The 55160-nt window shown below is 55.7% G+C and overlaps 3 protein-coding genes across 3 annotated transcripts; 2 read left to right on the top strand and 1 right to left on the bottom strand.

Annotated features, from left to right (window-relative positions):
- Positions 1 to 15696: 15696 nt before the first annotated feature.
- On the top strand, positions 15697 to 16044 carry B0H18DRAFT_1056508 (uncharacterized protein; the record flags this gene model as incomplete). The annotated part of the gene is made up of 2 exons (XM_048031051.1): positions 15697 to 15897; positions 15997 to 16044. A coding segment is annotated over one exon (201 nt), but the record flags the coding sequence as incomplete, so codon positions are not given.
- B0H18DRAFT_1056514 (uncharacterized protein) lies at positions 15873 to 17073 on the top strand (the record flags this gene model as incomplete). The annotated part of the gene is made up of 3 exons (XM_048031052.1): positions 15873 to 15916; positions 15997 to 16380; positions 16444 to 17073. Coding segments are annotated over exons 2-3 (668 nt in total), but the record flags the coding sequence as incomplete, so codon positions are not given.
- Positions 17074 to 20324: 3251 nt separating this feature from the next.
- Positions 20325 to 20623, bottom strand: B0H18DRAFT_1056526 (uncharacterized protein; the record flags this gene model as incomplete). The annotated part of the gene is made up of 1 exon (XM_048031053.1): positions 20325 to 20623. A coding segment is annotated over exon 1 (181 nt), but the record flags the coding sequence as incomplete, so codon positions are not given.
- Between the last annotated feature and the right edge of the window lie 34537 nt (positions 20624 to 55160).

Here is a 55160-nt window from a genome sequence, read left to right on the forward strand (position 1 = left end):
TCTGTTCCGTCAGCTTTATGGTTGTGGGCGACGCTACGGCTGAGGGCGACTGGAAACTGCAGAAGATTGAGCAAGGAAGGTGGAGAAATGACGGTAGCGCCGACGCTGTGGCTGAGGCAAGATCGAGAGTGAAAGGGTCACGTTCTCTCGACGCGCTCAGACGCGCTTGCGTCCAGCTTTGCAAGTCGCAGTGCCACCACCTTCGCCCACTACCTCAAAATGTTGCAGCCAGACGAGCAGCTCAACGCACTTTTACTACACGTTTCTACTCGACAGAGACACTCAAAAGCCGCTCAAGGAGCTCGTAGCGGAACTCCGGAAGCATGTCGACGTATCACCCATCCAGGCCGGACAAGCACTCAGGGCCTCGGACATGGACGTGTCAAAAGCTCTCGTCTGGCTTGAACAAGCTCGCTCCGAGTCTGCGGTGAAGAAGGCAGCGAAGGTCGAGGGGCGGGAGGCAAACGAGGGCATGATCGGGACAGCCGTGCTATCCCCCGGGGCGACCAGCGCAAAGCCCAGCGGAGTGCGCGCCGCCATGGTCGAGCTAAACTGCGAGACGGACTTCGTCGCACGAAACGACCTCTTCTCCCAACTGCTCGATGACATCGCGCACACCGCCGCGTTCATGTCCGAGCCAGTCGATTCGGACAAGTTCTTCCACCCCTTCTCCGTCGACGTCCTCCAGGGCGCGCCCCTCCTCTCAAAAACGAACCCCGAGAAGAACGGAAAGAACACCGTGGCGGACGCGATGCGCGACCTCACCGGTCGGGTAGGTGAGAAGATCTCATTGCGCCGAGCCCTCACTGTCGTCCGCGACCCGTTCCCGCCGTCCCAGCGGGACATTGCGCTGCGCATCGCGTCCCGCGTACACCAGTCGGTCAGCAACCCCCGGCAAGGGCGCATTGGCAATCTCGCTCTGCTTGCGTTGAAGTCGCCCCGGCTGGCGACCGTCCTCGAGTCGGAAGAGTTCCAGAATGACCTCAGTAGACTCTGCCTATCCCTCGGGAACCAAATCATCGGCTTCCCGACGACCAGTATACGCTCGTCTTCTGGTGTGCAGGAAGAAGGGGCGCTGTACAATCAGCCATTCGCTATGTTCATGGGCGAAGGGAACAACCAACCGGTGCAGACGTTCCTCCGGAGTTGGGCAGCCCAGCGTGGCTTGGTAGAGTCGGGCGAGCAAGACGGTGGGGTGGAGGTCTTGGACTTCGCTAAGTGGACGGTCGCCGAAAGTATCTAGATTTAACATACATCTAATGACATCGTAACATCCCCACTCACATAACCTATTGGTGAGTCCTACAAGTATCATTACCTGCATCTCCTGACAAGCTAGTCCTAGTAATATCAGCTCTTCCTGACTGGGCGTAATCTGACAAGCATCATGCGCATACACATTCTGCTTTTACTCGCTTTGCGTGCTATGGGACCGTTTCACTGTTTCATGGGTATTGCGTAGATTCCGCTCTGGATGCTTGACTCGGCGGCGACTGACATTGCGGGACCAACGCTAGATAGTCACTGAACCAATCAATAGCAAGCTTCTGATGGTGTCTCGGTGCGTCGTTATTTTACGGCTAAGCCGTTGCTAACCTCGAGCTCACCACAGTAAATACAGCGATGCATGTGCAATGGTGATAGCCTCCAACGAACGCCGACCGTTGAAGAAAGAGGCGACCTGCATTGCTGCGTGATGAATACATGGCCCGTTCCGGAATTTTCCCTTGAGGTGAGATGCATGGCCCATCCGTCCTCATTATCCCTCATAATAGTAATACACCCGCACCGACGTATTGTATCGGTCGTAACTCATGCAATATGATTACGAAAGGAAACCATGGTCCGTGCTGTGATTGGTGAGTCAGACCGAAAGGCTGGCGGACTATTCACCAGATTTTTAGATGTTGGGCAGTGTAGGATATCTGGATCCAGCAACGGTACTGGCCCTTGCTCTATTCTACCTGCTGTCTTAACACGGTCTTACGCGCACCCCGCGCGCACTCTGCCCTATCCCTCTCGTTGCGCACCGTATGGCAAGGCCAGGATCTCCGGGTCGTCGCATTTTACGTCAGTCCGTACGAAACGTGGCTGCCAATGTGCGCGGCCAGTTACAGCGTATCCCACTACACAATCCTCCAGCCCCAAAGGCGTGCGATCGGACCGAGGAATAGAGAGTAAAAAATCTCCCCTCAAGGAAACTAGAGAGAAAACCGCTAAGGTAAAGGTATTCGCCGCACAAATGCACATCGTACGCCAGCCTGGGTACCACGAAGGTATCATGAGTGAGATAAGCACCGCACAAGGTCGGGTGCGATACGCCTTACGATATCGTGGGTCTTGCATCGCGGGAAGAGGGGGAATCTCATCATAGCAACGTATGTGTGCCGCTTACTCCGGGTGACATTATTGACTACAACCTGAACTCTTCGTTCACGCCCGTACTATATATACTCTCATGGCGAAGCTAGTGCCGTACACCATACACCAACCGGCGATGAGTATCCACCGGCTTGAATTCGTGCGATGGCACTTTTGACCGTTCCGCCGCAGGTGCGGCATCATCAGCGGCAGCGGCCTCATTGAATGGGCTGAAGGAAGGTGCGAACACCTTGGCGAACATGTCAAGAACACGTTCAGCAGCGCTGGCCGTTTATCTGGCTCCGGTGAGCGGATACATACGACAATGCGCCCTTATCGTCGACTGCGCTAATTCGCCTGTGGTCTATGTCAATCTCGCGCTCGCAATATACGTCATTTCATTTACCGATACTAAGCCACGCCGAGTGCGTTGTCGCGTATTGACCGTGCGATACGCGCGGGAGGCGCATTGGGTGGAGGAGGTGCGGCTGGACAGTATAGGCGACCGACGAACACGGACCGATGAACACGGGTGCGCTGCCGCGAAGGGCTGCTAGCTGTAACAGTTGCCATGTCATTTTCCTGGCAGGGCCTGCAGTGCCTGTCCATGGAAGGCCGTCGGTGAACATCAGTGCGGTGCGGAAGACCAGGCACCCTCGAGCCCCACCTTCATCACTGTAACCGCAGTACTTGGGTGTGGTAAGTACTACACTTCTTGGACTTCGACACACAGCGATGCTAATGCTTCGACCTGGTAGTAGTCGGTGGTACATTTGAACTTACTGGTAGGCGAGCCGCAGTCACAGGCTTCGATGCTCGAGCCTCTCGAGGGCTTCTCCGAATTTAGATGGCACACTTTTCGTCGGTAACCGTCGCGTCGGGCGGGAATACACCTTTCCGACAAGATGCACCGAGAATGCGGAATGGCCCAGGGAATCGTCGGCCGAGTTCTGGCCGCGCCCGCCCCCGGTGTGTGCCACCCAGATCTCGATCATCGACAGATCCTCTCTATAGCGTTCAGTAAGTACTTCAGAAGTACTTAGCTGAAACCTGACAGTATTGCACGAGAACCGGGGCCGACTGTTGATCCACTCGTCTCCCATTCGGGACCTTTCCTGGTTCCTTCTGTTGTACAAATGATTGCTGCGGCTGCTTACACACACCGCACCATGCCCATGAGTCTTCCTAGCCTCTAGCCCCGCTTTTTGTCGACTGCCGCTCTCCTCAGGCTCCCGGGACCTGCGCGTTGCCAATGCCATGTCCAGCACCGGCCTGAATTTCAATGCCACTCTTGGCTGCACGTTCATTGGGATCCTCTTCGAGATTCTGTAAGGACAAGCAAGGAGCTGTCATTTTGCTTCTGACCCAACTCTACTCAGGCTGCAAGGCTTCTCGTGTGCGCAGACGCTGTACTACTTCCACGAGTACTGGTCAGACAACTTATGGCTCCGAGCTCTGGTACGTTCCCCAGGCATTTGCGTGCCCACGCGCTGCTCAGATTCATGTTCAGGTAGCCTTTCTGTGGTAGGTCGCGCCCGGACAGCAGTGTCCGGCGCGCCATTGGCTGACTGTCCTTGCCAAATAGGTTGCTCGACACTGCACGCACAGCACTAGATATAGAGGTAATCGAACACGTCTGCAGGCGTATAATTGACACTGACGGCTCCGTCCATAAGTACATGTGGCTTTATATTGTTACGAATCACGCAAATCCCGCAGCTATGGAATTCATACCAATGTGAGTAACAATAATCAATAGTCCCCCTCGATGTACGTCACTGATTCATGACTGTGAAGCACGTTTGCAGTATGTTGCTCAGTATGCTGGTATAGTGTGCCCGGTCGCTAAGGTTGTGCCTGGTCAGATCCAATTTTTGCTTTCCGTGAGTGCGCATGAGCATCCACAGGGCACAGTCAACTGACTCTGACATACAGTCCGTAACAGTTCTGGTTGTGCAGCTGTATGACTGGATTCCCCCCTTGTTGACCTATCCTCCGTCCTAATCTCATTTCGCAGCTACTTCATGCGAGCTATCTGGCGCTGTAAGTTACATATTTCAGCCCAAACGCATTCCTCATTCACTAAACCGCCCACAATCGTAGTCCTCCCCGGAAACTGGTACCGCATCCCGCTCATAGGATCCCTCGTACGTCTTGAGGCGAAATATCTGTGTGGATTCTTTGACTGATTACCGCCGCAGGCTGTTATTGTCCTGCTCTCTTTCGGTGTGTTCCACAAGCTGTATCCATGCTACTTGAAACTGATAGCTCGTGTCTGTGCAGCCGGTGGTTGTGGTACGCCCGCTTCTTCCCCGTACCGCTCTTAATCCACTGACTCCATCGCACACGCACACTAGCCTCTGTCGGCGAATTGTAAGTATTCCCCTCCCTCCGATTCCTCCCAAACATCGGTGATATTTTCACTCAATTTCCACAGCATGGGCAACTTGCATTACGAGGCCGTCCTGGCCGGCTCTCGGGTGACTGCATCGATCCAGACCGTGACCGCGTTCGTCGCAGATGTGTACATCGCGGTTGCGCTGTCGGTCATCCTATACGGGAAGAAGACTGGGTTCTCCAAGTGAGCCTGCAACCCGTTGATTCCCTATCTCTGTAAAGGGCGAGGAGCTGACGTTTACTGGTGCTGCGTAGCACGGACACGTTGGTCAGCAGGCTGGTCACGTACGCGATCCACAGAGGGCTCTTCACCGCGTGTGTATTTTTCTTCCTCGCGCTACCGGACGATGCCTTGCTCAATCGGGCCTCCGTTCCTACTACAGGCTCCTGCAATTGCTTCACTTCGCTACGGTATGTCAAAAGAAAGCCATCCAAGTGCCCAGACTAGACAAGGGACTGATATATGACTATGCTGAAGTACATTGGCACGCTCAACCTTGGCTCTAGAGAGCTCATCTGGTCGCTCTTCCACTTCCCGGCGAGCAAGGGTGAGATCTTACCTTCCATCTGCCGCTTATCTCACGCACGACCAACCGCTCACTCGCCTTCAACGTAGTCTACGTCAACTCCCTCTTAGCTCTGTATGTGTCTTTCCTACTAATCCCTGATCCCTGCATGCTCAGTGTTGCATAAACGGGACACAGGCTGAACGTGCGCCACTGGCTTCGCGAGGCGCACTACGCAGAATCGGTACACCTGCACACCCTGCGAGGCGGCATCAGGTGCGTTCTCGCCGTCTCCGCGTTCCACCTCCCTGCCGCGATGTCTGACGCTTCGTGATGGCAGGGTGCAACGCACGGGCGAGCTCTGGGCTTCGATGCTCCACACGGACCCGGGTGTGCTCGTCACGACAGAGATGGAGGTCAAGCAAGACGAGGAGGAGCGCCACGCCCCGCCGCCGCGCAGGTACGGCCGCAGCGCGACTCGGGACACGAACCGCGTTACATAGCGGGTGGAGGATCCTTGATGCAGTCCGCGAAACTGGTACATGTGCTGTGTAGCATACGTCGACTCCAGAGCCTGGGAGATATTCCTGAGGGCTGTTATATAGGAGACATTCGTTCGCTATCGAGATTACAAGTAAGAATTGCGTGGCAACCGCTGAGATCCTTACTTGAATGCGTTGCTGGTACATTGTTAATGTCTGGGTGGCGTGGATGTACTTGTATGTGCGCAAAATTCTCACCCCGTCAGGTATCTCCTGAGGTATTGAAATTTAGGAGACCCGTTGGTTACCGAGATGGGCGTGAGTGCAAGGCATGCGCAGTGAAAGGCGTGGTAGCCGCTGTGTCTGTGGTCGACATAGATGATGCGGTCCGCGAGGCTCGGTCTGCGGTTCATAGAAGACAATCGGCATTTGTGTCCAGCAGGAAGCACGCTTCGGCATTATTGTCTCATACCTCAACTCTGATCTTTCTCGGCACTCCCCCCGAATGCAAGTCCCCGCCCGAGAGCGCCTTCTTTACGCCGGAGATTTGCGCTGTCCGTGGCATGCACGGCGGATCCGAGCTATTCGTGGGTAGGCGTACTAGTTAGCACGCTTCTATGTCAACTTCGCAAAGGTGGGAGACAGCCGAGAGAACGCACCAAGTTGACGAGTCGCTACTCCCTGACACACCAAGCTCGATCTCGTCTCCCATCGTCTCTCGAAGCCAATGACGCATGTTCAGCCTAGTACGGATGTATGATCGACGATCAGCGTGTCATGCGGGCGATGAGATGCTCACATCGAAACCAAGGAATTGGTGTAAACTGACGTCCACATGTCCCTTGATGAGTGATAAAGATGTCCGATGTGATCGTAGCAGACACTCACTCTTGCCAACTGGAAAGTATACAATGGTCCAGGTGAGCTGGGTGCCGCTGAAGTGGAGCTGTAAATGAACATTGATCGCATACACGTGAACGCGTGTCACGCAGAGATATCTTCCATGAGACATACAGTGATGAACTGCAAGAACTGAAGCAATCTACAAGTGGTTCAGTCCGTCAAACGCTAGATTCAGGCTAAAGAAGCTGTGCAAACGTACGCTGTCATGATCCCGCGTTGCAGCGCACATGCCACGAGCTTTGTCACGAGTGAGTCCGTTCTTTGAGCGGGTATGATGCGTTGAACCGTTACCACAATGATATAAAGAGCTGGTCAACCCAGGCAAAGTCTCGGTCATCCGAACCAAGCAGACGCACCCAGTGTAACCTGTCCGCTTGCTATCAAAGATGATCGACAGAGCCACAGCGATGTATACGTCTGTGACCGTCGCGGCGACGGTCTGAATCGACGAGGTCACCTGCACTTGTGATACACTTTCGGCGATGTTGAAGGTCCTGCCGTTCGGATACATCGATGGGAAATGTGCGCCAAAATGACGTATGAAGAGACTCACAGAGTATGAATTGATGCTAGAGGAATCGTGCCAATGAGGCTGAAGCGGACTGAAGGGTATCGTCACGACTAACCTATGCCGCTGCCTAGTAGTGGATGACATCGATGAAGCCACGAATGGTACGTCTCATTAACCATTTGCAATCCTGCAAGTGGTACGCAATACGTACAAAAGGACAATAACGAAAGTACCACCTTGCATTTCAGGAGGTTAGTGTCGCCCGTAAGACCGCCCATAATGTACGCACCATCGTTATGGTCAAGGGGAGCCTGTGCCGCATGTGACCCATGACTGCGCTACTAGTTTGGTGCCCATGATACGATGTAGGGCAAGAACAGACATACGGCACCAAACAATGTATATGTAATACCTTGAGCCTGAGGGTCATCATCTTTTGCTGTCCGGGGTCTGACATGTACTCACAATTGAGCGACTAGGATCGTCAGAGTCTACATCAGAAGAGAACGAGTGAGAGGCGTGACAGCCGAGACTCCGGAGGTACCAACTCCAAAGAATGCGCCAGCCTGGAATGTGTACGCCGGTTATGGCTTAAGTGCAGTGTAGTAATTGGAGCTTGCGATCACTTACGATAAACGTGCTGCCGAAAAGACATGAGTAAATGTTCAAGTGTAGAGTGATTTGCCACACTTGGTGAATTGTATCGTGTCAAGGAGATTCGCGTGATGGTCGATTAGGCAGACCCAAAGAAACTTCGGAGTGTCGAATAAGAGCGGAATCAACCACACAGGACGCCACGAAAAGGCTTACCTGTAAGCTACAGCATGCCCTCGCGGTATCAAGGATCCTGGCAATGTCAGCTGAGCAGAGTACCATTTTGAGATTGTGAGACAGTCATACCATAGAAACGTCACCTATCGCGATATTCAAATGAAGCCAAATAGTGCGTCAGAAGTAGAAGCTACTGAGCCTTACCAGAGTTCGTGTGTACAGATGGTCATGCGTATATTCATGAAAGTAATACTGTGTCTGCGCCAAGGAAATGCCATACAAACTGGGTACATGCAAAGACCACTGCAGCGTCAATGATTCTACTCAGATCTGAATGAAATATCGACGCACAGCACTTCAATTGATATCCCGATGAATATATACCCCGCAGTATGGTCCAGAGAATGTTCGAGACCTGAATCAGTGACCATGTGAATACCGAGAGAAGGTGAGGAATATGCGAGTGCACGCCACAGAAGGAGCCTACTAGTGTAGACTTATATGAGTAGCTCAGCAGTGTTCTCGGATCATGATGAGCTCACAGACTGGGAGAAACGCCCCCGCATTGCCAGAGTGCAAGAGAAAAGCTTTCACAGCCTATCATGACAGTGCGTAACAAGAGGCGGCCGTGCATGTCGGACAATGATGTCGTAGAGCAACGTCGCTATAGAGCTCCGGCATTGGCTGTGAACAGCGCCCGGCCTTCAAAGAATGCACAGTCGCGTCCCAAATGCCGAATATGAGGCCGCACCAGCCACAACTTTAGAGCACCGTACGGAGACTCCATTCGCACTGCACGGCATTGATAGTAGCAGGACCACTTGCCAATGGATCATAGAGCCCCATGTTCGACGTATACTCGACGAACAAGCATATTACAAAACCAGGGTGAGTCAGGGCAAAGGTTGATCCCATCATAATCGCTATGCATGCGCACCGTTATACAACCTGATGCGCGCGCATGTCCATCAGTCACCGACGCTGGGTGCCGCTGCGACTGAGTTTTCGTCAATCCATACGTTGACCAAGGTCGATGTCTACTTTCGCATGGCTCGCCCAGTTCTGCGATAGAAGATAATTGCAATGCAAATGCAAGTTCTGCACGAGAAATCATAGAGTGTAATCTGGCACATTTTGATACCATACCTGGTTTCGGACTTCATCACGTCATCCGACTGATTCCACCGCCATGGCATGAACCATCTCTTCCAGCACGACGACGAAGACAGGGCACGTCTATGTAGTGCCAACAAGTGTAAGGCACTGTGTCATGTCGAGAGGGTCTCAGTGCTACACCCTTGCACTACTCTTACTCCGTCCTCGCCCGTGACGCAAGTCCGTGTCTGAGAACACCTCCGTCGACACGAAGATTTGCGCTGCCCGAACCTGAGGTGGACCCGCGCTGCTCCACATATGAAGGGGGTACAAGTGAAGCAATCATTGTGTATGACGGCCCAAGGAGGGCAGGGGAAGAAGGTGAACCTGCGTCAGGTACGGGCAAGCGAGAACTTCTTTGCGCGGCGCACCTTCGCGAGCCGCTACTCCCAGAAATTCGGAGCTCTATCTCTTCAACTACCACCTCTGTAGGGCCGTCCCGAAGCCAATGGCGGATGTTCAACCTGCAGCGGTCCACGTGACCATTGTCAAATCATTGTCCACCATTCAGACGTGCAAGGATGATGCACTCACACAGCGAGAAGCGAGTTGGTGTAGACTGGGAGCAACAGAATCTGTCAGTAGGACGCATGTTAATCGATGCACGGCGGACACGTACTCTTGCTTCCGGGAAAGTGGAAGAGCGCCCAAATGAGTTTGTTAGGGCCGTCGTTGAGAGTTCCGATGTACTGCCGATGGGAAGTAAGCGCATACAGGGTAACCTAAGATAGCGCAGGAAAAAGGGAGGCATACCGTCGTGAAGTGCAGAAGCTGCATGAGGCTGCGTCCAGTTGTTGGCATCTTCAGCACGGCCTCTAGTCATCGTGTTCCAGACAAGAATAACACGTACGCAGTAACGATACCCCTGTGTATTGCAGCCGCAACGAGTTTCGTGATGAGTGAGTCCGTCCTGTAGGGAACCACGGTACCACATTGGGTCAGCATGGAAGGACTCGGAGTAGATACAGGAGGTCAAACTCTGACGCACCCAGAAAACCCTGTCCGCTTGCCGTGCAAGATGATGGACAGAGCCGCAGCAATGTATACATCTGTGACAAAGGCAGTGACGGTCTGAATCGATGCCGCGACTTCGGCGCGATCAAGGCTCGCGGCCAGATCGGGATTGACCGTGCTGAGGTCAAGGGACCGAACCTTTGGTAAAAGTACGGTGTGGAGGCGAAGAAGGGACCTACAAATCATATACGGAAGCTGGGGAATTTTGGTCAGTGAGATGATCATCGGAGCTGAAGATGGCTACTGACCCACACCACCGCCTGTAGAGGGTCGGCACAACAGGCGCTCAGCAAACGAACGAGGTGCGCGAATAGAATCAATGGAGCTTACTGAAGGAGAGTAGGGCGAGTGCCCCCTAAGCAAGCAGCGTGAGCACGGTACGGCGTCCCCTTGAGTGTGCCTACCATCGTCACAGCCAGTGGGAAACGGTGCCATTTGTGGGCCATAACTGTGCTAATGATTGAGCACTCCATACTTTGCGCAACGAAGAGACAGACGTACAACGCCAGACCGAGTAAACATAGTACCTTTGCAAGTCAAACTGTGAATTCGACATGATTGGGATCCACAGGTTCGAGGACTCACAATTGAACGATCAACACAATGAGAGACTGGAGGTGAATCCGAGATCAGATACAGCGCAGAGATATGCGATGGACTTGATGCCTACCGCGAGGAAGAACTCCGCCTTGAATAGTACACATCAGCCACGACTCAAACGTGACGAAGCAGTCGTCATAGCTCACGATGAACGGGCTATCATAGAGTAAGTGAACGTCCCCATCTCAACGAGTGTGCTACCTTACTTCGTGAATTGCGTGAACGCATTGAGATTTGCATGATTCGTAACAAGAAGATCCCAAATAAACTAAAAGATGCGCGTCAGCAGACTGAGGCCAGGACCCGGAGTACGGACAGACGATCGAGCAACATACTTGCAGATCACAGCACGTTCTCGCTGTATCGAGAAACCTGACCGATGTTCGGCGATCAATACCACAGAAAGACCTCTTAGAGTTGCGGTCATACCACACGAAGGCCACCTGCATCGATGCTATCAATGAGACGCACTGGTATACGAGAGCGAGAACCACTTCAACACACCAGGATTTGTATATGGAGACGGTCAGAAGGATATTCGTGGAAGTAGTACTGAGTCTGTGCCAAGGAGAGCCCATACAAGCTACGTGATTCCGACTAACACATCAGTATTCGTGACAGCACCGGCCGCATATAGCTAGTCATTGACGTACATAGTCTCAAACAGTATCCCGATGAATATGCACCCCACGGTGTCGTTCAGATGGAGATCGAGGCCGGAGTCTGCCATGGGGATGTCGGCGCGGGGGAAACGGTACGGCAGATATGAAACCGCACATCGCGGGTACGAAGCTTTAGATGTATGAGTAACGCGAGGAAGCACACGAAGCCCCACTTGTCGAAGGCGTCTTTGAGCGTCGGACGGAAGCCCTACTCGGGGTAGAGACGGACGAGTCCGCGGACCAATCTCGGTCTCTTGTGTCACTGTGCTGCCACAAATGAGTTGATCACAGATGAGTGAATGCTCAAGAATTGCGAGCCGTTCTGTGGCCATACCGCGCGTAGAAGTCCGATGATACGGATAGAGAACAGGGACGTCGGTGGCCAGTGGCGGAGGGGTGGCGTTAGCGGCAGGATGCGCCACTGGCAGCGATCGGACCGCCGAGCACCGACTCCTTCGTTGTATACAGGAGAAAACGGTCTGTAGACACGGCGCGTGCGTAGCCTTGATGGAGAACCAATAGCAGCTATTTGCACGATATAAGAGCCAGACACCCCGGCGCGATCGTCGGTTCACTTGGGGACAAGTGCCACAAAAGCAACTGTGGCGGTCGCAGGCCAGCGAACATGCAGAGGTTGGAGGGTTGGCACTCCAACTATGTAACCATCGCCCGCGGATGAAGATAGCTAGAAACCGATCCAATGTCAGTTCCATCGTAGAGTTTCTCGCCCCGCTCTACAACATACGCAGCACAGCCAGGCGCTGGAGCAGTGGTATATGAACAAAGTGGATATTCCGCGACACCGAAGCGTGAGGCTGGCTCAAGTCCGAAGGCAGCATGTCTCTTGAATTAGGCAGGGTTCTCCCCACGGCCTCAACCACTACGGGTCGGTACATTAGCAATCAGCCGCGTCTACGAAGCATCAAGTCGAGATCGTACCGTGTCATTCGATACAACTAGGGTTATTTTCCGTCTCCCAGTTCACCGGCAAGTCAGTCGAGGTAGATATGCTTCTGTAATAGTAGTCCAAGATCCTATGACTGGCGCAGACTCGACTCGCACGAGGCGCCATCGGATCCGCGGGGAACACCCGAAGACTAGAATCGTCGTGAAGTGAATCAAAGGTACAAATACAGGCTTGCAAGCCCGGCAGATCGTGGGATCGCATTATAACTAGTCTCCCACAGGCAGACCTAACCAGGGCCTCGGTTGAGCGGAGGAGGGTGATCGTGTATGGACGTGGTGATACCTGTGAGCGGACTATCATGATGTTGTCTTCAGCATTGCTTGTTATGATAATGCGAAGTGACGACATACCTTCTGATATATCTCAAGCAATTATATGAAGGCCATGATTTTCACAATACTAGATAAGTCCCGACGTGCTGGTCAGGACTGCGAAAGAGGTGAGGCGACAGTGCCGCGTGCAGCGGCGTTTTTGGCCAGACGGTCGGCGATAGCATTGAATTCGCGCGGTACGTGCCAGAAACCGATACGGACGTTGCGCCTAAGTTCTAGAGCAGTGATCCATTCGTCGAGCTTGAGGAAAAGGTCAAGATTGGCGGGTGTGCGGCCGTCGCTTGTGCGCATCCCGTTACGCTGGAAGTGAGATGCATTGACCATGTGGAGGTGCTCGATGTACTGAGAACTGCACCTTCCATATATTCGGCAGCCATTCCGCCATACCATTCACCACGTAAATCGAGTCCGTGGTAACGATCCATTCGCTGGGAGGCTCCTCGGGATTGTCTCCAGACCTGTTGTGTCGGTTGTACAAGCGTTCGTGAGGGTCATCGGGTGGTTCCACGTCGTCGATCTTGATGAGTCCCACCAAGGCAGCCAGCAGCTCCGCGCGTTGGCTAGACCGCTTCGCAAATGCATCGAGACTGTCGTCCACGGAAATGGACCACTGCTGGTCGTCCTCGAGTCCGACAGCGATGCCCAAACCCGCAGTCGCGACTGGTCTGCCGTTGGAGAGGCATGAGCCATCTGTGAATACCAGTCGGTAGTGATGGCAGTCGAGGGCTCTGTCGGAGGAGCGGTCCCTGCAGCAGAGGGCGATGAATCGGGAACAGTCACGGCAAGACTTGATCAGGTCCTCGGTGCTGTAGCTGCTGAGGAGCTCGCAAAGGTGGTACTTTCGATTGAAGATATGCTGAGAGCCAGCGTCGGGGTCGTGTGTTGAGGCCATGGCAGGTACTTGGTGAAAGAACTTGTGTGAGAGAGAAAATGGAGTCGACGAATATGATCGCGAGATGACTAGGACTCAGATGAGATCGGGAAACGTTCATGCTGGCAGCACACCTCCTACTAGCCTTTTACGGAAGGTAAGTAGCAAGGTATTCCATTATGTGTGTAACAATTACGACGCGTTATGACCTGCCGCCGACGACTGTCGGCATACACATATACATCCGTAACGCGATTATGACACACCATGCTAAGCTGACGGATATTGCCCCGACGATACAAGCTTTAATCGCAGCGGTACGTGACTGGCACCGGCAACGCGCCTGTGTCGTTGAAAATGCTCCCCGGTCCGAACGCGGGCGATCCTCCAAGTGACCCAAATATATCCCCAACGAAGTTCTGCGGGGGAATCCCCGCCGCAAACGTATCGTTCCACCCATCGAGAATGCCCTGCACGACCTTGATGCCCGCCACATACAGGTTGCGAATGGCGGCATCGTACCCGCCGTCGGCGAAGAACAGGTTCTGCGCGACGGACACGCCGGGCGGAGGTCTGTCGAAGTCGGAGCCGGTGCGCATGTGGATGACGCGCGAGAAGTCGGTCCGTCGCGCGAGCTGCCCGCGGAGAAGCGCCTCGAGCACGGCGTTGTCTTCTTGCTGCGTCGTGCAGTACGTCGCCGAGCCGTTTGTAACCAGCGTTGTGAAGTTCTCGAATGCGCCCGCGAGCAGCGCGCCGCTCCACCAGTTGTCCGACGTCGCGGTGTCGCAGCCGATGACGGTTGGTCGGGCGAGCGCGGGCGCGAAGGCAGAGACGTTCGCGTACTGCGCTCTATACGCCTGGGCCGAAGCGGTATCGTTCAGCACCGCGGTTCTGGCGAAAGCAATGGCGAGCTGGCGCAGCTCGTCATTGAGTTGGAAGACCTCGGTGCCGTAGATGTACTCGGGGTACTGGGTGACGCTGGTGGAACCTTGTGGGATGTAGCCAGTGGTGAAGTTCTCAGGCTTCTCGCGAGCGTCGATCTCGTACTGCAACGCCACCTGCACGGCGAACTGAGCAAAGGTGACAGATCCTACTGTAGCAACCATGGGGTTGATTCCGGCATCCCCAGCCATGAGGAAGTAGGTCTGAGTGAGGTTGAACTCTGGCGAGAGCGTAAGGGCGAGCGTGCTCAGACCAGCGTTGATTTCTCCCTCGCCCGTGACCAGCTGACATACGGAACCATCCTTCGTGCAGTGAATGTCCGGATAGACCATGGACAACCCTGGCAGGGTGATGTTTTGCTCGAGAAGGTTGAACTCCGGAATGTCCAGCCAGGCGTCCTGTTCATCGTTGTACTGTGGTAGATCCGTGAGTAATAGATACTGAAATGAACTGCTCAGGGTTACGCACGTAGTCGACGATGAACACCTTGGGCGAGATTACAGCCTCGACGGCCGCTACAGCGCATACAGCTAGTATGGTCAGAAACACCTGGCTCGACGACCGCATTACGGGGGAGTCGGGGCAAACGGCGGTACTAGATAAGCACTGGCATCATCTGCTAACTTCGCTGCCACGAATAGCCTGAGAATTGTTGAATCATGATGCATGATGGCGAATGTGTTCACAGAGTGTCGTCCCTTGTGCTGTTCCGGGAGGCAGTTCAATGTGTTCGCATGCCACAGCATGTGTGCATGTGGATTTGCCCGTTGATTCGTCAAGACGCGGCGGGAGTTCCGCCGGTACGCGCAACGAGCGGGAACGGCTGAAGCGGGCGTAGCAGATGCGCTCGCGCTCGACAGGCGTCGGTGAGCAGAGCAGGTACGAGGGAGACTCGAGCACTGGTGGAGTTGAAATGTTGATGAAAGCCAGAGTAGAGTACTGAGTAAGTTACTAGAGTACTACGATAAAGTGCGGATACAGACTGGCGTCACTGGCCCTACGTTTCATTACGTAAGCATGTGGTGAGCGACTCAGGCTGGCAAGTTGCGATGGACTTCGAAAATTATAGACTACACTAGCCGATGCCCGTGCTCCGCTACAGGTATGCACTTTCGATTGCATATCTCTCAGTCAGATACATTATCTACGGCTTTGAGCGCATGGCAGGACGACTACTCAAAAATTGTGACTGTTCTATTCTATGTAACTTGCAAACATAGGCAACTTCTGTAAGAGACTGATAGTTGAAAGGCCACTCAGCCGTCTCCCTTCGGGAGTTGGCTTCGTGACCCTGTGCCGGGCCGTGAAATATGCATCTACAGTGGTACATTGGAGGAATGCTTACTTACCGACTGCGATGAAACTGGATGTCTCATCCTCACCTGTTTACTGGCTCAGGTTACTTTCGGGTGGTACTACTTGAATGTATCTGCCTTCGACCCCTGTCTCTCCGCACCACAGTAAGGGAGAGATGTCATTGATCAACAGCGGAACTTGGAAGACATTCAGATGTGCAGCGCACCTATGCCCATGGCTCCCGAGTGGCCACTCTCCGACTCCGACTCGTGGGCGTTATGCTTGCATCCTCGGCGTTGCCGCACGCCGTACCTGACATTCGCTCGTCCTTACTCGTCCTCGCGCCTCTCATCCCCTCATCCTCACCCATCTCTGCCAGCCATTCGCCCTTCCCTGCCTACTCGTTCCCGTCCGCGCCCGCTGTCTGCTGACCCTCCCTGTTCATAGCTGAGCCCGCGCCCGTGGTCCGCTCGTCGGCTGCACTTCACGCGGGGGCTTTGCCCTGCATGCTCGCTGAAGCTGAAAATTCGCCCTCGCCCTCGCTGTGCGTGTCGTGGCTCAATTGTGTACCCGCTCGGGGCCTGCCTACGTGCGCGATCGGAGGCCGTGTCTGCGTGCAGTGAATGTTCGCTCAGTGCGCTCGCGGTCGACGTATACGCTGTCACCTACTCGCTCGCTCGCTCGCCCTCCTGCTCTCCATGTACTCGCTTGCTTACCCGTCCGATTGCCCCTCCACGCCTGCTCACCTGTCCGCCGGCTCGCCCACCTGCCCGTTTGCTCTGCACGCGTTCGTCGGCCATGTCTGTGTGCCGGGCATTCGCCTGGCGCGCTCGCGGTCGGCGTGCGCGTCACGCTTCATGTCGCCACGGCGACTGCGCCCGGCGCCTGCCCATTCTGTCTCTACGACTCCTTCGGCCACTGTGCACCCGCCATCCGTTCGTCGGCCGTGTCTACGTGCTGGGCATTTGCTCAGCCGCCTCACGGTCGGCGTGTGCCTCTCGCTGGCCTGCTCGTCCGCCCGCCGCTTATTCATCAGCCATGCCTGCATGCTTGTGATCGTCATGCGTCGGGCTGCACGTCGCAGCGTCCTGTGCCTGCAGTTAGCCCGCTCGCTCGCGTGTGTCTGCACTCACCGTGACGGTGGTCGTCTCCATCGCTTCGCTCGGTGCACTCCTGTCACTCGTTGTCTGCACCTTACCGCTGCCCTGCTGATCCGCGCCCTCCGATGCCAGAGTGAGAAATGAGCACGAGGGTCGCGCGCGAGTCTAAGGAATAATGAGGAGGAGGAGGGATGAAGTACAGTCACGGTATCATAGCTCGGAGCGCTTGAGAGGCTCGGGCAGCGCTCGGGCGTCCGTCTCTCAGCCAATGAGAATGTCTCTAGCGTTTGTCTCTTGCTTCTTGTCTCGTCTTCTTGTCTCCAATGTTTGTCTCAGCGTTTGTCTCGCGTTCCCACGTTCACGCCTCTTGTAGAGTAGACTAGCCGAAGCCCGTGCTACGCTACGGTAGCGGTGTGCACTCGCAAATACAGTTGTACTGTACATACATACCGTATGAGTCCGCAGAGACACGGAACTGCAACTCGAGTTGCTTGCTGAGTCAGAAGGTCAAGAAGCCGATTCCCGTATGGAGGCGGCTGAGTGGCCAGATTCATGGATTGCTCTGTATACATGTAATTACCTAGTGCTCATAGGGCCTTGCGTGGCAGCTATGTAGCCCAGTTCATGCACAATGATTCCTTGCCGCTCGACGGCGTCTCATTACCGCGATGCGCCCATCCTCGTCCTCGTCATCCTCTGCATTAAACTCTTCGAACTCCTCCTCAGTGTCCTCCGCATATCCCAGTACCTCCTCCCGCCTCAGCGGCATACTCATTCAGCAGCACAACGCTCCTCGGCGAGAACACATCACCACTCCGAATGAAGTCCGTTCGCCGCCGCCGCCGCTTGTTCCATCGCGAGGCTGAACATACTGGCAGGATCCGAGAACATCGCCGGGTCGAAGACACCGTCTTTGGGTACATGTGTCGGAAAAAGTGCATCTGACATGTAAGTCCTAGCGAAGCCTTACAGTCGTGTCAAGGCTTATAAGGCACTGCGGGGGATCTGGTAAGTCGTGATCAGGCTGTGATCAGGCAGCGTAATCACGGTTGTGTTCATATCATCACTTCCCCACAGGATCCACCCAAGGCGGCTCGTCTGCCTGACTATCCCCGCCACAGTTGGAGCTTTGAACGTGACGATCCGCAGGCTGCACAGAATGCAAAAATTTGTCTATGGCCCCCAATCCGCCCATGTGTATTACATGCGTGTGCCACGGCGCGACGCGACGCTTGACTTCGTGAACAGTCGTGTCAAGATCTCAGTCTAAGTTGGTCTTGTGCTCACTGATGTGTAAGGATCCGTTGTAAGAGAATATGAATCAAGACCAGTGGCGTTAGTTCAGGTAGTGTATGTATCACAGTATGGTAGGACCTGGAGCCTTGCGAGAGCGGGGCGTCCGGGTGCGAGGGTTTTGTCGCAATTTCTTCCGGGTCCACATATGCCCAGATACGTCCATATCAGATGCTGTCAGGCTGATAAGGCACCGTATGGCGGATATGGGGTGATAAGTACCGGATAATGTTTTTTCGATGCACACAATGCAGCCAGAATCCTGACGGTCTTATACGGCCATGTCACTACAGGTAGGGCTGGACATGGAAAATTCGATTTTTCCGACATGTTCGTGTATTGCGTGCCGATTGAATGTTCTTCGCGCCGCCACCACCCGCGTTGGGCTCGATCCCGCGCGTGAGATGGTTGACTGTCGCCGCGAGTTTCAAAGTCGCTTCTGTCGTCATTCCGAATTTTCGGCGTGCGACGCGCGAGGCAGAGCGCGAGGCCGTAGTGGAGAGATGGTCAGACTGGAGTTCGGGGGACGACGCACATACCATTTCAGATACAATCCTGTGTCGCGTCAACGAATGCGGCATCCAGTGATTTGGGCATGCTGTTCATGACAGCCAGTGAACGACGTTTGTAGTCTTGGGAATCATGGTGTCCCTATAACCCGCTCATCAACAGCAGAACCTGGAAGTTATTCAGACATGCAGCACACCTATGCCCAGGGCCTCCGAGTAGCCACTCTCCGACTCGGACTCGTGCGCGTTGTGCCTGCACCCTTGGTATTGCCGCGCGTCGTATCTGACATTCGCCCGTCCTTACTCGTCCTCACTCATCTCATCCCCTCATCATCATCCGTCTCTGCCAGCCATTCGCCCTTCCCTGCTCACTTGCTCCCCGTCCGCGCCCGCCGTCTGTCCGCCCTCCCTGCTCGTAGCTACGTGTCGGAAAAATCGAATTTTCCATGTCCAGCCCTACCTGTAGTGACATGGCCGTATAAGACCGTCAGGATTCTGGCTGCATTGTGTGCATCGAAAAAACATTATCCGGTACTTATCACCCCATATCCGCCATACGGTGCCTTATCAGCCTGACAGCATCTGATATGGACGTATCTGGGCATATGTGGACCCGGAAGAAATTGCGACAAAACCCTCGCACCCGGACGCCCCGCTCTCGCAAGGCTCCAGGTCCTACCATACTGTGATACATACACTACCTGAACTAACGCCACTGGTCTTGATTCATATTCTCTTACAACGGATCCTTACACATCAGTGAGCACAAGACCAACTTAGACTGAGATCTTGACACGACTGTTCACGAAGTCAAGCGTCGCGTCGCGCCGTGGCACACGCATGTAATACACATGGGCGGATTGGGGGCCATAGACAAATTTTTGCATTCTGTGCAGCCTGCGGATCGTCACGTTCAAAGCTCCAACTGTGGCGGGGATAGTCAGGCAGACGAGCCGCCTTGGGTGGATCCTGTGGGGAAGTGATGATATGAACACAACCGTGATTACGCTGCCTGATCACAGCCTGATCACGACTTACCAGATCCCCCGCAGTGCCTTATAAGCCTTGACACGACTGTAAGGCTTCGCTAGGACTTACATGTCAGATGCACTTTTTCCGACACGTCCGGGCCCATGGTCCGCTCGTCGGCTACGCTTTACGGTGGGACTTTGCCCTGCATGCTCGCACGCCTCTGCGCACGCGTACGTCAGCCGTGCCTGCGTGCAGTAAGTGTTCGCCCATCGCGCTCGCGGTTGATGTGTGCGCTGTCGCCTGCGGGCTCTCCCACCCATCCACTCGCTTGCCTGTCCGATTGCCCGTCCACGCCTGCTCGCCCGCCTGCCCACTCGCTCCGCGCGCGTCCGTCGGCCGTGTCTGCGTGCTGGGCATTCGCCCGGTGCGCTCGCGGTCGGCGTGCGTATCGCGCTTCATGGCGCCACGGCGGCTGCGCCCTGCGCCTGCCACATTCTCCCATCCGTCCGATTCCTTCGCTGATGCACCCGTGGTCCGATCGTCGGCCGTGTTTGTGTGCTGGGCTTATGCCCTGCGCGTTCACGGTCAACGTGTGTTCTGCGTGTCCCGGACCTGCCGACCATACCCCACGCCCGTTCTTAGCCAGCTCGCTCGCGTGCAATAATGGCACTCACCTTCGCGTCGCATACGCATGCTGGGCACTTACCCTGCGTGCCCATCGTTCCGTCTCGGGCCTTCGATGCGCTTCACAGTGCCACTGTTGTCGCGCTCGTGGTGATGCTCGTACTGCACGCCTGAGCTCGAGCCAGGCCGTCGTGGATGAATATTGAGGGGGTGGTGCCCACGGCGAGAGAGGGAGAGGGTGGCAGTGGCAGATGCATGAGGCAACGCCGCGAGCGATTCGACGGTCCGCACAAGATCAAGCATGCTTCCAAACTTAGAGGGTTCGGCTAGGTCGAAGAGCGCAGCGAGTGGACTATGTACATGCCAGAGTGAGAAATTGAGCGCTGCACGTTCTAACAGTGGAGGAGTCGACAGTATTCGCGCAGCTAGGCTCGGGCAGCGCTCGGGCGTCCGTCTCTCAGCCAATCAGATGTCGTCTTTGTCTCAGCCGTTTGTCCCCCCCCCGTGTGAATATCTGACGCCTCTTGTAGTATAGATAGCACTGGGCAGACCACAGAGGGATCCATTACATTAATACAATTCGTTTAGTATACCGTCATGCGGCGACAGAGCTGCACGTAGTAATACATAGATGGCCCGTAAATTACATACTGTACCCAGACAACAAGGCTCAGACGGCAGCATTCGGAATAAGCTTCTCAAGATTATCCTTAGACTCCGGTGGAAGTCTCAGATCGGCAGCACTGGCTGTACCTTCCGATACTGTTCGCATTCCGTGCTTTGGAGTGGAGTCCAACGCGTCGAGTTCGACAGCAACCGTCTGATGTCGTTGGACCTTGGGCAGGGTGCGCCGGCTGCCCCAGTACGTCCCTGAGCTCGTCGGGCTGCCGTAGCTTATCGTGCCGGAGGATGCGGTCGCGACAGTGGTCGTTGTGTCATCGATGTAAGACTTGTGTGAGTGCACGAGGATGACAATGACTACTGGGTATATTCCCTAGTAAAGAATGAGATCAATACGTGCGACCCAGGGGTTGAGGAGCACAGTACGCACCAGGATGTGGCTCGTCATGTAGGTCCACACCGTGCTCGCAAACGCCAGCTGTGGCGTCGAGGTCTCCAATTCGCCGACGTTACCACTGTCTGTCACGACAGCTTCCAGCTATTTGATGGCGTGACGATCGCGTCAAGACAAGATTGACAAAATACACCTACGAAGAATAGGAAATAGAGGAACCCGGATTCGACGAGGATGGTCATTATCCGCTCGGCGCGAGTTTTCTTGCTCGTCATCCTGTGGACTTGGGCGCCGACGGTAAAGCGGTACTCCCTGAGGAGGCTGTAATGAGTGAGCATGTACAGGTAAGGTATGAGTACCTCACCATGTCTTGTAGCAAATCATCAAAGTGGCTACACCAGTTGTCGCCAGTGTAGTCACGTAGGACGACAGTTGGACATTTTTGCAGAAAGGCGGGTTCGTGAAGTCGCCCGCGGCGGGGTCTTGGACGACCCGTGCCGCGCAGAACGAGATCAGCCCCGAAGTGACTACACAAACGGGTCAATATATGCACCAGGTAATCATATGGAGAGATTGATTAAGCACCCAAGGAGCCAACCAAGAACAACATGGGCACGACGAGCACCCATCGCTCCCGGGTGTATCGCCAAAATACGTACGTACGCCATATGATGATGATGTCCCCCAGGTTCGACTGCGTATACTGAGTCAAGCGCTATGTGCATGCTTGGTGTTGTTGAGTGCGCACCATATACGCGTACAACGCGTCCTGAACAGGCCAAGGCAGGTTTTGAGTCAGCTCATATCTGTCCGCGAGTGACTCCGAAGACGTCGATGTCAGAGTGAGCGTGATCTCGCGAATGGCGTTGTTCACATCGATAATGGATGTCGCGGTGTCCAGTAAGAACATGAGCACGATTATGACAAAGGTTGATATGGACGCCCTGGTCCGTCGCGCCGGTCTCCTGAACATACGACGTAAATGCCCTCAAACAGCTAAGATGGACGGATGGTGACTTACAGGAGGATCATTCCAGCTTTGAAAGTGAGGACGAAGTAGATCGCTGTGCACTCCAATCCAACCATATAAATTGAGTAAATATGTATCGGATCATGATAGGACTCACTCCACAGAATAGCTTCGACGACGAGGGCCACGATACTCTGCACAGTATCATGGCCAATTTGCTGGAGGGTCTCTATGTCAGATTGTGAAAGAGACGACATGAGGGCGAGAGGGAGCGGCGCCTGACCTTCATCGGACCATCGCAGTTTATACATCGCCTACGCGTCTCTTTCCGGTGCGAGTGAGAAGGGTTTAGGTAAGAGATGAACGTGTGCGCCATGACGCCACTATGCGATGCAACGGCGCTGCTGGACCCAAGCTGGACCTTTGGCTACATACACCGAAGCTTCTGGTCGTGTATCGGGTTCTTTCTACCACATCATGTTAGAGACCGGCGTGCCGCCCGCGCGTACCACCGCAGGACAAGGCCAAGACAAGGTGATAGGATACTGTCCGTGCGCCCTATCGTACTAACGGCGTGCGCTATCATGCACGCTGACACTAGAACCAAATGGGACTTGCTGTTGCGCAGAATGGTTGGCGCGGAAAGTGGATGGGCTGGACATGAATACTGTATTGAGCAATTGTCATTCACATATAGCATGCGCGCATGTCAAGAAAGTATACTCGCCCGTCGGTTTCCGACAGAATTACACATGACGGTAAGTATGTTGTGGATAGCACTGGGAATAATAAGCCAGACGGCCATGATTCAGACTACGGCACTTGAAACAAACTTCTCAGGATTCCCTTTGAACAGTCTCAGATCGGCAGGACTGGCTGTGCGTTCCGATATCGTTCGGATCGCATGCTCGGGAGGGGAGTTCAGTGCGTCGAGTTCGACAGCATGAGTCTGATGACGGAGGGTCTTAGGCAGGCTGCCCCAGAATGGCCATGAGCTCGTCGGGCTGCTGTCATTGGTCGCGCCCGAGGGTGCGGTCGCGAGAGTGGTTGTTGTGTCATCGATGTAGGACTTATGCGAGTGCACAAGGATAACGATGACCACTGGGTATATGCCCTGGGAAGAAAGGATAAATGTAAGCGACCAAGGTTCGTGGAGCGCGTCACGGACCAGGATGTGGCTCGTCATGTAAGTCCATATCTCACTCGCAAATGCCAGTTGGGGCGTGGAAGCCTCCAGTTGAGCGACATCACCACTATCTGTCACAACAGCTTCCAGCTGTTTAAATGGCTGCGTGAAGTTCACGTCAAATTGAGACCTATAGACTACGCACCAAGAATAGGAAATAGAGGAGCCCGGATTCGACGAGAATGATCGTTATCCGCTCGGCGCGAGTCTTCTTGCTCGACATCCGGTGGACCTGTGCGCCAATGGTAAGACGGTACTCCCTGCGTAGGCAGCATTGAGTAAACATCAATAAGCGATGTATCGAACACCACACCATGTCTTGTAGCCAATCATCAAAGTGGACACGGCAGTTGTCGCCAGTGTAGTTACGTAGGATGACAGCTGCACATGGTTACAGAACGGCGGGTTCGTGAAGTCGCCCGCGGACGCGCCGGGGTCTTGGACCACTCGTGCCACGCAGAACGAGATCAGTCCCGACGTCACTATATCAATAGGTCAAGTATGCCCCGGGCGATGAGGAGAAGAATGAAGTACCCAAAGAGCCAATCAAGAACAAGATGGGCACGACGAGCACCCATCGCTCTCGAGTATATCGCCAAAATACCCACGTGCGCCATATGATGATGACATCCCCCAGGTTCGACTTCATTTCCTTACTGAAATCAATGCCATGTACTCGGAGTTGGATGACACGCACCATATATGCATAGAGCGCTCCTTGAACGGGCCAAGGCAGGTTGTCAGTCAGCTCGTATCTGTCCGCCAGTGACTCCGACGACGTCGATGTCAGGGTGAGCGTGATCTCGCGAATGGCATTATTCACGTCGATCATGGATATTGCGGTGTCCATTAAGAACATTGACACAATTATAATAAATATCCAGATGGACGCCCTGGACCGTCGCTTCGGGCTCCTGCACACAGAAAGTAAGTTTCTTCACGCAGCTCAGATGTCTGGATGGCGACCCACAAAAGAATGATCCCAGCTTTGAAAGTGAGAACAAGGTAAATAGCTGCGCACTCAGATTAAATCACGTTAATTCAATTTATGATCATAACGTGTTACGACTCACTCCACATAATGGCCTCGACGACGAGAGCCACGATACTCTGCACTGTGTCATGGCCGATTTGCTGGAGGGTCTCTACGTCAGCTTCTGAAAGGGATGTCATGAGGACAATGGGGTGGGGTGCCTGCGTTTCGTCCGCGACGTATCGCCATTTATACAGTATCTACGCATTTGCTATGGAGCAGAGTTTAGATGGAGGATGAACAATCAAAATGTCTCCCATGACGCCGCGATGCAATGCAACAGCGCTCAGCGCTCAGCTGTTGGACCACCGTCAAAAGTTTCTGGGTCCATCTGCTTCATCGTCGTGTTAGACCGCCCACACGTACCACAGACGACAGGGAGACAGGGAGCAATCGGTGCGCCTCACCAGTTAAGACGTCAACAATCACTTGCGCTGGCATTCAAACCAGATAGGATTTGCTGTGCGGCGTGCGCAGAACTGCTACCATCTGCTACCATATAAAGCGGGTGGGTCGGCGATGTCGATGAGCATGTGTCAACCAAGGACGAGGATTCTTGACCTGTTATGGAATATCGTATTCATACACCCACAATTGACTTGGAGTCAATATGTCGTGAATCCGTTCACGAAGTGGAAGCTAGAGAGCGCCTAGTGAGCTTCCCTGGGGCACTGGCTCGTACAACGCTTTCGATCTTGTCCGTCGTGTCGACCACACGAAGACACAAACTACCGAAATACCTAGGCCCAGAACGATCCCAAGCGCAAGATAGCTCAAGGATCTGCTACAGCCGCATTCAGTATCATACCTGCATCAGGTTACAGAGAAGCATACCTAGCATGTGTACATGCATCTGATGATAGTGCAGGATCCACTGCGGCGCCTGGCGGTGCGAGGGCTCCTTTACCCTTGAATATGCTCCCAGGCCCGAAAGGCGGGTCCCCGCCGAGCGAGCCCCACACATCGCCGATGTAATTTTGCGGCCGCACGCCCGCCGCGAAGGTCGCATCCCACTCGGCGACGATGCCCTGTACGACCCTAACACCCGCAAGGTACAGGTTGCGCAAGGCGGGCTCGTAGCCGCCCTGAGCGTAGAACAGGTTGTCCGCAACGCTGATACCAGAGCCCGGGCGGTCGAAGTCGGAGCCCGTGCGCATGTGCAGCACGCGGCCGAAGTCGACGCGACGCAGAACGTGCCCGCGCAGCAGCGCCTCGAGCACCCCGCTGTCCTCCTGCTGCGTCGTGCAGTACGTTGCCGAGCCGTTCGTGGCCAGCGTCGTGAAGTGCGCGAACGCGTCGCCGAGCAGCGCACCACTCCACCAGTTATCCGACGTCGCGGTGTCGCAGCCCACGACGGCCGGCGGCGCCAGGGCAGGTGCGAACTCGGGCACATTGGCGTACTGCTGCCGGTAGGCCTGCGCGACAGGCGAGTCTGTAAATGTCGCGGCTCGTGCGAAGGTCATGGCGCGCTGGCGCAGGGCGTCGTTGAGCTGGAACACCTCGGTGCCGTAAAGATATCGCGGGTACGAGTCGATGGTCGTGCTGCCCTGAGGGATGTACCCGCTCGAGAAGTCGTCGGGTTTCTCGCGGGCGTCGATCTCGTATTGCAGCGCCACCTGAACGGCGAACTGAGCAAAGGCAACAGATCCGATGGTTGTGACCTTGGGGTTGATGCCTCCGTCTCCGGCGAGCAGGAAGTACGTCTGGGTCAGATTGAACAGCGGCGATACGACAAGGGAGAATGTGCTTATGGCAGCATTGATTTCCCCTTCGCCTGCAACTAGCTGACATATCGAACCGTCCTTCGTGCAGTGGACGTCGGGGAACTTCATGGACACGCCTGGGACTGTGATGTTTTGTTCAAGGAGGTTGAACTCGGGATTATCAAGCCATGCATTTCCTTCGTCGCCATACTATGCCGAAGGCGTTGAAGTGAGCAAGTAGCCGAACTGGAAGTGGCGTGCACGACTTACGAAGGCGACGATGAGGACCTTAGGTGATATCACTGCTTGCGCGACCGCTGCAGCTATCAGAGGCCACAAGTAGCGGAGGACGTATGGTGAAGCCTGCATCCTAGGTAAGTCAAAGTGAACAAGGCCGCTGTCCAGTGTGTCGCTAGTGCTTGTCTCCGTAGCTGACCAAAAAGAGATACTTGCGTGTCGCTAGCACAGCTAGCGGGTGGCAGCACGACGCCGCCGATGTCCTGAATAGGCTCTGCGCTATGTAGTTAGAGTTTACAACCTTCTTTTCCCAGCCCCTCCGCCCAACCTCCGCCTGGTTTATGATGGGCGCGCTGTCAGATCTGTACCACACGTTCGACCTCGGCGTCGTGCATGATGAGTCCTAGTACTTCTTCATGAACGTTGTCGTCTCCGAATAGAGCGTCGTGCAGCAGTTCTCCCGTCACAATCTCGACCTCGACGTCCGATGGGAGGCAATTAATGTGGAGGGAACCAGTGCGCGCGGAAGAATGTGGCAAGCTTGCAAGCTACATAGCGCCGCGGCTTGGACGGACTTCAATCGAAACTCGAACCAATCCGGACCGGCCGCCGAAACCGTCGAGGAGGCCTCGGCGCTGTCTTCCGCTGGTCTTCCGTGCTATGATGAATGAACCCTGCTGGAAGTATTTCTTTGGGTGTTCATAGACGTCCTGAGCAGCGCGTTTCATTGTGTGATTCATTGGTAGAGAATGGCCGAAATGCGCCGCGTCTGTAGGGTGCTACTAGTATCCTGAACATAAGTCGACGGACGCGACATTTAACTTGTACTGCATCTGAGAGCTTGGGTCGCGAATAATATATTGACTATCGGTGACCAGTGACCATCCATCGAATCGCGTTCGACTTCAGCATGAAGGAGAGGCTCAGTCCCAATCGCGACGTCGGCCACGAGCGCAGACTCATCTGAGTCCCACAGGTTTGCTCCGATTCATATGCTATGCATTCTCACATGCACAATATTAATGGACATTCCAGTCATCATAGCTGCATAAAGAACAGTCTCGAATTAACATCGCATAACGAAGCATTTACCATAGCTGAGGACAACGGGCCTTTTGGATGCATACTACACATCGAGAGCTTCGGAGTTCATGTGCGCCCCCGTAGAAGGGCGGCCGTTTAGAAGGCATGGTTCGGGCTGCGAAGGGGCGAAGCGACGGGGGCCCGCTTAGCAGCGTCCTTGGCTAGACGGTCGGCGATGGCGTTGTACTGGCGGGGAACGTGCCAGAAGCCGATGCGGACGTCGCGCTGGCGTTCCAAAGCAGCGATCTCTTGGTCAAGCCGCAGGAAGAGGTCGAGGTTGGCGGGGACGCGCCCGTCGTACGTGCGCATCCCGTTAAGCTGCGGTGGACACGCATACAACGTGAGTATGGTACAGCACAAGGGGGTCAGCGAGGAAACCCGCACCTTCCATTTGTTCGGCAGCCAGTCCGTCATGCCATCGACCACATACTTGGAATCCGTCGTAATGACCCAGTTCCTGTACGAGACGGTGGGCTTGTCGCCCGGCTTTCCGTGGCGATTGTAGAGACGGCTGTGGGCGTCTTCGGGACCGTCGACGGCGTTGAGCAGGCGCAGTCCTTCGATGGCAGCCAGGAGCTCCGCGCGCTGACTGGACCTCTTTGCGTTCGGATCGACGATGTCATCGACGGGTACGGTCCACTGCAGCTCAGCATCCTGTCCGATGGCGACGCCGAGGCCGGAGGTCGCGGCGGTCTGCCCGTTGGAGAGGCATGCGCCGTCCGTGAACACCAGCTGGTAGTGGTGGCAGGCCCGGGGTCTCCCGTGGTTACGGTGTTGACAGCAGAGAGCGACGAAGCGAGAGCAATCGGGGCAGGTCATGATCAACTCCTCCGTGCTGTAATAGTCACTGAGGGACTCGCAAAGGTGGAATTGTCTGTCGAAGACGTGCTGGCTGCCAGCCTTGGGGTCGTGAGCGGAGGCCATGATGGGCGGAGGCGGGTGCGTTGGAGAAGGAAGGGGGTTGATGTGAAGCAGGAAGAGCCCGATGTGCTCGCCGTGAAATAATTTAAGGCAGACACCTCGCCGCTCGCTGTGGCACCGAATCACAATGCAACAAGCGCCGGCGAGCAGCCTTCATATGACAGTCGCGTCATGTGCACGTGAGCGCGATTCTCAATGATTGGCGAAGCGCACAACTGTAACCTGCACGTTGAGAGGCAGTGTTTGCTCTGAGGAGGTCCTTGCTGGCCCGATAGCACCTCTGCGATACGACGTGCTTGGGATGTCGATGAAGCAATGAGAGGCAGTAAGAATGTTCAAAATTTTCGGTGCAAACTTCTCGATCCGCTTCCAGACAGGGGTACTTACACTACCAGTGGCCCATCTGGCAACCGTGCTGACCATGGTGGCCGTGTTTCAGCACTGTAGGAGCCATCGACAAGAAGCCCTACCCCTTGGCGGACGGGGAGGAAACTGAATAGCACGCTGGCTGACTGACTTGTGCAGTCTTGATTCCGAACGGAACTGATGCCCCGCGGACAACTGTAGGCCTGACGGGGTAAGGAGTGTAGGGAGTCAGTTCGTGTTTACCTTGAAGTCGATAAAAGGCGCACTCACATAGACGCGACGCGTACAAAAGCAATAGCCGCAACAGAATACCACCACCTGTATATTGAGCATTATCAAACGTCCGCCAGAGGCAGCGCAGAGTCCGTCCGTTGGCCGAGACTTCTATTCTTTAGCGTTATATACCGTACAGGAGGTATGGGCGTAACTAATGCGACTATGAACTAGGATGCGACGAAATGAGGGGGATGCAGTATCAGTAAAACAATGATAGAATGCGTGCGACGTACGAAATCATGGCAGGTGCAGTGTGCATGTTCATGGGTATAGCTCCATAAGTACAATAAAGGCATACGGTATGGGTTCGTGATGGCGTTCAACGCCAGCGATAGCAGCGCGAGTCGCGAATGGGCACGGATCATTGGGAAGGCGTCACGGTGATGGGAGGCACTGTCGAGGAGTCGCCGTCTTCGGAGATGAGCAGTGACGCCTCCACCTCGTCTTCGCCGTCCTGCCTTGTCTCGGCGCCGTACCGCATGGCGTTGAGTAGCGCGAAAGCACCGTCCCCGCTCATCTCCATCTGAGTAGACTCCTCGTCATCCCGGTCCTCCGTGAGAGACGTGTCCGGGTCAATATCATCCAGCGTCTCGTCACCACGCCACGAGCGGACCTCCTCCGCTGTGAGAACTTTCGCGACTCCCCACGACTTCTCGACGAAGTCCTCTGGTTTCGTCTGCAATGCTCGCTGGCAGGTCTCAAGCATGGTCTCTAGCATGACCTTGACTCGACGATACGGCTCGTCGTCCTTGCCCTCGATTATCTTCTGCTCTTCTTCCTCGTCCTCGTCTTCCGCCTCTTCCTCTTCTTCCTCTGCGGTATCGTCATGCGGCAATGACGACTTCACCGCGCGATAAGCGGGAGGCGGCAGTATGAGTCGCGATTCTCGCAGCTTCCGCTTCAACTCTCGGATCTCCTTAGCTTGCTTATGCTTCGCTGCTTCCAGCGACGCGTTGATTGTGAGCAGGGACTTGTTGGTGATCTCCAAATCGGCTATCTATATGTAGACGCATCACTTGTAGCATACGCCAAGCCCGTTATGCAACGAATGCTCACCTTACGAATAGACTTGGCCTCATCCTTCTTCTTCCTCTCTGGATCGTCGCGGCGTGGGGCACGCACCTCGCCGCTTCCGTCCTCCTCATCCCAGCTCTCGTCCTCACTCAGCGTTAGGGCATCCGAGTGCACGTCCAACCCATCCATGCTTGCCCTTCCGTACTTGCTATGCCATTGAGCCGAGAGTGCACAGTGGGAGCCGTGCTACGAGTCGCTTCCGTCCCGTGAGTATCGTATGAGACCGATGAACGAGACGCAGAAGACCGTGAGGAGAAAGAGATGGCCGACATCGGAGGTGACTGTGGTGGGAGCGGTATCGCCGCGGGGTCAACCTTCGCGGTTACTGCGTAGTTGCTGTACTTCGCAACAACATCGTCGAAAGAAGCGAGTGGTTGGTACACGTGCCTATGTATTGGACTCTCTCCTCCTGGCGTGAAAGGCGGATGCGCCGATGTCAGGACTGGTGATGAGTTGATATCAGCTGGTAGCAGTGGGGCAGCCAGAGAGATCGACGGAATGGATGGCCCTCGGCTGTGAGCGGTCGGACTTGACGAGACCGGAGGTGATGTATGCGGACTGCCGCTAGCGACACTTGACACTTTGGACTTCACGCGTGTGATGCCTTTCGTTGCAGATGGAAGCGGCGACCCGTTCTCCTCTGAAGGCGATGCTAGAGCCTTCGTCGACTGAGCCCGGAGCTCGGCATGGGTGGGCGAGACTGTCAAGGAGGCATGGGAGGATACGCTGCCTCTACGTGGGCGCACACCGAAGGCACGGGAGGAGAGAGCCGAGTCCGAAGGGACAGTGGTGAGCGACCGCTGTCGGGACTCCGGGGCCGTCGGCGAGTGCTGTGAGGCTGGACGCGCAGTAAGCCGAGCCTTGACGCTCGAGACGCTCGTAGCCGACGTGGAATGAGGGAGACCGGAGTGTGTCGGCTTGAAGGGGGAGGGCGCGCGCGCTGAGGGTGGGCTCCGCACGGGCGGGACGGGAGACGCGACGCGGGGTGCTTGGATCTTGCGGTGTGCGACGGTCGCACTGCTGTTGACCTTGGCCTTGGGCTTGACCATTGGGTGGGGCGAAAGTGTCGGGGCATGGGGCTTGAAGGGCGAGGGAGGTCGTGCTCTATCGTAGTCCACTCTCGCGGTGACCTGCAAAGCCGTCTCAGCGCGCACAGCAAGCAGGTCACTGGCGACTGCGAACCTTGGCTTTCGTCTGGGCCTCCATGCTACAGAACCGACATACAAAGGGTATAAGTTAGCTTGCGCAGCGATGTAGAGAGATGGGAACAGGAGAGGCAGAGCCAACGTTCAGTGAACCGTTCAGCTGGGCCAAGCTTGTGGCGGCAACGTCCGGTACGGAGAGCAGCCGACTACCCGAAACGGCAAGTGCCCAAGGGCAGCGTTCCATATGAATTCCGCTGCGGTGAAGCCGTGGACTACTGCCTGGGCACTATGTACGGAACAGTAGCTAGACAGAGTAGTGCTGAAGTGGACCATAGCCTAATACTCAGTGCAGTGCTCGGGACGTGCATTTCAGGCAGCAGTGCGAGCGACATTACCAGTCATGCCTGAACCGAGGAGGCTGAGGAATATGGTTTACTGCACAAGACCCTTCTTCGTCAATACATCTTCTACTACTCTCTCTATCATAGCCCTCATACCCTCACTTCCGCCTCCAGAAAGAGCAGCATGGACACTTTTCTCTACAAACTTACCGACCATGTCAACCTCGATGTTGACCTTCGACCCGACCGCCTTCTTGCTCAGCGTGATCTTCTCTTGCGTATGCGTGATCAGCATAACGCCAAAGGTACGCTGCCTGTCGTCGACCTGTGTGATGGTGAGGGATGTACCGTCTATCGCGATGTAGCCCTTCGGGATGATGTAGGGCAGAAGCGACGGTCGTTCGGGAGTTGGCTCCGGGAGTTGGAAGAGCAAGCGCAGGGATTCGCCATCCGGTTTCCGGTCGACAATGGTCGCCGTAGTGTCGACATGCGCCTGACCAAGTACGGAATAGGTTGAGTCGCTTCTGCACAACGGTTCGGCTACTCACCTGCACGAAATGTCCTCCGAACCGGACGTGCGCGCCCATTGCACGCTCTAAATTCACTTGGTCTCCCACCTTTCGTTCCCCTTGTGCAGGAAGTTTCAGTATCTAATGTCCACATGCGTCCAGTGCGTCGAGTAACGACCTACCAAGGTCAGTCCTGTCAAGGGTCTCGTTCGCAAGCCAGACTTTGAACCACCCTCCCTGCGCATCTTTGTCGAATTCCGTCGCAGTCAAGCATGCTCCGTTCACCGCAATAGAGTCCCCGACGTGGCAGTCTGTGAGGATGGGTGCAGATTGCGCGATGGTCAAGGTGCACCCGCCGGCGTCGCGCTCAATTGAGGATACGGTCCCGAGATGCTCGATCTGTGAGGCAGCGAAAATGTGGGTTCAGTAAGAAACGCGAGTTCTGTCGCGCTAGCATACCAGACCTGTGAACATGCTGCAATCGAAGGTGACGACGACTCGTGAGAGACGACAAGATGATGCTGAGACGAAGGTCGAATGGCGAAGCGCCGATCGCTCACAAGCGCTCGCGCGCGACATGCACAGCGCGCCGGACTGAGATGAAGCAGTTCAGCTACTAATTCCAGACTCTCGAACTCGCTAGATTGTACATGACACAGACGAACGGACGACATAACGCGCAACAAATTGAAGGCAGAACTCATGCCCTTCCATCTCCCGACAACTTCGAGACCGCATGCTCGCGCAGTATGAAGCTCGCCACCTTGTCGCCCTTCGCATATCGCTTCAAATGAACGACGCGGCCCTCGTATGATCCGGCTTCCAGGCCGAACTGTGGGTCGTCTTCTTCGTCAGCGAGCCTCTTGCGGCGATGAACGGTCGTCGGGCATGCAGGGCAGACGTCGGAGCCGAGCCCGGACGCGCAGTCCTCGCAGACGACGTGAGAGCAGGGGTGGAGGAGGAAGGCAGCCTTGCCGTGGACGCAAAAGGCGCATCCCCTCTGCGATGTGGTCTTTCTCCGCACGCCGCGTACGGCATCCAGCGCCGCGACAGACTTGACTTTGGGGAGTGGATTCGCCTTGAAGTTCATCTTCGCACCCGGGACACGTTCGTCGTAAAGGGTGAACCACGGCAGCTTGTTCTCGAGGTAAGTGGAGGTGCTGATGGGAGTAGAGGGCGCAGGAAGGCCTGTCATGGCAGAGAAATGCGCTGCATTGATGACCGTGATATGTAGCCTCGTCGGCGCGGCGTCATCGTACGCCAGTGGGGGCAATGTGTCTCGATTGATCTTCTGGGAAATCCGCCCGCCTGCAGCAAATCCAGCTATTGCATCTGGGTCTGCACCCCCTCTCTGGCTAAGGAGCAGATAAATAGTTGATCCAGGTTTGATACCATAATCTATGGCACATAGTCAAAAATCCAAGATCTCAGGTGCAATGACAAAAGATTACCAAACAACAGCCTCCCATCTACCAACAAATGTCCTTCAAATATCAGTCTTTGATCATCTGGTGCAGTACCCTCTTTCCTATGGATCTTTTTCTTCAGATCATCAATCGATAGGTGACTCTCATATGGAATGGTTATTGGGTTTCCAGTGAATGTTATAATGAGCAATGGGTCTCCTACTGTCATAGCCTTGACCTGTATCATTGGAGAGGTAGTGAGAATTGCTTGTGTCATTGTGTCTCCTGAGTTCAATTCTTCAGACATGCTACTCAAGGCAGAATGTCAAGCAGAGATACTAGGTGAGGACCAAGGTTGTCCATTATCAGGAACTCACATAGCTTTATCTTGCATCCACAATGAAGCCCTTGGCTGTAGGCCCTCTTGAGCTGGTGAGTTGAAGAGGTTCATAACCTTCCCATTGCATCTGAACAGAGCTGTGGTGATGTATGGCTTGAAGACATCAATCTGCATTCCCCCAATTTCCTGAAAGACATAAGACAATGACCATGCAAAAGCTAAGAATGATAGAGGACCTACCTCTTCACCAGTTATCTGACCCTCAATTGTGTAACCATGGCCAAGTTGCATAGCAACAAACTCTAATGAAACAAAGACATATCAGAATTGTATTCGTGGTTATGAGCAGAATCATAAGTGTAATCACGGCGGACAATACCAGGTGCAGTACAGATTCCATCCTGTGAAAGTGGTAAGGAAATTGTCAATGAATGACATTGCAAGACCCTTACCAGCCATCTGTGTTAGTTTGAGTCAGAGTGTCTCACTTGGTAAGTGTCAAATCAACATACAGTTGACCACCACCGCTGTGGATTGGCAGATAATCCTGGTCACCTTCGTTATGCATACCCTGTGCTGTCCCAGTGAGGGCATTCACTCCGCCAACAGATACTTTCACAGCGGGATGCACCCTGCTGTTCGTAGGATGAGAGAAAGAGATCCACATGGCCTCCCTCTGATACATAGCCTACCAATCATTATCAGTGTGACTAGACCGGCCACTGCAAGCGACGACGACATACAATGAAGACACCGCCTTTGTTGACTACAGACTGGGGGAGTTTGTCTGCGAAGTCCGCAACATTAGGGGAGCTCAGACTGAACGGGCAAGGGTACGGGTACGGGCAAGGGCACGTCACGGGACGGTCCGGCCGCACGGCGACTGTAGGGTTAGCCACAATTAGCGTAGATGCTGCCACCGTTAACCCTAGCCTAGTTCTTCCAGCTTCTACGCCACTGCTCTTTGTTACAGACAGTATTTGGATAGCATAATCAGTATGGCTCTCAAGGCTAACGCGCACCAAAGAGAAAAATCAATTTGATGACAATCAACATGGCTCGTAAATATTGTACGCACGATGCACCTACTATAGCCTACTACAGCTGAACTCGAGTGCGGGAAAGTGCCAGCGCCTGCCGAAAGCGGAATATACTAATCGGGTAACATAACATTTCCGAAAGCAGAACTACGTACTTAGGTATATGTTTTCAAAGTATTAAAGGATGGCGGCGTCGCATTTGCGATGGCGATCTAGCTGCCTCCTATCATGCTACCGAAACGGATGTACGTGCTCTATATACCTTGTCGGGACCAAACTATTGTACAATTACTGCTGCACAAACCCTAACGTTACGTGGCAGCCCCTACTGCTAACCCTACGGTTGCCGCGCGGCCGGACCGTCCCCGTGACCTACCCTTGCCCGTACCCGTACCCTTGCCCGTTCAGTCTGAGCTCCCCTATTGCTGCGACGTGCCCGTCATCAGTGTGATAGTCGTAGTAGTGTTGAACATACACTGACTAAACCTTGAACGCCCCCATATTGGGAGGCAATGCTTGTAGCTTGTCGTTATCTGCGGATCCCTGAGATGAAGAGGTACACGACCAGCATCATCTGTTCTTACCTGGAACACGGATCGTCCTATGTCGAACATTAGTGTTGAATGCATCCGACTACTCATTGCATCATACCTCTGCAGTTGTATGTTGACTCCGCCGACTTCAATCATCGTCTGGTCCCGTTTGACACAAGATTCACTGACACAAGCAAAGGGATTCCCGGCCGGTCGCTCGCCAACGTCGCCACGGATAGCAGGGAGGTACACCTTATTGTAGTAGTGTACGAACGGCTGGTCACTGAAGACGACGGTATCAGAAGACTGTGCAGCAACATTGATACACGACTTGCATATTTATTCTCCCTCCTTCGCCCGGTGTGAATTGAGAAGGTCCGTCTGTGGCCTCGAGCTCCAGTTCACTTGGCTTGCAGATGAGTGTCCGGGGTGCGGGATATCCTGCACGACATCATTACGGCCTAGACGTCAGTAAAAGGTATGGACAGGCTACTATGGTCGAACCTCGGGCAACGATCTGGGTTGACAACTGCTCGAAAGTAATCGGCAACTCCAAGTCATTGAGACGGAACTTCGCCTCACTCAAGACTACGTTGGCACTGATCGTTGTGTAGTCGGTAGTGATCGACATCTGAGCAACACAGTATAAAGAGCGGATGCGAGAAGTGGCAACGCGAGCTTGCGGCCGTTCAGAGCGCTGAAGGTGAGGGAGCGGTAGGAGGCCACACGAGCGCTGCGTCTGTGTCGTCGCGGAGTGCGTGACCGCGAGAGGGCGCGAGTGGCGGAGATGGACGACGGAGAGCGGGCAGGTGGCTGAGCGCCCTGTGTCTGCGTCCGTCAATAAACCTGTGGCCATCCAATCCGGACAAATACATCGCTCGCCATTCATCTCCTCAGCCTCCTCTCTTGCTGCCTCCCCACCGCCGCGTCTAACGCTCGCATCACCCGCAATTTTGCCATGAACGGCACCCACACCGCCCGCCACGGCAGACCAGCCCAGGCGGGTGCCACCCCGCCTGCCCCCGCTGCAGCACCGCCGGCACCTCCGAATCATACGCATACGCCCGCGAACAACCGCCAGGCGAACGGTGCCACAGCCAATGGCGCACACCCACCCGCGCAGAGGGCCAAGAAGAAGGCCGCTGAGCAGCCAGTCGATCCCTCACAAATGTATGAAACCCTGAAGAACCGCATCGCAGCGCTGGAGGAGGAGGAGGTGCACGAGGAAGAGGAGGAGCGGAGGTTCGGTGAGTCGTCGATTTGTCATTTGCAGTGGCACAGTCCGTATTCACCGGTTACAGCTGAGGAGGCGCAGAACTCTGTGTCGGGCATGGGCGAGAATGCGATCCATGCAAAGTACATTGAGCTGGTGCATATCAGTCTATTCTATTACTATGCTGCCACACGTCTTGACGCGCCGAGGACAGTTCGCGGAACTCAAGCGACTGGAACGAGATCACGCGAAGGAGAAGCAGAAGTTGGCGAAAGACAAGGATGCGGGTATGTGTACTACTACGTATTGTCCATGCAGTGAACTCTTACGCTGTATGTCTACCAAGCCAAGAACCAGTTGACGAAGGCGAACACAACGAAGACGAAGATGGAGAATCTAGCACGCGAGTTGCAGAAGGTAATTCTGCATGGCTGGAGTGTCCGTTCCCTCTTAATGCTTTCTGTAGGATAACAAAAGGCTACGGGTGGGTCTGCTCAGCTCAGATACGCGTCTTCGGCGAATACCCCAGGTTCTCATAGATCGCCGCAGGAGGACAGCAAACGGTTAGCAACATGTGTGGAGGAAGCTCAAGAAGAGGTGAGTCGCCCGCAGCTGTTTCCCTCAACGCGTCCTGAGCGGGCGACGAGATCATGCAAATGAAGACCGACATGGCGAAGCGCGCGGAGCGGGCGAAGATCCAAGAGACCAAGTACCGCGAGACCCCCGACATCGTCGTGCGCGTACACTGCAAGTACCGCGCAGAGCTCTACTTCAAGATCTCGCGCAAGACGAAGCTCTCCCGACTCTTCAACGCGTGGACGGAGCGCATGGAGTCCGGCATCGTGAAGGGCAGCAAGACCGTCTCCGGCACGCAACCCCAGCCACCAAATGGCACGGCACTCACGACAAGCTCGATAAGCTCCAGTGGGTCGGCGGCGTCGAGGAGTTCGATGCAGTTCATCTTTACGCATGCGGGCCGGAGTCTTGAGGCGGACCAGACACCGGAGGAGGCGGGTATCGAGGACGGTGACATGATCTTGGCTGTCGAGATCATGGATCTGACAGAGGGTCCAGGGACCGAGGAGCTGGTGAGTGGTTGTCAGTTCAGGGACGGGAACGAGGAGTGAACACGACTTCGTGCCAGGACGAGCCGGAACCTCGGCGCCAGAAGCTGAAGAAAGAATGGGTGGAGAACCCAACAGAGTAAGTGCGATACCTCCGGCGCGGGTTCATAGTTCATGTCATCGTGTAGAGCGAAGAAGACCGTGGAAGATATCTTCGACAACGTGTAGGTTCTCTCCGTATCTATGCTACGTGCTCCGCTGACGTATTCGTCCTCGATTCAGCGTCCGCGAACGTCTGAAGGAGGTTCTCCGACAATACGAGCTGCGGGAGCGACACTTCGAATGCGTGATCCGCTCGAAGGAGCTCGAGGTCCTGCTCTCTCGAGCACGCGCCGCGGAACAAAAGCAGCTCGCGGAGGGCCAAAGTTCCAGAGCGGATAAGCTTGAAGAACAGGTTCGGCGTGTCAATGCGTTCGATTGACTCGTTCTTGCTGACCTGGGGGTAGGTCAAACAGCTGCGCAAGGAGGTCGAGGACGTCACAGAGCAGCAGACGATGCTCGTCAACAAACTCTTGGCTTGCTGTCATGAGGTCCGATCTCTTGTCTGTTCTTCCTGGCCGCTCTGACCAATATCCTTCCGAAGTCAAATGATGCGCGGATACAACAGCTCTTTGGTTCCCTCCGAGAAGAGCTGGAAACACGTAAGTCTCAATTCTATGTTATGCTCGATCCCGGACTAAGCATTGAAGTTCGCTCTACAGGGTGGAAGCCGGCATTGAATGGCACGGCAGATCGCCCACCAGATGGCGAAGCCATCTAACACCAGGGGCGGCGGGCGTAGTAGATGGGTTAGAGAGGACACTTGTTCCCTGTATGTGCCTACTCGGCCCTTGCGTCTCCTGTACACCCGCTTTCCTAGGTGCAGAAATTGGCTCGTTCGGAGAACTGCTCACGTCCGCATCCCGGGTGCAATGATCTACCAGAGAACGGCTCAAACTCCAGCAGCAGACATGAGTTTGTTGTGCAATCAATGTTGTTGAAGACGATTAGTCCGGAACACTATGTACAACATCCAAACTAAACAAAGTCCCTATGCGATGTCCGTGTCCAGATGCGAAGAGTTTAGGCTAGCTATGTTGTACAGGTCCGTCCGGGGGAGCGTTGAGGATCACCTTTGGTTTCTTCTGCTTCAGACGAGTGCGTCCAACTCCTCCACTGATTCAACCATGCCGGAACGGGTGAACTTCTTTCCTTTCACTCCCTCCAATCCCTCACCGGCGTATGAGACCAGTGGGGAAACCTCGATCTCGATGCCCTCCGCGACAGTGGCACCAGCGTGCTCGAGGAAACGCTCGTGCTGCGAGAGCAGGTCACGGCGGCTCGTCTCCGGGTCGTCCGAGCCTGTGCCGGGCGCGTTCTTGAGCGGGCTGAATTCCTCGTTCCGCGCGACCTCGAGGACGGCGAAGTGCTTCGTGAACGGGAACACGTCGAACACGAACATCTCGAGCTTCATGCCGTTCGGCTTGGCCGGCTTGACGGTCTGGCCCTGCGCGTCCACGAACGGGATCTTCTTGCGCGCGATGTGGAACGCGAGCTCCTCCTCGAACGTCTCGGTGTCGTGCAGGAACGCGGTCGTGTAGAAGTGGTTCACGATGTTCGCCGCGCGGAACGCGAGCCCGCCCGTCTTGGGGTCGCGCCGCTCCGCCTGCTCCTTGGAGATCTCCGAGTACTCGATCACGCTGTACTTGTCGCCCCACCGCGCGACGACGCCGACGGACTCGGCTGGGTACGCCTTGGGCACGACCTTCGCGGCGCAGTCCGCCTGCTTCTGGATGCAGTACCCGAGGAAGACGGGGTCCGCGACCTTCACGAGGCAGTTGTCCACGCAGTAGCTGTGGATGTACTGCACTTTGCGTTCGCCGAAATCGGAGAGGACTGTGCGCGACTCGGAGGGATCGAGCGGCTTGCGGAGGGCGGCATAAAGACCGCCATTGCCGTCCGGGGCGACGGCGACTTGCGAAGGGTTCTCCAGGATGACCTTGCCGTCCATCGTGAGACATGGCAGCGTACCTGACGGAAGTCTGTGTCAGTCTCGAACGGTACATGAGGTTCCTCACGAGAAAGTAGGACGTGTATGAAGTACACGTGAATGGGAGTTCAAGAACGAGGCTGCCTAATCTGAACATCGACCGCATGCACAGGCACATTCTACTCGGGATCTGTGCTGATACATGGTACAGCGCTTCACAACATATTCATGCGATCCCAACATGCATTATTGTCCAATAGGAAAGTGCACTGTACGACGAATAATCCGGATACGAACGCACCTTGCTCAAAGAGGACGACGTTCTTCGAGGAAAGGCCAAAGTAATTGTTCTTCTTGAAGAATGCCTCCGTCTCCCGCCGAGTGGGTCCACTGGTCATAACGTACCAGGGAATGACGACTGATCCGGGGGCCTTGCCGTTCTCCTGCGCGGCTACCGTCTGCAGGCGGGCGATCCGCTCGGCCTGGTACTGGAACAGAGACTTGTGTGACGGCAGGCCGATGTCGTAGCAGCCCTTCGGCGCACTGCTGCCCAGTCGCGTTCCCTGTCCGCCAGCCATGAGCAGCACGCCGACCTGGCCATGCGCGATGGCCTTCAAGCCTATGCTCCGCCATTCCTTCTCCTTCTCGGGGTCGCCAATCACGCTGTCAGTAGCGTCCTCGGGCAGGGGCTCGATGGCGTCCTTGCCCGCGTTCCCCGCCGCCTCCTTCTCAGAGCCGACGGCCCTCTTGTATATCTTGTTCACGCGATCGATGTCGAGCGCGTCGAGCTGTGCGAGGAGGGATGCGCGCTCCGGCTCGGACAGCTTCGGCCAGAACTGGAGCAGGTGGCCCTGTCCGGCGGCCTCGTAACGCTTGCGAATGGATTCGTAGGACATGGTGGGGGTGGATGCTGGGGGAGATTAGGGGGCGGTGGGGAGCTGGGAGAGATGAGGGAACGTAATAGCGGGCGAGGTCGTGGTGGAGGCGTTGTATGCACGTTCGACGCGATCTACGCGACAGAAATACGCCTCGGGAACTGCCGCCCGTGCAGCTGCGTACAGCTTTGCGCTGCTCGCAAGTCGCCAGTCGCCGCTTGTCTCTTCCCGCCACCATCACCCTCCTGCACCGCGTCGACGTCGCTCAGGTCTCATGGCGGGCTCACACCCCGACCTCGCTGGGCGCGCACTAAGGATTCTGGCACTGCATCGGAGCGCTGGCGACTTGGATGAGCACAACTCGGCACCTCTGTCACTGTCAGGTTGCGATACTTGCCTCGTTCTGCGCGCTATTGCCACGACCACTTTGGCCCTCATGACCGGACCACCCCGCAACCTGTCTGTCATTCTAACGTGTCTCAACACTCACCAGGTCTACTTGACGGCCGGCGGGCAACCCTAGGACGCACGGGGCGGATCCTGCGGACGTAGGGATCCGGATGTTTGCAGCTGTACGCAAGACCTGGAAGTCTTCGTTCCTGTCATGTGTTTGCAGTCCCTGGACGACTGCCCTTTCTATCTCCTACTGCCTCATGTATATCCAGACGTACGACCTCGGACTAGGGACCTCCGCCGGGACACGGATATACTTCCGCCTGCCTATCCTTGTCTCGGACCGAAGAACACGGCATTGCGCGTCCCGATTAGAGGCTGGATGCCCGGAAATTTCTATTGTGGACATGCGTGCATGCGCGTCGTTCGTCTCAGTCTGGCAAATGCTTACCGACCACGGCCTGCTGCCAGTGACGGTGAGTATCGACTGCCTCAAGGTGTACCAAGCCGCTAATCGTGTACTTATCGCAACTCGGTCGTGGTTAATCAGAGAGAAAACTTGATCGGCCTAGACCCATCGCCGCTTTAGACGAGGCTCGAGATACTGCACGACCTCGCCTAAAGATCGTCGTAAGAAATGATATCATTGCTTTTTGCGGCAGCCAATACGAGGCCAGGACAACAGTTGCCATTCCCTCGAGGCCATTTCTTGCGGCTGGCGGTCCGCCCCAATCCCCCTAAACCCCGTGAAGAATTCAGAAATGATGCCTCTCAGATGCTCCGGTGATTGCTCGGTACGAATGGCAGTCTACTCGGCCGCGTCAAGCCTCTCTTCTCGGGTGCTATCGTGTTGAACGTCTACCGCTCGATCGCTTGCGGTCACCTGTGACGCCCTATATGTCTAGACGGCTTTCAGGCGTAGGATTGGTGTCTGTCGGCGGTCCTGGGTGTTTTGGCTTAGAAAATGCGCAGGGACGACCGGAAGTGCATTCAGAAATGTGGGCGACCAGGCACGGAGAGAAGACTTGGGCGGCACTACCGTTCACGGGCGCTGCGCGCAGCCCTGGCCTCCGTCATCCTGAGGTGGGGCGCCACAGGACGGGTGATTCTCCGTACAAACGTGTCGGGTAGCCGAGACCCGACGTTTGGGGTGCTCGATCGTGCACACCACACGTGAGGAATAGAAGTATCGCGTTGGCCAGCCGCCATCGGCGGCTGGTAGCGACCTCAGGTCATTGGCGTACCGTCCGGAGCGTTGGTGCTGGCGTGTATAAATATCGTGCCGCGCCCATCGTCCGCCTCCTCCATCCTCCCTCGACCCGATCCACCATGTCTTCCACCTGGCGTCGCGCCGCAGTCTTCTCGCTGTTCACCCTCCTCGCGCGCCGTGTCGTGGGTGACAACGCCATCAACCCGTCCTTCTCCTATGGTACGGAGACGGTCCGCGGCGTCAACCTGGGAGGATGGCTCGTCCTCGAGGTGAGGGGCCCGCTTAGCCACTGTCAGCCGCACGTACGTCGCGCTCACATCAGCTGCTAGCCATGGATCACGCCCAGTCTCTTCGACAACACCGGCAACGACAACATCGTTGACGAGTGGACATTCGGTGAGCTTCAAGACACTGCAACAGCGACGTCGGCCCTCCAAAATCACTGGAACACTTGGATCACGGAACAAGACCTGGCAGACATTGCGGCAGCGGGGTGCGTCACGTGGTCGCGTCATTGCCTAAGGCGGGGCTGACCTTCAATCGTTTCTTCCTCAGCTTGAACCATGTTCGGCTTCCCATTGGATACTGGGCGTTCGAAGTCGGGCCCGGGGAACCGTACATCCAGGGGCAACTCCCATACCTCCAGAATGCCATTGGCTGGGCCGGGAACCACGGCCTCAAGGTTATCGTAGACCTGCACGGTGTTCCGGGGAGCCAGAACGGGTAAGCAGTTTCGGATGGGCGTGTCGGTTTATCACAACACGCGTACTCACCTCGCCTGACAGATTCGACAATTCCGGGCACAGGATATCTTATCCGGAGTGGCAGTCGAACTCTACGAACGTTCAGCGGAGCGATGCCATTGTGAAAACGATCGCGTCAATGTTCGCCAACAACCCCCAGGTTGTGTCTATCATCACGCCGATCAACGAGTAAGCCTCGAGGTATGACGCACGTCGGACGTTTGGCTTATCCATACTCGCTAGGCCGGCGGGTTATGATGGTGATCAGATGCTGGATGTGCTCACGCAGTACTACTACGATTCGTACGGAAACGTCAGGTATGCACTACCCTGTGATCCGCATGGCTGCAAAACTCTGACTCGGACCTCGCGGAAAGATATCCCTTCGGCAGCTCGGAGGAGAGCAACACAGTCCTACTAATGCATGACGCCTTCCAAACTCTCAGGTACGCGTTCTCACTGCTAGTGTTGGAAGCTCGGTCGGCTGACTGCTCTTCACAGCTACTGGTCAGGTTTCCAAACACCCCCCGGCTGGCAAGGCGTCGCACTGGACACGCACATCTACCAGGTGTTCTCGGATTCGGAGGTCGCTTACTCCGACTCACAACACATCTCCGCTGCCTGTGACTACGCCTCGTCCCTCTCCGGCTTCGATCTCTGGCTCATCGTCGGTGAGTGGGCGCCCGCCGCCACTGACTGTGCGAAGTACCTCAATGGCCGCGGCATCGGCTCGCGATACGACGGGTCGTACCCCGGCTCATCGTACGTCGGTAGCTGCCAGGGCCTTACCGGCCCGGCGTCGTCGTTCAGCGACTCGTATCAGACGTTCCTCCGCCAGTACTGGGAGGCACAGACGATCGCGTTCGAGAAAGGCGCGCAGGGCTGGATCCAGTGGGCGTGGAAGACGGAGAGCGCCGACGAGTGGTCCTACCAAGCCGGACTGGCGAACGGATGGATCCCGCAGAACCCGACCAACCTCCTCTACCCCAACATCTGCGGGTGAGGTGAAGCTATCTCATGGACTATTGGCTACCTCCTGCACGATTTTGCACGAACCAACGAACTGATTCGTTCTTCACATGTATCATGTTACCTTTCATTACTCACTTCACTTAGTCGATACTTCAGTACGATTTGAGTAGTCAGCCTACAATTGTATTAGTTTCTGCACGACTCAGCCATGATTTTTACGAATTATACGATTATACCCACGTATCATCGCAGTATGCAAAATAAGTACTGGAATACATAGTGCCACAAGCAGGACGCGCGACGCGCGTGCGGGGGGCGACCGTGTTGACCTGTGTCACGTGGGCGTGCCTATATCACAGTGCGCGGGACGTCGAGCGCATTTCGAACCGCGACAGCCTATCGAGGCAAGCTGGCCTTGCTCCTCCGCTGACCACCTCAAGCCCTCGCTATCGTCGCCCGCGTTCTATCTTCCGCGTCTCCCTCCCAGCGAGGCTTGTGCTCCAGGAGTCATGAAGCTAACCACTCTCGGCGTGCTCGCCTGCTGTACCCACGTCCTTGGGGCCCATGCCCTGGCGGTGCGGAACCATGGACGTCTTGCGCGCGCGTACACTCTAGAAGATCGGCAGGACTTTTCTGGACTACTGGGAGGACTCAATGGAGAAGGGGCGGATGCCCCTACGGATGAGAAGACGGAACAAGGAACTACGGACCCTCGGCCCTCTGGGACGACCGCTCACGGGGACGGTGCCTCGTTCAGCTCGTTCAATCTCTTCCCTGGACTGCTTCCCACTGGCTCAGAGACCTCGAAGTCCAAGGACACGGCTTCAACTGCGTCTAGCTCTGCCTCTGCGACTGCTACCCCGGAGTCTCATCTCGCGACGACCACTCAGGCTGAGCCCGCCGCTACTTTGAGCGGCTCGTTGGTGACGGCGACATCCCAGGCTAAGGACACCAACCAGAACCACTTCTCAAGCAGCAGCGCCATGTCCTCGGACTCGTCCTGGAAGATCATCGGCGTCGCCGTCATCTCCTTCACCGCCGTCGTCGTCATCCTCGTCGCCGCGGTCTTCTTCGACACCTGGTGGCACTTCGTCCGCGATCTCTTCTGGAAGCGGAGCAAGGCGGACGGCCTGGAGGAGATGGTGCCCGACTGGCAGAAGGCGAGCTGGGAGATGCGCTGCGGGGACCGCCAGCGGTACCCGTCCTTTGGGTCGCTCCCGGCGTCGCCCATACTCCGTGGGGACCCCCTCCAGCGCCAGCGGTCGCTCCGAGTGCAAGAGTGGCAGAAGGACGAATTCACGTCGAGCACCTCGTCTCCTGGTGCGGGGACGTCTCCGGCGGAGATCCTCGCGCAGTACCCGGCTCTCCCTCCGAGTGCCTACGTTAGTCCTGACCCCAGACCAAGCCCCAGCTGCGCCGACCCTTTCACGGACAAGAACGCGTCTCCGACTCCTGGACTCTTCAACGGACAAGGCGACAGCAAGAACCCTTTCCACGATACCCACGCATCTCCTCGGATGGACATCTACGGCGGGATCGACGAGAAGTAGAGTCAACAGACCTCCTGCATTATGCATGTACCACCACTACCACCACCCTCCCACATGTGTATCCCTAGCCATCCTAGCCTACCCTCGTTGTACCATGTTCTCTCCTTTTGTTTTCCTCCATACTGGGAAATGCGACGTAGATGTCACGGTGGCGGCACGTCCTTCACTGCGCCTTCTGCTACGGGGTTCTTGTCCGCCGGGGGCGGTAGCACTCGTTCGAGCTGGTCGGAAAGGTAGATGCCCGCCAGTGCGACGCCCGTGACAGCTAGTGAGATGCCTATGCGTGTCTTGGGTGGTAGAGCTGTGATGTGTGTGGTCCATCCTCAATCCGCGACGGCGGACGTGACGGCGCAACGCGACTTACCTACCCACGACTCGCCCAGGGTCCGCTGCCCTACAGACTTGCTCTGGACAGATGGATGGTTTTTCTGTTGGTCGGACATGGCTGACAGGGTTGCGAAGCTCAGAGACAGTCTGTGCAATGCATGATTCTGTTATATGGCAAGGTCGACCGCTGCAGTCAGGCATTGCATCACTCCGCTAGAGCTCTGTGTCGTATTACGTAACATAGCACCTCATTGGCAGGATCTTGTAACTTACCCGTTGTCGAACCCTACACTCGTACCACCAGCGGGAGGCAACGCAAGGCTGCTTTTCGAAGCGGCGACAACTTTCGCACTGGTGTGAGCCAAGAGGAATGAAATATATGTGACAATTTCAAGCTAATCAATTCTGGACTGAGAGTAAGATGCCAACACCGCGAACTTAGATGCGAAGCCAAAGCAAGTAAGAATCAACGTGTGCGTGACGGCACACCCCTAAAGGTCCACCGACTCAGCACTCTGGCGCATGAGATCAGCGCACTTCTCCGCCAGTGCATACACAAGGGCCAGCGGGTGCGCCGCCGGCACATCAGGTAGCACACTCGCGTCCGCAACGCGCAGCTTCCGCACCCCATGCACGCGCAGCTCGTCGTCCACGACGCCCGGCCGCACATCGTCCTCGGGCGCCATCCGGCAGGTGCTCGTGTAATGGTACATCGTCCCGACGTGCTCGTCGATGTACTCGTCCACCGTGGCGTCGCTCGACACGTCCGGCACGCGCACGGGCTCGATCGGGTAGCCTTCGCCGCGCAGCTGCTGGGCGATCGCGCTGGTGACGCGAAGAGCGGCGCGGAGGGCGACGCGGTCCTCTGGCGCGGCGAGGTATTGCATGTCGCAGAGGGGCTCCACGCGCGGGTCCGTCGACCGCAGGCGGATGTGGCCGAAGGATTTGGAGAGTAAAAGCCCAGCGCACAGAGTTATGATACCTTGCGTGGTGTCCACTCCTGGAGTGCTGGGGTCGCCGATGGGGCTCTTGCGCATAATAAGCGCGTGGATGTATTCATGCGAGCAAAGCACTCACGAGGAAAACGCAAAAGTCAGGCAGGTTGTCAGGGTTATAAGGGTTTAGCTGCTCTTCAGATAATGGCGCGGCTTTCCCGTTTGGCCCCACCACGCTCGAGAGGCCGAAGATCTCGAACTCGGCCAGGGTGCAGAGGAACCACCCCGTGCCATGCCGGAGATAGTTATAAGCCTCTCGTAGAAATGTGATTGGCTGCCTGACCATCGCGTAGAGTGAGTCTGATATGGGGCAGTTGTAGGTCGTGCCGATGATGACGTGGTCTTGCTGCAAAAGATCAGGATGGGAGTACTCACTCACGGAAGGAGAGTGACACTCACAAAGTTTTGTCCAACTCCGGGAGTGTTCCTGATGGTCCGTATACCCATCTCACGCAAATGGGAGGCAGAGCCTATCCCACTAAGCGACGTCAGTCGTCCTCTTACTCTGATAGGATAAGCGTGATACCTCAAGAGTAGCAGCTGCGGTGTACGCAACGTTCCACAAGACAAGACAACCTCACGACGAGCAGTGATCACTCGCTTCACATTACCATCGAGACTTTCCAGTTCTACGCCCTCAGCGCTGACCGTCCCGTCGCTTGCTTCCGAGAACTCTAGCCTCGTAGCCAGTACGCTGATGCATACGTGCAGGTTAGGTTGCTCAGCGACGAAGTCTGCGGGTAGGTATGCACGAAATGCTGAATGGCGTCGACCGGTCGAGTCGACTGTGAATTGCATTTTGTTGAAGCCGATGGGCGGCTCGAATGGCGAATGCATATCGAGGATGTCCCGGAATCCAATCTTCCTGACCGCGTCTGCCGCTCTGATATGATCGCACATCAAGGCCTCGACGGAGATCGACCAGGCGCAGGCGGCGCGCACCTTCTCGAACTTTCATAGTGGTAGTGCTCAAGGATCGCACTTCCACCGGGCCTGATAGGATATGAATATCGCAGACATGAGAACGCATGTTGTGCTTCACCGTTCAAGCCGTGGTATTCCTCAGGTACCGGCCCCGACCACCGCTCGGATTTGAGGAAGTACGGCTTGATCTCGTCATACGACCACCCGACCCGGCCTTGGTCGCTCCATGCGTTGTACTGAGCGGGAACCCCGCAAGTGTACTGGTCGCCATTGACGCGCGATGTTCCGCCCAAGCCTACTCCGCACACGAGGGGAAAGGACCGTCCCAGCTGCGCGTGGGGTGCACTTGGAATGACCGTGCTCCGTCGTCCTCCTGACAATTGGTGCATGGACAACAGAGGGTTCGTGTCAAGGAAGCTAAGGCACGATTGGCGGCGTCATTGGCGTACTCCGAGCCGTGGAAAGGAGGTACATACATGTTGGATGCATCACCTCTTTCGACCAGTAGGACTGTACACTGAGGCTGGTCCTCACTTAGCCTGCGTGCGAGGACACAGCCAGCTGTCCCCCTGGAACACAAACTCAGCACATTCGCCATGAGCTCAGGAGATGCTACGCACCGCCCACGACGATGTAGTCGTACTGCGACTTCAACACCCCTAAAGGCCGGGATGGGTAGCTGGCTGTGAATGGCCACATTTTGAAGCGTCAATGTTGAACGTTGAAACGTTGAATGAGAGGGCGCTCGCAGGTGGCAGTGGGAATACGGTGGATGGCATGACCATTGTTATTTGACGTGTGTATCTCCGCAGATACCGGTGCAACTGCCAACTCGGCCCAGCGTTTCTGATCTATACAGCTTGGTTACATACAGGCAGACAGAGTACAGCTGGAAATGTGAATCAACAAAAGGAGAAATGTTCGCCGCAAGGAGTGGCGTAAAGCAGAGACCACTGGCAAGTGTGGCATTCCAGTCAAGTTGTGGCGAGTGCAGTGCGGAATGGACAGCCAGCGCTTGCTGAAACCAGACTGCCAAACGAACGGTCGCGATCGTAGAAAGTACAGACGCAACTTTTCTTGAAGCGTTCACCATGTTATCCTGGGAACTGGGTGCATGCACAGGTCGAGGGAGGTATACCTTCCCAGAAGGATGGTACCGTCTCAGCAAGTGGTAGAGCCTTACCACTAATACCAGAGGTACCCGTGACTTGTGCGCGGCGCCCGGGCCATACCACCATCTGGAAACGCTCGAACACAGGCTCCTCTGAATCCAGGCCTGGAGGAAATATGCCATGTGAACCAAAATCGATACTTGGTGTCGAATTTTCAAACCAAAGGTATGAAACAGAGTTCAGCCTACCAGTGAGAACATTCAGAAGCTGAACTTATTCACAACCAGGCAACGTCGTATCAGAAGCACGTCTCAAGAGTCTCCGGTCACGCCGCTACAAATGGCGCCACGAGCTATACATGTAGATTTGTGTGGCTTCGCGCCTCGCAGCTGGTCATTCAAATTCCTATTCGGCTGCCAGGGAAATGCTCCTGCACTTCAGAACCAATTCAGAACGTGCCATCCGCGACCAATATCGCCGATAGCATGACTTATTGCATGCGTTCGACTGTCAGGTAGGATATGGAGCGTCCTGGTAGAGTTCCGCCATCCAATTACCCTCCGGAGTTCCTGTCTCTCCGCTACGAACATGTGTTGATTATATCGGGAGAACCGCACTCTCTGATGGAGAACGTATCCTTCGGGGGTTTGCATGAGCGACAATCGCTCGCCCACTATATAGACTGTGCCATCCGCCCCGTGGACAGCTCTGGGAAGTCCGATCCATAGGCAGCAATCATGCCTTTCTCCGCTGCAGAGGTATGTCTCCGCGAGCGTAATGATCTGACCACTTGTACTGAGGAATGGCGATCGGCGCAGTCGAAGCTAGTGTCCATATTCGTCCAATCTGTCCTCTATGGTGCGCCTCGAAGACCTAATCAACCCATCGTGATATATTCATGTTTGAACGTACATCTCTTCCGCAGGGAATTATATGACACTGTTCTTCACCACGACGAAAGCACTGCTATGGAAGCGACCTTCCGGGAACCCACTTCGGAGGAACATGCTCTTCGTGTCTTTCCTGATGTTTGGGATTGCGACCACAGTGAGGAGCCTGCCTTCGCGTCGCCGCACGCACCGCACGCCCGCGGGCTGACTTGGACACGTCCCAGCACGTAGCGACGAACTTCTCGCGCATCATTCTCGCGTTCATCAACAACGTAGACGCACCGGGGGGCCCCGCCGCGTTCTTCAATGAGATGTCCAACTTTACGCAGATGTTCGGAAGCACGCTGTACGTCGCGCAGACGCTGCTCGGTGACGCGATGGTGGTACGTGCACGACTTCATCATTGTGTATGCTGGACGTAGACCGACCACGGTCACTATCACAGCTGTACCGTAGCTATCTTGTCTGGGGACGAAAGCTGTGGGTCATCGCGTTCCCGTTTGTCCTTCTTCTCGGGAGTACCGGTGCGTCCTGCGTTTCATAGGATGCTGTCCGTCGGTTCAACGTTCCGCGTTTGCAGCGACTGGCGTCGGCATCCTGTACTCCTTCGACAAGGTTGACCCTGAGGCCTCGATCTTCGTGGTCCAGCTAGGGCATTGATCACCGCTTTCTTCTCCATGACCTTCGCGACAAATGTCGTCTGTACCGGTGCGTTTCCATCGTTCGTCCCGGATATCATCTCATGCCGAGGAACGCGTGTCCGGATCTCTGCAAATATAGCGTTGGTGGCGTACGGATCTGGGTCGTCAACCGGACCCATCTTTTCTTCAGGTACCGGACCTGCGCCCAGTCATGATCCTCATCGTCGAGTCGGGCGCGCTGTACTCCGCGACGCTTCTCGCGCTGCTCATCCTGTACAACGTCGACTCGTGGTTCCAGTACGTCGTCCTCGACGCGGTGTCCTCCATCGTCGTAAGTGCCCATCTGGCAGAGCGCATGTGCAGCGGCGACTCACAGCGGCTCCGCCCCCTAGGGCATCGTGTTCTCTGTCATCATGTTGCGCATCGCGACGGGCGAGTCGAACGCAGAGGGCGAGACTGCGCTCCTCGAACCTACGGGTGTCGCCAGCGGCGTCCAGCTCTCGAGGGTATCGTCACGCAGCGAACGAAAAGACACGATTGCCTCAGAAATGGCTTGATGCAGCAATGGGTGTACCTGTAGAGCCACTAAAGCGATAACATCGGGCGGGTATAATACAAAAGCAACCAACCTGTCCATCTCAAAAGGTCCAATTTATAGTCATCGCGAACCGACCTGTCATATCGTGCATGTGCGTGTCATGTATCCAACATCCTCACCACGGGGGAGCTGGTTTCTGCACGGACACGCTCAAAACGTCAGATCGTCACTCATCGGAGCCAAGAGTCTTGGACTGAATAACCCAACCAACCTACCTGCTCGTCCTTCACGCCGAGGTCCTGACTGCGTGTCGACATATCTCGCAGCTGCAGCTCGTCCGGGTTGTATTCTACGTCGTCCAGCGTCGACTGTTTCCGCGTCGGGCGCGCGAACGAAATGGGGATGCGCCGGTCGAACGCCGCCTGGCTGTCCCTGGCGCTCGAGCCTGACGACGACCCGTGCGCGGTCGTGATCCCGAGCCCGATACGGATGATGATCATCGGAAGACGAGGCCGACGATGGGCGAGATCTGCGGGCCGCGCGTAAGTCGCCGCCGACGGAGCACAGATCGGGAGGGCGACGTACGGCATCGAGCAGGACGTACTGGAACCATGAGCCGGTCTTGTAGAGGATGAGCAGCGCGGTGAGCGTGGCGGAGTAGACCACGCCGGATTCGAGCACGAGGAAGATGATGGGGTAGTAGTTGTGGTCCATGAACGTCATGATCGAGCGGTTGATCCACCATATCCGGAGCGCGATGAGGCCTGCGGGGGGAGTAAATGAGTGAGCAAGGCACCGCAGAGGCTGTGGAGGAAAACAGCCCACTCGTGCAGATGATGTTTGTCGCGAGCGTGAGCGAGAAAAACGAGGTGATCCAGTTCTGCAGCTCGTCGACGAATATGTCAGCTTGGGGCACGACCTTGGCGAAGGAGTAGAGGATGCCAATGCCGGAAGCTAGGTAGCGGTCATGAGACGCGTGTATGACACATTCCGCAATATTGATTGGCACGCACCTGTGCTTCCCAGCAGCAAGACGAACGGAACCGCTATGACCCACAGGGTGCCCCAGACTAAGTAGCACCTGTACAACTAAGTACGAGTGTCATTCATGCCGTGATTAGTCCCCCGCCGTATGCGCACGAATGGCGTGGATTGTCGACACGCACGAGAACACTATCGCCGACGAGCGTCTGGGCGACGTAGAGAGTACTCCCGAATATTTGTGTGAACTCGGACAGCTGGTTGAAGAAGGCCGCCGGGCCCCCAGGTTCGTTACGGTAGATGACAAAGGCCTTGATGATGCGGGTGTAGTTAACGCCAATGTGCTATGGGACACAGGGTCAGGGCGCAACCGTGGCGGCCGCAACACGGTGGGCACTCGCCATTGTGGCCACGACGAACATTACGATGGATATCCACAGCATGGGGTCCGTCCATGGGTTGCTCTTGCGCCGTCGGGTGAGTGCCCATATCGTGAGAATGAACAAGACAGTGTAAGCTCCTGGTGGACGCAGCCCCGTCGTGAGTATAGTGCATGGAGATACAGCATGGCATGGGCATACCGTAAAGTAATGTCTGTATGAATATTGACACGATCTTCGCCTGCGACGACAACGCCAGTTAGTGCATAGTACAGACGACAACAGACTACGCACCTCATCTGCAGGGAAGGGCATATTGTACAGTCTTGCTACGAGGTGTCGGTGAAATGTTGCCAGTGACGGCCCCGCGAGATGAGACCGGACGCGGGCGGCTGACCCTGCTGAGTCTCGTCGCGGGTGGCCTGCTTTATTGCAAGCCACAAGGTCTGGTTAAGCTTCTCGCAATCCTGCATAAAGCGAGGAGATAGTGTTAAGCTCGAAATCCAACATTTGTAACAGGGGGTCATGAAATTCCTGGATTGAGGGTGTACGCGGCGCCACACTGTAGAGGCGCGGGCGATCAACGTCAACAAGTGAACGTTTGAACGTCCATCGTACGCTGCTTGCCCATGGCGTGCATGCTACTATCGCCGACGCCGCGGTGTCCTGCAGTCAAAAGACAAAGCCGGAACGGCGATGACTTCGTGCCAGGCAACGGTAGGTTCGATGGGCACAGAGGACCTCAAACCTTGTACGCCACGCCGCGCTGCCAGCCGGGCAGGTCCTCCTCGTGAGAGCATCAGCCACTTTTTAGGTGCTGATGCCAAGCCGATGCAGCGCCACGAAGACAGTGGCCTTGAAGTTCGGTCGTTGCGCAAGCTGGCACTGACCACGATCATCCACCAAGTCCAGGAGGCTAAGGATGCCTGCTGTCAGCGACAAGCGTTTACCCTCAACAACGGCACGTCCATCCCCGCGGTTGGTGTTGGGTACGTATTTGGGGGCCAACATGTGAGATCTTCGTCTGACCGGGTTCACAGATGTTGGATGGGCGCGTGCGGCGAGGGCGAGCATGTAACGAATATGGTCAAGCTCGCGCTCGACCTCGGCTATCGTCACATCGACACGGTTGAGTGCCCTGTCTCGCGTGCCAGGTCGCCTGAACTCTAAACAGGATCGCCGCGCACTCAGGCTGAGAACTACGGTGAGTTCAGAATGACTACAGATCCTGGTCCACTGACTCGCCTGTCACAGGTAATGAACAATCCGTAGGGAAGGCTCTCAGAGAGTCCGGTGTGCCTCGCCACGACGTATTCTTGACCACAAAGCTCGAGTAAGCCTCACGACTGCTCGAACAGGGCGCTTCTACACCGACGCGAATCGTGTTACTAGCCAGAGTGACCATGGCCGTGTCGAACAGGCTTTCGAAACCAGTCTGACGAAGCTCGGCGTTGATCATGTGGACTTGTACCTGATGCACTGGCCCATGGCATACGGCGAGTCAGGTTCGGATTGCGGCTCGCAGCGAGAAGTCATCTGTCACTGATGAAGGCCGTGCGGATTCTGAAGGTGATACCCTGCAACCGGAGGAAAGCCCGACGTTTGTCGAGACATGGCTGGAGATGGAGCAACTCCTTGCGGACGGTGAATCGCGACGCTTCTCCCGCTGCCCGAGACCACATTTTGATCCTAGCGAGTTAGGCAGAGCCAAAGCCATCGGCGTGTCGAACTTCAACGTCAAGACCCTGACGAAGCTCCTTGCACATGCGTCCGTCGTTCCCGCTGTGAATCAGGTGGAACTTCATCCGTGTCTTCTCAGCATGAGCTGCTCAATTTCTGCAACGAGCGGGTATTCTTCTCACGGCGTATTCTCCCATCGGGAAGGCCAAGTTCGCGGACGACCCGGCCATTACAGCCATCGCGGCAGCGCACGGACCAGGGGTGACGGGCGCACGAATATTGCTGAGCTGGGGCGTCCAGCGCGGGACTGCTGTAATCCCGAAGACGGTGCATACGGAGCGTCTGAAGGAGAATCTTCAGGTAACGGTCTGCGTTTCGTAGTGGACCAGATGTGACACAAGTTGCTGACGAGAACCCCGGATAGCTCGTGCACCTAAGCGCCGCCGAGATGGAGACACTGGATCGGTTTTATCGAAGGCCCGGGTCACATCGCAGCGTGTGCGGCTTCCACTCTGCCGAACTAGGAGGATCGTGCTTCGGATGGACGTACGAGCAGCTGGGTTGGGCGATGGCCGAGGGCGGGATTCACCTGTGAAATTGTACCTCAAATTGAGTTATGTCGCGGTATATATAACCGAATCACCCTGAGATGCCGTGCGACTGAAGTTGACCAGCTGGAACTGAAGCATTATCCAGGACGAACTCTTGCACTCTGCATACTGCAGCGGTAGTACCCACATCATCAGCACTGTCATGTCCAACGGCGACGACGCAGGCAAACCGCCTACCATCCTCGAAAAGATCTACGCCCAACGCCAGAAGGACGTCGACGCAGCGAAAGCGACGCCGGGAACACGTCCAGAGGAGCTCGATGCGTACCTGAAGATGGGCCTTGCCCCGCCCCTCATCCCGCTCGTCCCTCGTCTGAAGAAGAATCCATCTACATCGACCGCGCGGCCCTCGCTCAGCCTCATGGCCGAGATCAAGCGTGCGTCGCCGTCCAAAGGCGACATCGCGCCCTTCGTCAACCCCGCCCAGCAGGCATTGCTCTACGCGCAGGCAGGCGCGTCCGTCATCTCAGTCCTGACCGAGCCGACGTGGTTCAAAGGCAGCCTGCTTGACATGCGGCTCGCGCGCCAGGCAGTGGACGGGTTGCGTGACCGTCCAGCGATCTCCGCAAGGAGTTCGTGTTCTCCG

Source organism: Fomitopsis serialis (assembly GCF_022376445.1).
Source record: "Fomitopsis serialis strain Sig1Antser10 chromosome Unknown B0H18scaffold_264, whole genome shotgun sequence".
Lineage (NCBI taxonomy): Eukaryota > Fungi > Basidiomycota > Agaricomycetes > Polyporales > Fomitopsidaceae > Fomitopsis > Fomitopsis serialis.